General features: G+C 35.5%; 2 protein-coding genes across 3 annotated transcripts; both read left to right on the forward strand.

Annotated features, from left to right (window-relative positions):
* The first annotated feature begins 2,490 nt into the window (after positions 1–2,490).
* On the forward strand, positions 2,491–24,616 carry UBA3 (ubiquitin like modifier activating enzyme 3). Of its 2 annotated transcripts, XM_081071552.1 has the most exons (18): positions 2,503–2,571; positions 2,757–2,798; positions 4,618–4,738; positions 6,046–6,126; positions 9,854–9,936; positions 12,267–12,347; positions 15,760–15,803; positions 16,132–16,196; positions 16,582–16,737; positions 17,623–17,725; positions 17,850–17,963; positions 21,611–21,664; positions 22,072–22,108; positions 22,194–22,275; positions 22,611–22,711; positions 22,835–22,898; positions 22,991–23,045; positions 23,375–24,616. In XM_081071552.1, exons 1-18 carry the CDS (start codon positions 2,552–2,554, stop codon positions 23,461–23,463), a joined length of 1,392 nt encoding a protein of 463 aa, XP_080927678.1. In that variant the 5' UTR covers positions 2,503–2,551; the 3' UTR covers positions 23,464–24,616. The 2 variants fall into 2 exon arrangements, with proteins under 2 accessions (XP_080927679.1, XP_080927678.1); XM_081071553.1 differs by lacking the exon at positions 2,757–2,798 and having other exon boundaries at positions 2,491–2,571.
* Positions 24,617–25,976: 1,360 nt separating this feature from the next.
* On the forward strand, positions 25,977–56,830 carry TMF1 (TATA element modulatory factor 1). The gene is made up of 17 exons (XM_081071551.1): positions 25,977–26,386; positions 28,621–29,831; positions 31,585–31,688; positions 33,047–33,173; positions 35,328–35,433; positions 37,829–37,971; positions 38,206–38,372; positions 38,641–38,797; positions 41,940–42,032; positions 42,728–42,884; positions 48,855–49,047; positions 49,883–49,952; positions 50,179–50,271; positions 51,140–51,241; positions 51,521–51,673; positions 53,146–53,271; positions 54,007–56,830. The coding sequence occupies exons 1-17, from the start codon at positions 26,245–26,247 to the stop codon at positions 54,148–54,150; spliced, it is 3,288 nt and encodes a 1,095-aa protein (XP_080927677.1). The 5' UTR covers positions 25,977–26,244; the 3' UTR covers positions 54,151–56,830.
* Positions 56,831–62,498: the final 5,668 nt, after the last annotated feature.

Here is a 62,498-nt window from a genome sequence, read left to right on the forward strand (position 1 = left end):
CGGTGACTGTACCTGGAGCTGAGCTGCGCCCTCCACAACTAAGATTGAAAGGACAACAACTTGACTTGGATGGAGCTGATGAGTCCTGGGAAAGACACACTCCTGTTCCCCAATTAAAATAAATAAACAAACAAATAAATAAATAAAAATAAAAAAGTAAAAAATAGGCTATAGTTATCTATGATGATAGCTCCCTTCCTGGAGCAGATCCTCTATCTATACTCTTTTGAGGAAGGTCAAAGGGTTTTCCTGTCTTCCATTTCTTACAAATAACCAGTTTAAAATAATCACTATCCCAAAGAGGCATATTTTGGGAAGGCAAACTCTGCTTCCCTTCAGACATAAAATCATTTTTAACAAAAATGAACGCATATAGGATCCTTACTTTATTCAAGCACTGTTTGAAATGCTATTAATAGCAGCTGTTTGTCACTATTCATTTAGGGGGTCAGATTCACTGCAGAGGCTTTCCTGGTGCTCTTATACCTAGACGTGTGCTTCTGGATAGGACCACTCTGAATATTTCTCTCTCTATATGTAAACCAGAATAGATAGACTAATAGTTTATGTTGTATTCCATTTGAAATGAAATAAATCTGATGCAGGTTTCTCTTGCATGTCTCTGTTACTTTCATTACTGGCAAGTGCAGGTGGCTATTTCTAATCAGTCAGTCTGAGCCAGAGGGAGTGCCTGGTATCATCTATCAAAATACCACCGCGGTGAGTCAGTGTATTAATTCCAAGGCACAAAGATGCAGGACCAGAAGCCTTTGCAGACCTCTTCATGGGCAAGCGGCATCCTGTCCATGGGTGTCAGCTTCCTCCCCTGTGAAATGGGGTGTGGGTGTTGGGGTTAGACAAGGTGATCTCTAAGGTGCCTATTACTTTTACCATCTGAGGGAACTATGATGCTCCCCGCCACTAACCAAAAGGTCTCCTGAAAGTATTATAGCATTGCTGGGGGCAAGGGTTTAACCTCAATGGTTTCCATCTGCAGAGGAGTCTGGGCAAGAAAAAGAGGTTTCTGGGTTGATATTGAGACATGTGACCTGGATAGAGGCTGGTGTTTCCTCCTATGGGCTGTGGACTCTATCCCCTCACTCCTTGGCACTGACTTTTGGCTCAACGAATGCTATTGAATTGAACCCCATTGGAGGCTAATAAAGGACAAAGAGGAGATTAAATATCATAATTTATTAACGACAGCTGTTTACTGAGTACCCTTCGGGATTTATATAGTACTGCATATCATTAGTTCTCACTTTATTTTGCACAGAAACAGGGCTTTGCAGAAGGTCGGTGGTGAGGCCTAATTTGCATTTGTAACAAATTCCCAAATGAGGCTGATGTAACTGATCAGGGATTGTAGTAGTTTGCAAACCACTGTGGATTTCATTTAATTCTCAGTCTTACAAGGTGAATACTATCAGTTTACAAATGAAGACAGAAGTGCTCAAGGTCTCATAGGTAATAAGTGGAGTTAAAAATTTAAGTTCTTTCTGGATTCTAAATCTCATTCTTGTCCCACTCCAAAGAAGGATATACATATGTATGCATATCTACATCTGATTATTTTTCTGTATCCGGTCATACACGAATACACACACACACACACACACACACACACACACACACACACATCTATCAATTTTTGATTCTGGAGGAAAATACCTACTCTATATTGCCATTTATCTTTAGGCAATGAGATCATGGTCTAAATTATTCTTTAATTTTTGTGCTTTTCTTTTCCTTATATTTTTCTTCCACCTACCTAAATATAAAACTTTTTCTCACAAGAAAAGTTCTTTCAATTTAGTTTCATTTCCACGGAGTTTCTCACCTGACAGAATGATGTGACACTTAATGTTAATATTCGTATTAACAAAGAAAGAAAATATCTTTATCCCACCCCTATAAATTGATCTAGAAAAATTTTACTCTTAAAATGAGTGCCGTTATGCAAACATGTTGGAACCGTCCTCAGAAGAAGAAAGTGAAAATTTCCCTGATGCTTTGCCTCAGATGGAAGCTCTGGCATATTAGGGTGGCTCTTCCAGGAGCTTTTTCATAGAACATACCATTTTACATAATTATTAACATATAAATTGAATAAACATAATGTGTTACACATAGAGTTTCACGCAGCCTAACAATATACACTGGATAAGATTTCTTTAATTGAGCGAAGTTAATTAAAATTATAATTACAGAGAAAGGCTTTAGAGCACGCGGAAGCATCAGCAAGGGCAGCCCGGCTCTGTAGACCCCGCCCCGCGCCGCCGGCCCCGCCCCGCCCCGCCGGCCCCGCCCCGCCGGCCCCGCCCCGCCGGCCCCGCCCCGCCGGCCCCGCCCCGCCGGCCCCGCCCCGCCGGCCCCGCCCCGCCGGCCCCGCCCCGCCGGCCCCGCCCCGCCGGCCCCGCCCCGCGCCGCCGGCCCCGCCCCGCCCCGCGCCGCCGGCCCCGCCCCGCCCCTCTCCGTCACGCCCGCCGGTCCCGCCCCTGAGCCTGGCCCGGCCCGCCGTGGGGGCACCTGGGAAGAGGCGGGGAACAATATGGCGGATGGCGAGGAGCCGTAAGTATCCGGGCTCTGCAGGCGCGCCGGGCAGGGCTGGGTTGTGAGAGAGCGTGGCGGTGGGCGGCCGCCGCCTCCACCCGGGGTCCCCCCATCCCCCCGCCCCGTCCCCTCGCCCCCCATCCTCTCGCGGCGCCCATGTGTAGCGTGATGCTGACCCTTCTTTTATTCTCTCTTTCTTTTAGGGAGAAGAAAAGAAGGAGAATAGAGGAGCTGCTGGCTGAGAAGTTAGTGCTGCCGGGAGGCCGGGGCCCTCTCCGGGGACCCCCGCCTCCCCCCCACCCCAGGCCTAGGGGACCAGCCGCAGCGGGCCCGGGGGGCTGGGAGGGGGGCACCCAGTGCGCAGGCCGCGCGGCCTCGTCCCCGCCCCGAGCCCTGGAGCCCAGCGCCCGGCCGGCCGGTCCTGGCCTCAGGAGGGCGCCGGCCGCACTGGCCGCCGCAGCTCCGGCACGGGCCCGCCGGCCGCTTGACCTAAAGGTCCAGCGGAAGCACCCTTGCGTTCCCATCTTCTCCCCCCAAATTGTCCGAGACGTGACCTTGTGCAGGGGAGCCTTAAGCACACGAAACGGGCCTTCGGCCGTCTTTGGCCTTTCGTGAACACTGACACGATGGTACTAATTGCAGACTTTCTGCGAGAACTCCGCGTGGTACAGTACTAAGCACGTCAGTCATTTTTGCAGAATAATTGACTCCTACAGGAGAGCGTTGACTCCACAGAGCTTATTTTGCCCATTTATTACACACTCTGTTTCTCATCAGATGCTTAGTTTTGTGCGGTGAGATACATTTAACAGTGTTTTCCAACGCTGCCAACCCACATTTGTGCTCCTGCCAACATGGGAGGGGAAGAAAGTGCTCTTGCAGTGGGTGTGGTGAGTTAGTCATTTCTGTGCCAAATCCCATCGGCAGTGCACCCGAGTCTGTCGGTGTCTCTCAGAAAGTTCAATTCCAGTTGCCAGGGGACTGGAGTGACAAGCTTCGTTTCACATTCCTTCCCGCCTTTCATTTCCTTTCCACTTTTGCTCAAAAGAACAAAGTTCAAATGCTTACTGTGTGCCAAGTATTACGCTAAGGCCTCTGTGTAGATTATCTCTTTCCCCTTCTGACCTTAAGTAACTAGAAACAATCTACAGAAGAGGTTAATGGCTGTTAAGTAATCTGCTCAAGGTCACAATGCTATTAATTGTGGAACAAACCCAGCCATGACATCAAAACTTACGGTCATTGTTGCCAGACAATACTTCTCGGTACCTTTTGTTAAAATTAGATATTAATAATATATTTGAAGGTCGAAATTATGGGATTATAGGAAATTTGAAAATTAAAAATAATTACAACCAAACATGAATTTTGCACGGAGGAGGAAATACATGTATTTTGTTAGAAGAGTCCCATCATATTCAGTTGTATGTTCTAAAAGGTTTCTAGATGAAAATGCCTACCTGTGGTATAATCTAACCTAAAACTTTCTGTGTTCAGGGGCAACAAAAACCATCTCACAGGATTGAGAGATTTCTTTTTGAAAATAGGAACCTCTGTTTCAGAGAAAAAAATGTGTAAAAATTCTCATCAAAACTATTTTTAAATCACACCTTTCAAACTTGGAAATGAATCCTAGATTTGAAGCATCACAATTCTGAAAGTGGAGTTATGTGCTTATTTGTTTTTTTTGTAACTGATATTTCCTGATCTAAGTGTGTTGAAGAAACAGATTGGGGAAGTTTGCAGTGACCTTTTGTAAATTCCAAATGTAGAAAAACCCATTTCTTCTTGATTAGACAATATCCCAAATTTGATTTGGCTTGCTTTAGGAACCCAGAAACATGTAGACTGATTTATTTCATCAAACACATGCAGTTAACTTTAAACAAATTATAATAGCAAAGAAAAAAATTAAAAGCATAAGCACAATCACATTAAATGTTTCCCTTTTTATTTGAGCAGGTCTGGTGTGATTACCTTTTCATTTGGGGAAACCATAATAGTTGTTTAAGTGTGGCTTTTTCATACTGACCTTTGCAGCTGAATTTACTGTGTTCTGTGCAGAATGGCTGTTGATGGTGGGTGTGGGGACACTGGAGACTGGGAAGGTCGCTGGAACCATGTAAAGAAGTTCCTCGAGCGATCTGGACCCTTCACACACCCTGATTTCGAACCGAGCACTGAAGTGAGAAACGTTTATTTTTAAATAACTCCTCTAATAGTTTTGTGTTTCAAAGATAGCAAAATGCTTTCTTTTTCATTTGCTCTTATAATAAAATACTCATACAATTGTATAAGTTATCTTGAAATACTAAATTCAATGTTTGCAACTGATTTTATCTGAATGATTAATATTTGAGTCACTTTCACATTTCTCATGTAATATGTTGAAATTCTTCAAGTAAAATAACTATAACCTCGTTTAGAATTCTACATTATAGTTCATTTTAAATTCCAGTTTAAATGATTTCTGAGACACACCCGTTTTTAGCGTTGCTATGAGAGATTAATTTTCATAGGAATATAGATGCACTTGTTTAAATTTTGAAATTTAGTTGAAATGAGCATCTTAGGATTGAATATAACTAATTGCATGTTACAAATTATGTGACTGCTGTATAATGAGGAATAGAATTTTGGACTAATAGTGTCTGATTTAAAGTGAATGTTCAATTAGATAAAACTTGTTTTTTTATTACAAGGTAGAAAAAAGTATTCTTTACAGTAAAGTTTTATGTCCTTTTGTGTTTATAAAGAGATACTGTTTTGAAATTGATATATTATGCTACTCCTAAAATTAAGGTGCCAACTCTTGGGTTTGACACACTCTCATCTGAATAATTTTTCTTTAATCTTGGACAGAAATAACAGTATTCTGTCTTTCTTCGGATCTCGTATTTTCTTGTCCTTTGATTTCCCCCCGCCCCCATAATTACGATACTTTTATTAAGCGATTGTTTCAAATTGTATCTCTGTTGACATGCAGTTTTCTAAGAATTTTGTCTTTTTTTTCTTCCTGCCATCTCATGTTTTATAAGTTTCACTCACTATATTCAAAAGCCAATGTTGTTACTATTTCTTTTTTTCTTAAGACCTTTAAATACTCTGTTCTTAAGAGTGCTTGATCTTCTTAAGATTTTCACACTTTTCTATTTTTAGGAGGTCAGTTAAATAATGAACCTGATGTTTTCCATCCCTTTTCAAAGTTAAAAAAAGATAACTCTTAGCTAGGCATAGTTTTTCTTATTAGAAATGGCCTTTTAATTTCATTCTATAAAAGTCAATTAAAAACATTTAAATTGAAATGCTCTTAAATCACTAGGGTTATAGAATTTCTGGTTCTACCTTGTTCATAAATTTAAATAGAAGGTCTGTTCTTTATCCTTATTTGCATTTTTCATGGAAACATCAGAAACTGTATGGCTTGTTGTATTGATGATACTTAATGGTTTTTATCAACTAGATTTTAATATGCCTTTTCATTCTTTACAGTCTCTCCAGTTTTTGTTAGATACATGTAAAGTTCTAGTCATTGGAGCTGGCGGTTTAGGATGTGAGCTCCTGAAAAATCTGGTAATATATATATATATATGTGTATATATATACAAAATATGTATTTTTTTCTCCTTTGTGATAATTTTCCTTTTCTGTCATACTAGGAAATTTCTTTATTATGATTGTTAACCATTGTCTTGAGCCTTTGTTAGATAAGTTTAGCAGGTCAGATTCCAGACAGTAATTAGAATGATGATATAACTTTGGAATATTTTAAATTCTAAAGTTCTCAACTGTAAAATCATTGATATAAATTCTTGTGTTTTCTTCTTTGCTTTTTATCAAAGAAATCTTTGTGCTTCCTCTTGGAAAGTGCTCATTCATCAGTGAAGTAAATAACAAAACTGATAATTCACATTTTAACATGTAATTTCAAAGAATTTATTATTTCTTTTGTACCTTAAGGTAACCCACTAAGGTGGGTAGGGCACTGGCTCATTTTATATAGAGGGAGATACAGGTTCAGAGAGATTAAATGGCTTGCCCAAGATTTTCTGGGTTAGAGTGATAGGCCTGGAATCTAATGCAGGTCATCAGTTCTTAGTCAATTCTTTTCACTTCACTGATCAATACATGACCTAATCAGACTAATATTTGATGACAATATGATAATAGACCCAAAAATTTGGGAAAGTGGAGCCTTGTTTTCTTTTTTCATCAATTTGTTTTTAATGAATAACATTTTATGAGAAGGTCACTATTTAGTGAAACTTTTATATACTGATTGGAAATCCATAATTTGTGATTTAATTAATTGGTTCCATTGACTTCCGATAACCATAAAGTAGCTTTTTAAAAAAAATAAGTATCAGTTTATGTAACAAAAATGGATAGGAGGAGAATTGACTTAGAGTTGATATTTACTAGGCTTCTCGGGGATACACAGAAAAGTGGAAATGCTAGAATAGACTCCTTAGAAACTGAAGCAAATGAAAGAACCAGATGAAGGACCTAAAAAGTCAGCGATGGGACTAAAATTTTTCTTTTTGTTTTTTTTTTTAAATTTTTTAATGGTTTTTTTTGCCCCCACACCTTCGGTTTTTAAGCCATTGTTTCTTAGTCGAGTTGTAGGGGCTAAAGTTTAAATATAAACAGCTGCATTAATTTTGCTAGGAAATACTAATGTCACTCCTAGTGAAACTGTAAAAACTTTGTATGCTTCATGGTACTTAGTGCTGTCCTGCGTTCTGTGGGGATTGTAGATCATCATGGTCTCTGTCCTTAATGAATTTGAGGTTCCACTGGGGAGATGACTCACACACAAAATAAATAGCAGTGTGTGTAAGGTACTTTGTGGGGGTGCCAAAATGACAACCTCACCAGACATAAATACTATAGCTTTGTGAGAACCAAAGAGTTCTAGAAGGAAAGAATGAGCAGTGGTTTTGGTAGGCATTGTATGCACAAGTTCCCTAATGCTTAACTTTTTCCATTTTGAAGCTGTTTGCAAATGTGATATATACTAATTTAAAATGTAAAGTAATTGGAGATTAGATCTCAGGAGTAGTCATCAAGTAACTTTAGGAGTGGCCATATTATTTACTGCTTTGTAATAACCTCTTACATAAAAGAAGAAAACTAAGGGTTTCAATTTCACCACTTCTAACTTTGCTTATTTCAGACATAAGTACAGAAGAAATACATATCTTTTTCAAAATTGATTGTAGACCCCCCAAGGCTCATTCTAAAAAAAAGGACATGACAATACTGCTTGAGCAAACATTGATTGTCTCCTCCTCCACATGCCAGGCACTATTTTAGATGCTAAAGATAGAGCATTGAACAGTACAGACAGGTGTCTGTGTGTGTGGGGCTTACATTTTAGTGGAAGGAAAAAGACACATAATATGTCAGATGGTAATAAATGCTTTGGAGAAAGAATGGTTGGAAGACTGGTGGCCTGGAGGGAAGGGACAGGGTTTATAAAAAGGTGCTATTTGAACAAAAGGTAAGCAGGAACATTCTAGACAGAGGGAACAGCAAGTGCAGAAGCTGTGAAGTGGGAGGTTGACTGTTACGTTCCAGGACAGTGAGGAGGTCACTGTAGCTAAAGCAGAAGTGGGTAAGGCGAGCTTTTTTGCAGAGGATATCAGAGAGGTCGTGGGAGATGGAGGGAATTGAAATGAGTATCACAAAAGGCTTTGGAGATTACTATAAGAACTTAGCCTTTTATTCCGAGTCAGGCAGTTGGAGAGATTTAAGCAGATGAGTTGAGGTGACTTGATCTGACCTTGAACCTGGATCACTGTGGCTGATGTATTGCAAAAAACCTAAACGAAGAATATAGGAGGAAGCCGAGAGGCTAGTTAGGAGGTTGTTGCAGTAATCTAGGCAAGAGACCATAGTGACTTGGAACAGGGTGCTAGCATTGTAGGTGGTGACAGGCACTCAGATTACGGATATGTTTTGGAGATGGAGTCCCCAGGATTTGCTAATGGATTGGTTGTGGGACATGAGAGAAAGAGATGAGTCAGGAATGATGCGACAAGGGTTTTGCCCTGAGCAACTGAAAAGATGGGATTAGCATTCACTGAAAAGAGGGAGACTGGGCAAGGACAGGTTTGGTGGTGGTGTTGAACGAGGATGGTTAAGTGGTTTTGGAAATTGTTGAGTTTGAGATGTCTGTTGAATGATGCTTTTTCTTGTAAGACTGTCTGAGATTACCAGAACTAAGTACAAGGGCATTCTAAATTCTGGCCTGTAAAGTAGGAGGAAAACTCCTGAGTGTGGTGAAGTGGGAACCAATTTTTTAGGAGTGTTCAAATTCTCATAAGTGTGGTGACCAAGTGAAGAATGTGTTTTAAGGAATTGATCCACACAGTGCCAAATGCTTCAGATGGGTAAGGTCAGAGAGACTGAAAATTAATCATAGAAGGGAGCAATGTGGAGATCACTGATAATTTTGACAAGTGTAGTTTTCGGTGGAGTGGTGGGAGTGAAAGCTTGTTAAAGTAAGCACAAGAAAGGAGCTTGAGAAAACAAGTATGGACCGCTCTTTTGAATTTCTCTCGTTACAGAACCGGGCAGAAAATGGGGGAAATAATTGACAAGTGATTTAATTTGATCACTTAAGTAAACTGACCAAGACCAGAAAAGCATAATTAATTAATAAGACTTATTTTTTTTTCACTCTTTTGCTTCTAGTATATTTTAGCAGTAGTTGTACTGTTAAAATTCATGGTATTATTGTTGGAACACAACAGTTTTTATTTTTCCCTAGCTGTTTCGATTGCTTGTTCTTGAGTCAGTACTTTTAAGATATTCCTACTATATGTGCAGTGTACCTATGTGTGTGTGTTTATGATATATACCTTATAATGGTTATTTCTGAATCGTGGCATGCTTAATGTTGTATCAACCTAGATAAAGCTTACATGAATTGTTTTTAACAATATTCTGAAAAAATAATAATAAGCCCAGTTAATTAGTCAGACTAGGAAAATTAAAGTATATAGCAGCAGCAAAGGAACAAACTTTACAAATGTATTTATGGGATTATAAAACAATTGTAGAAATTTTGAGTTGTTCTCTTTTGGTCATAGACTGTTTAAAACTGAGTTGCCGCACTCTTTTGACATTTACAAGAACCATGAATTACGCATGCATTGTAAGACTCTTTAGCCATCGAATACGATTATGTAGAATTTATGATTGAGAATTTGTAGATTTAGGACTACATTGCAAACCTTAAATTTTTCAAATATGAGAAAACTTGTGCTTAATTGGATTCTTTTTGTTCCCACAGGCATTGTCTGGTTTTAGACAGATTCACGTTATAGACATGGACACTATAGATGTTTCCAATCTAAATAGGCAGTTTTTATTTAGGTAAGTTTTAATATCTTAAAGAAATTTCCAAAAAGTTTATGTGATTTTGAGGTGATTGTGCTCTAAAGACACAGAGTTTAGCTCTTCTTCTGGTGATTTCATAAGAGAACAGTAGCTGGAATATTAGGCCCTAGTGAGATATATTGGTGAGGACTTGTGAACCAGTCTTTGAATGGTGACTCCGGGATGATAAAGTTATGATGGAGTTAGAGCTTTTTACAGAAGGGGAGGGAAATGAAGACTTAAGGAAAGAAAACCCAGGAGCAATTGCAATACAACAAAGAGGGATAGACATACCTTAGGATTACATGAAATATAATAATCATTTAGGAATGATTTGTTAGAAATGATTTTAACAACTGGAATGATTTTAAGAACTGGAAGAAATGATTTTAACAACTGGAGAAATGATTTTAACAACTGGAAGCGGGACATACGCAGATTTGAGGGAACGATCATTAGTGAATTTTAGCATGTGACATTTAAGGGTTTGAGTGGCTAGATAAAAGTGTCTATTAGTTAAAGAATTGCAGGTACGGAGAGGTAATGAATGGACTTTTCTTCTCTCGTAATTAGGGTACTGACAGAAAGCAATCAGTTAGTCCTGGGTATATAAGATAAGTTTAGGTTAGCAGAAAAGATAAGTTTTAGGATAGTCATTAAACTATCATTTTGGTAGTCATTTTGGAAAATCTTAAAGAGATTAAAGGTTGGATTAAACTAAGTCAAGTCTTTGAAATGTTGTTGCAGTGTGAATTGTACATTTAACTTTTATGTATTTTTTTCTTTGTATATTTCTTAACCTTTGAAATTTCCCTTTCTATAGAAAAGTTTTTGGGCCCTTGCTGGTCCGACAAATTTTGGTGTATAAATGTTCTTTAAGAAAACACTACTGAAATGATTGGTTATGAAAATAATGGCCATTTCCTTTAATTTATGGCTAAAATAATGATTGAAGACCTTGATAGTTAACTATTGAGTGCTTAGGATTTATTAAGTGCATCCTAAGAAATCTATGTATTACATCATTTAATCTTGGAGCAACCCTCAGGGTAGATACTTTTTTTCAAGGTTAAATAGTTGGATTAAAATGGCCGGCAAGGCTGATGTGTGTGAAAGGCCATTTTATTCAAGGTGTAGGTTTTAGGTGGAGCCATCTGATTTCCTAATCCTGGAATGGGAGTGTAGTAAACAGTCTCCATAGAAACAATCTAGGAGTTATTTTGTTTCAGTTCTACTGTAAAAGCACATAAAATCCACAACTTAAAAGAATCTTGACAGTCTACTTTGTCCCTCCTACATACCTGGTGAAGAGTAGCTGAATGCAATACTGAAATCAAGTTCCTTGATTTGTACTAGACCCAAGAACACTGCTTTATTGGAGAGAGGAAAATTCACCTGCTAAAGTATTTTTTTCCTTAAAATTCCAATTTTAAATGAAATATTACTAATAAACACATTGATTTAAAAAATTTTTTTGCTTATTTCTAGTGTTTACTCTGCTTAGATATGAAGGAATACAAAAAGTTGAGAACATGATCATTTTCTTCCAGGTGTTCATAGTCTGCGGGATATGATAGACCTATGTGTATAACAAAATATATGTTGTGAAAAAGTAGTAATGGATCACTTACGATGTACATATGAGGGAGTGATTCATGTGGAGTATGAGGAATATTAGGAAAGAAAATAACATTTGCCATGAGATTAGAAGAATGAATTCATGTCTTTTCTATCTATAGCTATGCTTATTATCTAAGAGTGATCTTTTGAGGCCTTATATTTTTAGCTTCTTGAAAATATTGGTGACATTTGCAATTTTAGATAATGCCTTTGGAATTACTCCTTCCAAAATGTGGTTATGGCTTTTTATGGGACACTAAATCAGCACACATGGGAAGAAGGGGATAAATGAAGGTTCTTATTATCCCTAGAATTTGTATATATTTCAGCCAAGACCTACATAGTAACACCTTGAAGGTCTACGGTTCAGGGCAGATAACTTGGAAGGCTCTGTTTCTGGGATAGTTTTTTACATTGGGAAATGCCACAATGAGAAATGACAAAGAAACATGTCATTATTATGCTTTACGTGGGGGGAAAAAACCTTCACATTTTCATTTAAATATTTAGAATTGTCAGTACTTGTAAATGCTTCATTTGGAACATCAACAAAGGTTGACATTTAGTGTTGAGTAACACTAGATTATTCATCACAAATACTTAGAAAAAATATTTCTTCTAAATATTCTCTATTTTATGTGTTAAACTATGTAGATTGTCTAGATTTATATCATGAATGATAATTTTAAATATAATTTTTCCTATAGGCCTAAAGATGTTGGAAGACCTAAAGCTGAAGTTGCTGCAGAATTTCTTAATGACAGAGTTCCTAATTGTAATGTAGTTCCGTATCCTTTTGACAAAAACATTAATTTTTTTAAAGCTTTTGTTTTCTTTATTATAAAAGCCATATTTAATGTAGAAAACACAGATAAGCAAACAGAAAAAAAGATCATCAGCAGTAGGTTTAATACTGAGATAACTGCTGATAACACTTTGATTTATATCCTTCCAATCTTTTCTTAAGGTTACATAAATTTTTTTGCCCTAATTTTTAGATTAAGCTTCTGTCACCGTTGTCATCATTTATTTTGCATTATTACCCTTAATTTCAGTGTCAGTTGCATGTCTCCTCTACTAGATTGTAAATTACTAGGCTGGATCTCCTTATCGTAGCAGACAGACTAGACAGTCAGTATATTATTATCCAAATGGAAAGTGTGTTAGCATCAATTTATTTTTATAAAAAGTATTTTTAAGGAATATTCACACTCTGTTGGCTTCAGCACCTTTAAGTTAGGGGAACTTTTAGTATTTTATAGAAATTCAGAAGATGGTATTTGCTATGTAGAAAATTCCACAGGATACAAAATCAATATTCAAAAATCAATTGTATTTCTATATTGTAGTGAAAATTGAAACTGAAATTTAAAATACAATGCCATTTACAACCCCTCAAAACAAAGTTAGGTATAAAAAAAACAAGTATGGGATTTGTATGCTGAAAACTACAAAATGCTGATGAAAGAAGTCAAAAAAGTTCTAAACAAATGCAGAGATATTTCATGTTCAAAAATTGGACAGTTCAACATAGTAAAGATTTCACTTCTACCCAAATTTGTATCTGAGTTTAACACAATTTCTACCAAAATCCCAGGAGCTGTTTTTTCAATATGGACAAAATTGTTCTAAAATTGATATAGAAAGGCAAAGGAATACCTAAAACTGCTGAAAAAGAACAAAGTGGGAGGTGTTACTATTTAATTTCAAGACTTACATAGCTACAAAAATCAAGATTGTGTAGTATTGCCAGAGAGAGATACACAGATCAGTAAAACAATTAAAAAAAAAACAAGAAATAGTCCCATGCAAGTGTGGCCAATTGATATTTGACAAAGGTGCGAAAACAATTCAATGGAGGAAGGATAATCTCTTCCACAAATTGTGGTGGCACCATTAGATATCCATAGGCAAAAAAAGATCCCGACTTAATCAAAATTACCAAAAGTAAATCAAAATGGATCATAGGTTTAAGTGTCAAATGTAAAATTAAAACTTGAGATGATAACAGGAGAAAATCTTAGGGATCTGGTGCTTGGTGCAATGTCCTTAGACCACATCAAAAGCATGATCTATAAAAGGAAAAAATTGATAAATTGAACTTCATCAGAATTAAAAATGTTTGCTCTGTGAGGGACCCTGTAAAGAGAATGAAAAGACAAGCTGCAGATTAGAAAATGGTTATGAAGCAGGTAACTGACAAACAACTCGTCTAAAATGCATAAGGAACTTGCAAAGCTCAACAGTGAAAACAGTACAATTAGAAAATAGACAAAAACATGAAGGGATATTTCACTAAAGAAGATGTGAAAAGATGTTCAACATCATTAGCTATAACAAATCCAAATTATGACCACATTGAGATATTACCACTCCTCTATTAGAATAGCTAAAAAGAATAAAAATTATAATAACGAATATTGGCAAAGGTACAGAAAAGCTGGATCACTCATACATTGTTGGTGGGAAATGTAAAATAATATAGTATCTGGAAAGTAGTTTGACTGTTTCTTAAAAATCAAGCATGCACTTTTCATGTGACCCAGCAGTTTCATTCCTGGGCATTTATCCCAGAGAAGTGATACTTAACATCTGCATAAAAACTTGAATTCATAACAGCTTCTTGCAGTAGTCAAAAACTGGAAACAATCAAAATATCTGTCAATAGATGAATTATTTAACTGTGGTACAGCTATACTATGGAATAATAACTGAGCAATTAAAATGCACCAACTAATGAAACATGTAACAACTTGGATGGATATCAGCGGCATTATGCTGAATGAAAAAATGCCAGTCTCTAAAGGTCCTATATTGTCTGATTCTATTTATATGACAGTCTTCAAATGACAAAATTATAGAGATGGAGAGGCAGTGATTGACGGATTAGTCATGGTGTAGGGGCAGAGGAGGTGTGACTCAAGGAGCAGCATGAGGGAGATTGTGGTGAGGGAGTGTTGTATATCTAGACGGGAGGTAGGTACATAAATCTATACATTTTTAAATGATGGAATTATACACACATTGTACCAATGTCACATTTGTGGTTTTGATACTGTACTAATGTAAAATACAACCATTGGGGGAAACATGTTGAAAGGCGCACAGGACCACTTTGTACTATTTTTGCAACTCCCTGTGGATCTGCATTATTTCAAAATAAAAAGTTTAAGGATGCAAATACAGGCCCCTCTTAGAAAGAAAAAAAAAGTGTGTACACTATCCTCATTATTTAGTTCTGGTAAACTGAGTATTGTATAGAAATCCAGGCTATGCGATTTCTTGGGCTGGCTCCTGGGTCCCCTATTGCTGTTTCTCCAGTATTTGCTCTGCTTCTCTTTTGGCAGTTGCATTATGCCTTCTGTTTGCATAACATTAAAAAAGAATAGAGGTCTCACTAGGTGAGGGATAGTATTGAATTTATTTTTCATAGCTTTATTAGCAGTCCCGCTTTTCTATTTTGCTTTTAAAATATATATAATGGATTATTGTAATTTTAGAGAAGTATAATTTATGTATTTGCTGTTAAAATTTTATTTTGCACAGAAGTGCAAAATATGAAATACGAAGAGCTATGATTGATTCACACCCAGTTAATTTTGAATAGGATTGCTTTTGCATCCTCCAGGCAGGTGTAGAATGCTGCTAGAACTCGGTTGGCTAAAAAGAGAGAGACTTGAAACAGTGAATAAAATGAGAGGAAGAAAGAACTATGTCTCTTCCCACTACCTCCCCCCTGAAAGAAACAATAACAAATCATCAGCAATTGAAAAAGGTTTTGGAGACATCTATTTTAGTTCTTTTTGTAAATTAGCTTTTCAGTAACTCTTAAAATCACCCAGCTAAATAGAAACTATAGTAGGCTTGTTACTGTCTCTAAACATTTATTGCCTCTTGGCTTGATGCAGATAGTTGAGGACACACACATTTTGCTTTCCCAGGGCTTATGATTTTATATAAAAACTAAAGTAGAGTGGAATGTATAATAGTCATAATGATACGGGAAGAGAGTTGGAAAAGAGGTTTTGTTACAAAGTGGGTTGCGCTCGTTTTGTCAGATTCCCTGAATTCCACTATTGTGGACATTTATGACTTATTTCTTGTTTTAAATATACATTTATAAGTTTTTCCTCATTGCATTAACAAAATCACTTTACAAATTACAAACTTAGCAGCTTAAGTTCCTTTACGTATATTCAGACATTTCAACAAGATTCAGGATTTTAATGACACTTTCTATCGACGTAAGTTGTTCAATTGAAATTCTCGCTAAATTCTTACTATTTTTGAGTTGGTAGCTATTTGAAGACTATTCAGTTGCTTTTGTCTCTTGGTGTTAGCTTTTCACTAATGTTGCTGACGGACTGAAGAGATTGGCAGTGTTTTAATTCTTGATACCATTAACTTTTTTTTTTCTATGCTGACTTGAGTAAGGATTATTCAAGAATTAAGAACGATGTGTTTGTGTGTGTTTGTATTATAATAAAAAGTGGGCTTTTTGTATTAGAAAGTGTAAATTATTACGCTTTGGCATTTTAAAAACCTAAGCTTGCATTTTTGTTTTTCTTGTAGAATTTCATATAATAGTCTGTGGACTGGACTCTATCATAGCCAGAAGATGGATAAATGGCATGCTGGTAAAGACTTCATTCAGTGTTACGGTTCTCTGAGGTTCTGTTGTTGTTCTTAACACAGTGAAAATTAGAATTGCATATCATATATTTGAAAAATCTGAGTTTGTTTAATTTTCAATTAAGTATGTGTATTTCATTGTTTATTGCTTCATATATTTTTGAAAAAGCAGAGTTTATTTAATTTCCAAATAAGTACATGTAAGTCATTGTTTATTGCTAGTCATTCATTTTCAGGTGAGGGCATCAATTGCTAATATCATAATCCCTTGATTTGATATATTAGTACTCAGTAATGCTATTATTGACTTATCTAATTACTTGACAGCATGCTTCTTTTTTTGAATCGTTATCTCCCTCTCCTTTTAACCCCTTCACATAATTTTCCTAGATATCGCTTCTAAATTATGAAGATGGTGTATTAGATCCAAGCTCCATTATCCCTTTGATAGATGGGGGGACAGAAGGCTTTAAAGGAAATGCCCGTGTGATCCTGCCTGGAATGACTGCTTGCATTGAATGCACGCTGGAACTGTATCCACCACAGGTAATCCAGAAAGCACCTGAGTCTGTTTTATAGTGTCTTGTGGTGAAATTAGAGTTCAAGTGTTAAGTCTCTTCAATATGTAGGATTTGTAATTATGGGTAACCACATTTTAAAAATCATGCTAAGGGCCAGTGGGCTCTCAACAACCAAAAAAAGAAAAAAAGAAAAAAAATAATAAAAAATTAAAAAAATAATTAAAAAAAAAATCATGCTAAGAAGATGATAAAATATGAAATTCTGCTCTATTTGAGGAAAGATAATGGACTATCATAATTTTGATACTATTTTCATAATTCGTTTGTGTTAAATTTTTATTTGGAGAGTAGAAACTAAAGGATCAGTTAAAAAACTGTATGTTGGGATAGAGCTGTATTTTGGAAGAGAGCTATAATCTGTTTTCTTCGGTTTCTGCTTGTGGTTGTTTCAGGGAAATACAGATACCAGGGATGAGAATGATCTTCCCAAAGATCATTTTCGTCTATATACCTACTTTTAAGGACAGTTGGAATTTGATTTATAAGTATAAATAATCGTATGACTATTTACTTAGAATTAATTTAACTCTGAATTTGCTTTCATTTTATACCTTCGCATTTAAATATGAGGTAAACATAACAAAGTGCTCATATTTGAGAATTTATTCAGAGCTTCTCTTCTCATGGCCTAACAAAGTTAAATTTATATACCTGTAACTGTAGGGCAGACCTCTTTTTATAGGTAGATCAACCTAAGTGAAGTGACTCAGATGCTTTCTCTTAATTTTAGAAACATTAATGGTATAAGTTTTGTTTTTGTAAGTGGACGGCCAAGATGAAATATAAGAAACCGTTATAGATTAGATCATAAATACAAGTCACTTTTTAAAATAATTTGTTGTGTTTCTAGGTTAATTTCCCCATGTGCACCATTGCGTCCATGCCCAGGCTCCCAGAACACTGTGTTGAGTATGTAAGGGTGCTGCAGTGGTCTAAGGAGCAGCCTTTTGGAGGTAATAAACCTAATTACGTAAGATACTTATTCACCTATGTTATCCATTTGGATAATTACATTAAAAACACGTTGATTTACATTTACATGTTTCTGTCTTCCTCTCCTTTTTTTTTCCCTAATAGAAGGTGTTCCGTTAGATGGAGATGACCCTGATCATATTCAATGGATTTTCCAAAAATCTCTAGAGAGAGCATCACAATTTAATATTAGGGGTGTTACATACAGACTCACTCAAGGTAAGTTAGTGAATTGTCATGAATTATGAACTTGCGATGATCCTTTTTTAGGGGCTGGGGATGCTATGGAAGAAACAGTTGAGAAGTGATTTTAGACAGTACCATCCATTTGAAGTTCAGTGACAGTACCACGGAAATTTGCAGGTGCCCCAACTTGGTAGAAGGGAAATGAGTTCAGCAGAATCCATGCTATTACTTAGCTAGGAGGACTTGAATACAATCATTGAGTCTTATTTACTTAGGACTGGAAGAGACCCTAATGCATCCAAGCTAGCTCAGTCACTTTATCTTTCACTGAAGAGCAGCTTACCACCTCCTGGGGCTGTCTGTTCCATATTCGGACAAGACTGTTAGACAATTATTCTGTCGAGCAGAAATCTCCATCTTCAGTTTGAGTGTTGTCCCAGGGTATGCCATACATAAGTCGAATATCCTTTAAGAAGTACTAGCACTTGACATATTGAGTACAGTGGTCGCATCCCCTTCAAGTCTTCATCACTTCCTCCCTAGTTCCCTTAACCCTTTGACATGTGGCATGACTCGAAATCACCATTTTGTTGTTTTTCTCTGACCATATTTCAGTCATCTATACTTCTCTTAACTATGTTAGAATGTATCATTCTAGGATTGGTCTTGTTTTAGATAATAGCCTTCTGATAATTCTGGTAATTGATACAGTCTTAGAGGAGAGCAGGGCTTTTTGTTGTTTATTTGTTTGCTCGTTTACATTGATACTGTACTTTCGATTTTTTGAGGTTGTCCAGCAAAATCTAGATGTTTTCTCCACGTATACAATCATTAAGCCACATCTGCCTGTTGTAGATATGGTAGTTTTTTTGAGGGGGTTAAGGGTTTTTTTGTTATTTTTATACTCAAGTATAGGTCCTCATAAATTTATTCTTTTTTTTTTTTTTTTTAAGATTTTATTGGGGGAGGGGAATAGGACTTTATTGGGATAACAGTGTGTACTTCCAGGATTTTATTTTTTCCAAGTCAAGTTGTTATCCTTTCAATCATAGTTGTGGAGGGCGCAGTTCAGCTCCAGGTCCAGTTGCTGCTGTTAGTTGCAGTGGGGCGCAGCCCGCCATCCCTTGCAGGAGTCCAACAGCCATCCTTGTGGTTGCGAGCCCACTGGCCCATATGGGACTCGAACAGGCAGCCTTCAGCATTAGGAGCACAGAGCTTGAACCGCCTGAGCCACCGGGCCCGCCCACAAATTGATTCTTAAATTCAACCAGCTGTTCTTTCTCTTATATACGTATTCTTTTATGCCTGCCAACTTACCTGTTCTTTCTAGATTCATTTCACCTGTTGTTTTGATAATCATATCCTTTATCTCTTTAACAGATAATTTAAAAAAATTAACAAGACTGAAAAGGCAGAGAACTTACCTCTGAATCATACTCTGGTCTGGCCCTAAATTTTAGGTTTATCTCTTTCTGATGATCAGACTTTCTTGAGTACTTCATGTTTCTTTGTCTTGTTCTCAAGGGTATCATGAAAGACCTTGCCAGGTATTCTACCAAAGCCTGAATACTGTCTTCCACATTTCCCTGGGTTGCCAAGCTAGTCATAGTAACTAATTGGTCATAGTAACTGACTGACCAATATAACCTGTTTCAGTGAACAATCGTAATGCTCACTCTTAGTGATCAATGCTTCCTAGTCTGGGGACTTATCCTTTCTAGAATTTTGTCCAAGATCACCACCAAATTCCCAAGAAAGAACTTTTTCTTCTTTATGAAAATCTGCCGTTTCTCTTCTGTGATTATTTCCTTATAGTGATGTTGTAGTGATATCATTTGAAAATTCCATTCTTCCACACTCCTTGTTGCTCTTGTACTCCCCCTATTCTGACCTTTTCTGTGTTTCTTGAACACCAACCTCATTCCCACCTTAGAGCTCTACTAGAGATACGCATGCCTGGACTGCTCTTCCCCTCAAGACTACCTGCGTATCCCTCAGGTATCAAGTTAACCAGTTTTCCTGATTGTTCAACTGAAGATGACTTCTTAGCCATTTCCTATTTTACCTTTTTATAATTACTCAGAACTAATGGTAGCCTCCTACCATTGGTAGCCTCCATTAGAGTGTAAGAAGGAATATTTCATTCTTACACTCTCATACGTCCCTGCTCTGGGGCTTTGCCCTTCTGTTGACTCTGTAGAAATGCTCTTTCCCTAGGTTATTGCATGGCTGGGTCTTTCTTATGGTTTAGGTTTCAGCCCAAATTGTCTCCTTCTCAAAACGGTCTCCCCTCATCATCCAGGCTAATGGACTGCTGCTGCCATTGTAAACTCGAACACATACTTTGTTTTGCTTTCTTAGTAGAATTCCTTAGTCTCTGAAGTTTTCCTATGTGTTTACTTGTGTGTTATCTCCCTCACCAGAATGAAAGCTCTATGAGAGCAGGTGATTTTGTTCATTGCTACCCTGCATAACACCTAGAATAGTGTCTGGCATATAGTGCACATTTGGTAATTGTCTGAATTAACAAATGAATTCAGGAACTGTAAACTCATTTCAGTATGTAGTCTCATTTGTCCTTCCATACCTTTGAGCAGGGCTTGGTGTGTGTTTTGCGGACTGGTGACTGAGGGCCTTGACAAGAAGTACAGAAGCAAAATTGGAAGTGAAGTTCCACTTTCTTGAGGGGTGGGGCATGCAAGAAGACTTTATTGCTTTGTGTGTGCTTTGCGGACTGGTGATTGAGGGCCTTGATGAGAAGTACAGAAGCAAAATTGGAAGTGAAGTCCAGCTTTCTTGAGGAGTGGGGCATGGAAGGAGTCTTTATCATTTTTGGCAGTGCTCTCATTGGATGATATCTGTTACATTCCTCTCCATTTGTCACTACCTGTTCCTCTTTTCAGTACATCCTCCTATATGTGGTTCATTGGAGAACTACCCATTTAACCATCAGGAGGTTAGCGCCTCCCTATTTCTCCTCTGGAATTATACGTAATCAGATGGTCAGAATTAACTTTTTAAAAACAGCTTTCCAGACTTCTTAACTATCTTTCTTTCATGTCTTCTTACATATTTGCCTTTTTTCCTGAAGTTTTCAAACCTGACCACACTGGAAGTCACATCTTCCTCACACTCCAAGATAATAAGGCTACTTTTCTTTAAAGTTTTGGTTTTCTAAAATGACCAATTCAAATATAGTTATAAAATAAAATATTTATTTTGTACTTCAAAAAAATTGTTTAAGGTAGGTCTTTGTTCATTCCTAAATCTGAATACTGATATGAAAAAAGTAGAGTAGAAATAAAGACTATGTTTGATATTTTCTGTAGTGCAAGGTGTAGAGTGAAACAACCATTATGTGGGCCAGTAATATCTATTTGATCTTCATACTGTACCTGGAACACAATAAACCCTCTGATTGTTAGCTATTGTTATAGTATTGCCTCATCTTTATATGAAGCTTAGTGAAGAGTTTACTTTTCTCAGCTACTGTAACTTCCTTAACATTCTAACATGCTATAAAATGAGAATGTGCTTCATGGTTAAACTTAAGTATTTTGTGACTTGAAAGCCTGACAAGTCAAGTTACAGAAAATGATATTTAATAATCATACTGTCTAACTTAAGAAACCTACGTTTTAAAAGATATGACCATATTTTAATAAGTATGTTTTTTTCAGGGGTAGTAAAACGAATCATTCCTGCTGTAGCTTCCACAAATGCCGTCATTGCAGGTAAGGAAAAAAGGCCACTACTTAATTTTGTTTTGTTTTTTTGAGCCAATATCTAAATTGACATTTCTACAGCTACTTGATGTCAGAAAACTGGTGTTCTAGGAATTTGATACCTTCTTGGGTGGCTGGTATAATTAAGCTGTCCAAAAAGGAGTAAGCTCTTGGGCCTTGTATTTATTTTGTCTTACATTATGTCATAAAGTGTACCGCTTCTACAAATACAAAATTTGTTAACTTTCTCAGTTTTTAAAAAATAAGAGTATATATATATATTTTTTAATCTATTTTTAATCAATCAGTCTTGTAAATTTATCTGTTCTAATTTACAACAGAATTTTTTAAAAATTCTAATTTTAAATGCCTAATTTTCATTGAGTTAAATCATCTTTGTTTTCTCCCCTCTTCAGCTGTGTGTGCCACTGAGGTTTTTAAAATAGCCACAAGGTAATGAGTTACATTTATAACATGTATGTAAATCTCTGTTTGGATCTGGCTCAATTACATAAAGATGGACATTTTTTCATTACAGTGCGTATATTCCCCTTAATAATTACTTGGTATTCAATGATGTAGATGGACTATACACGTACACATTTGAAGCAGAAAGAAAGGTTAGTAGTATTATATTAATGAAAAATTTTTTGATTGTGCATACCTTGATTTTTAAATATTAATTACTGGTTAGAAATATGAACAAAATTGCCCACCCTAAGTATTTTCTAAGCTACTTACTATGTATCTTTTGTAGTATAGCCTGAAATAAATACGATGTAGCAAAGTAATTTAGAAAAAATGGCCTATAATGAAAAGCAGGGGTTAAAGCGTTAAGAATTTGTTCTTGGAAATATGCACGGTTGTAAAACAACTTGATTTCATTTCATTGTTTTAAAGAGACTCTTTATTATTGGTTCATGTGCCAGTGTGATTTATTGTGTCTTATATGTAGGAAAACTGCCCAGCTTGTAGCCAGCTTCCACAAAATATCCAGTTTTCTCCATCAGCTAAACTACAGGAGGTTTTGGATTATCTAACCAATAGTGCGTCTCTGTAAGTGTTCTGGATTTTTGTTGTAGAATACTTTTTGAGATTTTAAAGCTTTAAAAACTAGAATTGTTTTTTAAAAAGTGATCTTTGATTGTTTTTTTCATTTTTCCTCATGATTATATTTAGGCAGATGAAATCTCCAGCCATCACAGCCACATTAGAAGGAAAAAACAGAACACTTTATTTACAGGTGATAAGTGTTCAGTTTTTATTTCTTTCACAAAATTAGATTAAAAGTTTAATTTTATTTAATGTGCTTCACATTCAAATATTGTTTTCTAGTCAGTGACCTCTATTGAAGAACGAACAAGGCCAAATCTCTCTAAGACATTGAAAGGTATTTTAAATGAGTATATTTACTAATCAGTTTCTTCTTCGTGTGTGTGGGAGGTGAAGGTGAAGGTAACAAAGGCTTCTCCATTTGCTCTAAATTGCTTCAAATGATGATATAATTATTTTTGTCTTTAGAAACCGTAATAGAATTAGTTGCTGTTTTAGAAGAACACATAAAAATCTCTAAGAAGTCAAGTATAATATTGCCTTGATTAAAGAAAACTGGGTTTTGACTTTTACCTTGACAATAATACTCTAACTTGTATATGTGTGTGTTACTGTTTTTGTTGAGATATTGTTTTGCTTGGGTTAATTATACTTTTTCTATTTTAGAATTGGGACTTGTTGATGGGCAAGAACTGGCAGTTGCTGATGTCACCACACCACAGACTGTACTATTCAAACTTCATTTTACTTCTTAAGGAAAATAAACCTGCACAAAATAGAAAACTTATGGAAATGTTATACTTCATGGATACTAAGACATTTAATTGATTCATTTTTAGCATTAGTGTTGCTGGAATTTGATTTTTTTTAATATAACGAGCCACTCTTTAAAGTTAACTTTATAACTTTCCCTTGAAGACAGAATTTGGGGGGGTGGTGCTTTTAAGCATTTTCATTAATAATATGGAAATGATGCCTGAAGAGAAAGATTATGAGCAAATGTATTGCTTCTTTTAGAGAAGGAGGCAAACACCCTCTTATCTGTGAATTTTGTTATTATGGTGAGAGAATACATTCCTCAGTTTTCCTTTGAGCACCCACATGCACAAAAGATGTCCCTTTAAAGAAAATAAGAAAATGAAGTTAAATAATATTAAATGTTACAACTTGATATCTAGAGCATAGATGTTGCTTGTTTAATATTCACTTAATTGTGGCTGTCAAAATGAATATCAATTACTGCAAAGGTTACCCTGTCCATAATAATTTGTAAATGGTGTTATAGCTGAATACCTATGCATGGAAATAGGAAATATTTTCATGTGTTTACTTGTAGTGCCATGGTGGCCAATGTGCACAACATTAAAGCCAAGACATGGATGTTTAAAAGAATTTAATGTTTAAATAGTTACCGCTGATGCATTCACACTATTTATTAATAAAATCATATATTGTCTACTATTCTCATTGAAACTTAAAAATATATTAAGGATAGTAGTTCTGTAGTAATGGAATAAATGTGTAGCAGAATTACTAAGACAAAATTTTTATGGCACCTGAACTAATACTTTTGCCACAGTAAATATTGACTGATTTAATTATTTTGCTTTAACATAATACTGTAATGAAATGGAATAGCTGTGTTTTTATATTAAGGTCTCTTAAAGTGTCTCCCCCCGCCCCCCAAAATAAGGCTTAAAACAAAATCAAGCATAAATACTGAAAAATGAGTTTTAATATCTCAGTATGGAAGCATGTAGTATATGTTCTCACTCTTTATTTTTGACAGATGGTAGTTTTCTATTCAGAAGTTGTGATTACATGTCACTGGGTTAAATTTTCATTCTTTCTAGCTCCAATTGACAATTTAAGTTTCATTATAAAATCATGAGATAAATTTCTCTGTTTAAAAAAGTACAGATTCAGTGTAAATTTTTGAACGTGAAGGAACTGACATTTAGCACTTCTTTTATACAGGTGCAATGTAATTCTCAAAGTAGCCTTGTGAGAAAGTGACAATATGAGAGCTGAATAATTATTTTTAGAAATTTTACGTTATTTACTCAAAACTGGACAATTAGAACTGTTGGAAGAGGGATTCCAACTCTCATCTGCCCCACACCATCTTCTCAGGCTACTTAACTAAACTGTTTGAAGTTGCCTGAGTTATTTAGTACTACTTGTGTAGATTACTAAATTGTAAGTTTCAATATGCAAATATTTACTGAAAGATAAAATTATTGGAAGATCATAATTTATCAAGGGCAGAGTTTAAATGTGATATTTTAAAAGAAAAGTAATTCCTTAAGTCTTGGTTCCTTGCAGTGGAAAAATACTCCATTTTATACTCAAAAATACTGAAATACTCAAATATAGGGGACAGGCAGGTAAGGTAAATAACCACAGCGAGGAGAGTGTAATAGAGTAATTACACTCTTAGTAATAGAGTGTAATAAGAGAATGTAATAACAGAATGTAATATGACTAGTGGGGTCTGTAGCAAACTGGAGTGGAAAGTATTTGTCAAAAGGGGTAACCATTCTTGCTGGCTCTTCCATGTTGGTATCCATAGCCTTCAAAATCAGCGACAAATCTGGATTTTTATAGAAATCTGGCTTTTAAATGTTGGTTGAATTTTATCTTTAACATTATAGGGGCTATAAACAGGTGCTGACTGGGAAGTCCACCAGATTTCTTCTTTCATTTAAATGTTTGAAAAGTGCATGCAGAAAAAGTTGTATTTTAAATACGCACAGCACACGTCAATAGAGTGATAGGCTTAGTGCCTCCCAGGTTTGTTTTGACTGGGGCGGAGAATGTGTTGCGAGGGAGAGATTGTGCCTTCTGTACCCTTGGTCTAGCCTATAACTCATTGTGGAAGATGGCTTTTTCCTTCCATCAGGTGGGCTGAATCAGGTCTTCTATACAATGTCTAGTATTTTTAGGCAAACCAAACCCAAACCCAGGGTTCCTCCTTAAGGCCAAGTTGAGACAAAGCGCTAAGTACGGGAAATGCAAGTCCCAAATTTCCCTTTGTTGGCAATGATTGCTGTCAAGGCGCTATTCAGTACGTGGGTTTCTACGAAGGAACCTACATGAAAACTCGCCGATTCCTCCCAGAAGATCGGCCTCTGTTGGTAACTATAGTGAACTCCGGTAGTTGAGAATTCCTGCATCAATAGGAAAGTTCCGCGTTCCTCGGTAACTAATGGCAACCCCGGATGTGACGTCAAAGTCCCGCCCGAGTTTCCGTCTATCGGCGGAACTCGGGTCTCGGGGATTTGGTGGTTGTGTACGTGGAAGTAGCTCGCGCACGCGCAGTCCGGCGCGTTCGTCTCCGCTGTGGGAAGGGCTGAGGGTACCCTCCCGGGCTCGGGCGACACTGGTCGGGTCATGGGCACCCGCTGACAGGGCCCGTCGAGTGGAGAAGGAGGCGAGGCGGAGCGCTGCGGCCTTCCCCCGGCCTGCGCCGGTCGGCCTGGCCCTCGGCCTTGTCACTTGGTGCTGCCGCCGGCCAGTGCCGGCTGACGAGGAGGATGAGTTGGTTCAACGCGTCTCAGCTCTCCAGCTTCGCCAAGCAGGCCCTGTCTCAGGCCCAGAAGTCCATCGACCGGGTCCTGGACATCCAGGAGGAGGAGCCGAGCGCCTGGGCCGAGACCATTCCGTACGGAGAGCCGGGTAAGGGGGCGAGGCGCGGGGGCCCTGGCTCCGGCAGGCGCGGAAGGCGTTTCTTCCCGGCCGGTCCTCGGAGGTGCGTCCTGTCTCCGAGACGGCGTCCGCCCTGTGCCCGAGGGACGTGCAGCCCACGGGCCTCCTTGCCTGTGGCCCCGAGTGCGGTGGTGCCGGCCTCGCTGCCCGCGCCCCCCGCTGCCGCGCTCCGGACGCTCGCCGCGGCCGAGACCCGGGGCACCGCGGCGTGGACCCGAGCGGCGGTTGCTAACCTTCAGGGACCGCTCCGCGCTTGGGGAGGGGCTCCTGGTGGCTGTCTCCTTTTCGGACCGGCTCGTCGCCTGAGCGCCGCCATTGGTGTCCTCAGAAGAGGGAGACGGGGCTCGGAAAGGCCGAGGGCCCCCCGAGCCGCCCCGCGGGGGGCGGGCGTGCGGCCGAGGCGGGGCTGCCCCGCGGCTCGTCTCCGAGCGGCTGCGTCTCTCCGGCCCGCCGGTTAGAGGAGCGTGCTTTTAGGCCCCTTCGCTGGCTTTTGGCGCCAAGTCCAAGGAACAGCTGAGCACTTTGGTTTCTGGGGTGAAGATTCGCATTGGGGGGGTGTGCGACCTCTGAAAAAGAATAAGGAGTTACCGACTACTCATTCTGGGTTCTGTGTGTGATTTTACCTAGTTGGCACGTCAGGCCGTCCATGTCAAGTATATGTTCTGGTCCTATTACTTTTCACAGGGTGTTGGACCTTGTTGGAGGAACTCAACTTCCTGTTACAGACTTACCCCACATACTGAATTACGGACTTTAGAGGAGATGATGCAAGTTCTAAATATGAGGATACTCGTTTTATAAAACTTGGGGCTTCAGTTGTGCTACAGAATTCATTTTTAAAAATAAGTTATCCAGAATAAACTCAGGTTTTAGTGAAATCCCGTCAATGTTTATTGGTCATCTACGTTTTATATTGCCATTATCACAAGATGACCAATCTTCGAAATGGAGTACTTTATAGTGGGTATCAGGTAACCCTGGGGTTTATATAAAACATTCTCCAAGAGGCAAATTTGACTTCAGTAATTCATTAAGAGAATTAATAAACCAGCAGACTTACTCTTGCTTCTTCGTTTGCATCTTAAATTTTGGTTTACTCCTTTTTTCATTGTTTTCATATGCAAAACAAATGAATATAAAGTTATGTTCCTAAACTGAAATTTCCTACATACTGCCAAAGTCATATTAAAAGATAGACTTGATAGTTCTTTGGAGCTTTTAAATACTTGTGCTCTCCCCACAACTTCTAAGTATCCATAATTTGAGATAATTCTGCTCAGCTACTTTTGAATTTAGGAAAAGCAGACTTTTTTTAACAGAAGTGCTTTAAATATTCTAGGGAATATGCCATTTTTTGTTTATCTTTGGGGTTTTTCATAAAACATATTTCTATAACTTACACAATTACCTTTTTTTCACCAAAAGGATATTTTCTCTTTAGGGTTTTTTAAGAATCCTAGTAGAAACTACCATTTACATCAAAAAGCAATAATCTAATAAAAATGCACATTTCTGGAATTCATATGACCTTCTACTAATTGCTGACATAATTTGTAATTTAGGAAGACAACAAAACTTTCTCGTAGAGTGGGTATGGAGAGTGAAAGTTGGAGAATGAGCTTGTAACTAAGTGGATGAAAATGAATTTGTCCTCTAGAAGTTACTGTTCCCATCAGTTTACTTTGATCTTTGGAAAAGGACATTTGTCACCAGTATTTTGGGTTCAGTTTTTGAGTGTTGCCCTCTTGCCCAGCTCATCACTATAGTATTGGTATTACAAGAAAAAAATTAATGTAAAATAACAGAATAGAAGGTAGAATCAATTTGCCGTCGCTGCACATAACCTGTTAGTGAAGATATTATTGTGAAATGCATCATATGTATTTTGTACTTAGCAGGGGTTTTATAACATATCATTACTTTCTTAATTTGTTGTGGGAGGCAATAACATAATTACTTCTGGTAGACCGGGCCCAGTCCAGTCTTTTATCTTTGTTCCTACTTCCTCTTGGACAGATCGACACCAGTTTTCCTCTTTAAGGCCCAAAGTTAACCTGTGCGCTAGTTAATTAAGTAGTAAGCAACAAGGGTAACAGGTGCAAATTATAGGTTGTATTCCAGATTTTCTTTTTTTTTAACATTTATATTGACTTATAATAGTGATTGTAATATTAATATATATAAATTTATTTATTTGGTCATAGGAGTAAGTCCCCCTGCCAGTGGAGGATGGGATACATCAACCTGGGGGTTAAAATCTAACACTGAACCTCAGAGTCAACCCGTAGCCTCTCCTAAAGCAATTACAAAGCCGGTTCGGAGATCTGTGGTAGATGAATCTGAAACTTTCTTCAGTGCCTTTCTCTCTCCAGCGGATGTCCAGACCATTCAGAAGAGTCCGGTGGTATCAACACCACCAGCTAAATCACAGAGACCAGAAGAAGAAGTGAAAAGCACCTTACAGGAATCCTTGCACACAGGAGAGTCAAGAACAACTGAAACAACGGAGTCAAAAGTAAAAGACCCTTCTCCCTGTGTATTGTCAGGGGAAACTCTGGCGGTAGATACTTTGTCTCCTAACACTGAAGGCAAGCATGAGGAAACTGTCTATAAAGAAGCTGATATAAAGGTGTCAACCTTAAGTTTGAAAGTACCTGAGAGTGTAATTAATTTGAAAACAACTAGGGAAAATGTATCTAATATGTCTTCACCGTCTCTCACAGCAGAAACAAAGGACATGGCTTCGGAACCTAAGGAACAAAAACATGAAGACAGACAGAGCAATACACCTTCTCCTCCTGTTAGCACTTTCTCGTCAGGTACTTCTACCACCAGTGATATTGAAGTTTTAGATCACGAAAGTGTAATAAGTGAGAGCTCGGCAAGTTCAAGACAAGAGACTGCAGATTCGAAATCAAGTCTTCACTTAATGCAGACATCTTTTCAGCTTCTCTCAACATCTGCTTGTCCTGAATATAATCGTTTGGATGATTTCCAAAAACTCACTGAGAGTTGCTGCTCATCTGATGCTTTTGAAAGAATAGACTCGTTTAGTGTACAGTCATTAGATAGCCGCAGTGTAAGTGAAATCAACTCAGATGATGAATTGTCAGGCAAGGGATATGCTTTAGGACCTATTATCGTTAATCCTTCCACCCCAAAGACTAAAATAGTTGAGTCTGTTGAAGGAAAATCTGAGGAAGAAGTAAATGAAACACTAATTATACCCACTGAGGAAACAGAAATGGAAGAAAGTGGACGAAGTGCCACTCCTGTTAACTGTGAACAGCCTGATATCTTGGTTTCTTCTACACCAATAAATGAAGGGCCTCCTGTCTTAGATAAGGTAGCTGAGCATTACGAAGCTGCTGAAAGTCAGCCAGAAGCACTTTCTGAGAAGGAAGATATTTGCAAGGTAACTAGAAAGAGGAAGGGGATTTTTGCATATGCTTTTCAGAGGTTAAATCGTGTTTGTTTTTAATATTCAGTGATGCATCATGATTTGTACTGATTTAAAAAACAGGCTTTTTTTTGCCATTTAAATGTGGCATTAAGGACTTTAAAATTGAAGACTTATTCATAATACATTATTTGAAATTTTTCCAAGTAACATAAATTGATATTTCAATATAACTAAGCGTAAGGAAGTTTTTATATTACATCTATACTGTTGAGTCTTTGTCACCTTAAAATTCTCTTATACTATGCTCATTAATTTTTCAGTTTGCAAAGGACTGTCTGTAAACATACATCTTCAACTCCTTTATAGATAGAGGTGCAAAAACAAATCTATTATATGGGTTTTTTATATCAAAATATTTTTTGCATGTTCCCATTTGTAGCAAATCTTAAATGAAAATTTACATTGTTAATTACTGATGTTTTTCTATTACTGCTTCCATTTGCTTTTTTTATGTTATTTTTTTTTATATTTCCGATTAATAGCTAGCTATCTTACATGAATAAGAAAGGGAAATGTCCAAGGAACTAAGGCACTGCTTAGGAATGACAAATTACCTCTACCTAATATATGTATAAAAAGAAAGTGGTGTAAATTCCTTAATGAACATTAAGTCACAGTTTTAGTTTTTCCTATGATTTTTTAGATAATAGAAATTGAGTTGGATCTGGCATCTTTATTAGACTCCTCTGAGGTACAGGACGTCTTGAAGAAATGCCCTGTTAAGTGCCATATATTGAATTATGTAATGTAAAAAAAATAAAAGGCCAGATCCCCTTACCTAGGTTCAGTGTTATTCACAAACAAAATGCCATGCTATAGCTTTACTAGCAGTTTGAATTCCTAGAAACCAATACTATTATCAATAAGGTAAGTGATTTCTAAATTAATCTAGACCTAAATCAGGTAAGACAATTTTTTTTTTTAGTAAAAAAGGCACCATTCCTACCCCCTCATATACAAGTTTATCACTGCTGTAGCAGGATCTAAGGAATAAGATATTTTAACCATTCCTTTTTGTTTAGCTTTATACTAAGATTTTTCTGTTTAGCTTTATTCTAAGATTGTTCTGTAGATTTTTAAATTGCATGCCTATGGATTTTCTAAAATTACTTTTGAAAGAATAGAATCATACCATACTAAAAAAAGTTACATGTTATATTTTTGGGTTACAGAATAATATGGAAAAACATACACTCGTTTGTATAGCCACAGTCCGACTAAGATATAGAACATTATTGGAGGCTTTGAAGTCCCTCTTTTATTTTTTCTTTATCATATCTATTTCTTTCCCCTTTTGGTGGCTTATGCACACTGTTCCCAAGTTTTAGCTGTTAAAAACAAACAGCTGTAAGTGTTCTTGTATAGAAACGCAAGAGTTTTCTTCTCTGAGGTATACCTAAAAGAATTTTCTGTGTCAAGGGTATGTAGATCTTCAACTAGATGTTGTCGGGTGGTTTTCCAAAGCAGTTTACTAATTTATACTCCAGCCTGCTGTGTGGTTGTACTAATTTACACTCCTCTACCAGCTGTGTATGAGTTCTTGTTGTATTGTATTTATTGTGTTCCCAATATTTTTAATCATTTTTAAGAAATGATGCTGTTTTATCGATTATAGTGATTAGGTTACCTTTTTAACTCATCACCTGCGTGTAAGAATGGTCTTTTAAAGCTAAATGTTTGACTTTTGTGTATTCTCCTTATCTAGAAAGTTGAATTTCTGAATGAGAAACTGGATAAAAGGGAAGCTCAGTTATTATCTCTTAGTAAAGAAAAAGCACTTTTAGAAGAAGCTTATGATAATCTGAAAGAGTAAGTATTTTGCAAATGTGAATAGCTTTACACATTTTACTTCATTATCTATACTTGGTTATCTTCTAAGAATGTTTTTTAAATTAAAGTGGTTTTTAGGGCTGGCCCGGTGGCTCAGGCAGTTGGAGCTCCGTGCACCTAACGCCGAAGGCTACCGGTTCGATTCCCACATGGGCCAGTGCCAGATGGCTCTGGAGCGCAGAGTTGGTTGAAGCGCAGGCTCTCAACCACAAGGTTGCCGGTTCGACTTCTTGACCATGGGATGGTGGGCTGCGCCCCCTGCAACTAAGATTGAACATGGCAACTTGAGCTGAGCTGCTACTGAGCTCCCGGATGGCCAGGTTGGAGCTGTCCTCTCAACCACAAGGTTGCTTGTTCGACTCCTGCAAGGCATGGTGGGCTGCGCCCCCTGCAACTAACAACAGCAACTGGACCTGGAGCTGAGTTGCGCCCTCCATAACTAAGATTGAAAGGACAACAACTTGTTTGGGAAAAATTCCTGGAAGTACACTTTACCCAATAAAATCCTCCTGTAAAAAAAAAAAAAAAAAATTAAAGTGGGTTTTAATTTAACTTGTTCATAATTATTCAAATTTGAATAGCATTTCAATTCTAACCTTAGAGATTACTTTTCATATTATCTTTACCCTATTACCTTTGGCATTGAAGAGGTGTTTTGCAAAAAACAAAATTTTTCTACTTATTATTAATAACCTTTTAGTATTAGAGATTTAAAACATGTCTTTAAAGAAAGCTTGTGATATTATATTTAAAAATACTGAGTACAGTGGTACCTTGGTTTTTGAACGTAATCCGTTCCGGAAGACAATTCGAGTTCTGCAATGTTCGAAAACCGAGGCATGGTTTCCCCATAGAAAGTAATGCAAAATGGATTAATCCGTTCCAGACCTTTAAAATCAACCCCTAAAACTGCAAATTTAGCATGAATTTTACTATTTAGTAGTACCACAGAGCCATAAAATTTATGGCATTTGTAAACCAAAATGTTTGTCAAAAGAAACGTTTGAAAACCGAGGTACCACTGTATTTGTTTTCATTAAGGAGGTGATTGGTAAAAGGTGACATGATTCAAAAATGAACATTTTTATTTACTTTTTTCTTAATTTTACATATCAAACATTGTGACATTTTCAATTACTAATGGTTTTCTTTGAGGTGTTTAAAAATAAATTAAGCAAATAATTTTTCTCTGAAAAGTTAACAGGCCTAAAACTGATTTATTTTTGTAAGGTATGTGTTGAAGACAATGTTACTTTCCTTTTGCAAACTGAACTCATCCTGTTACCTTTGTAATATATAAACAAGTGTCCTCAGTGTCAGTATTATTTTAAATTTAGTGAAATGTTCAGAGTGAAAGAAGAAAGCAGCAGCATTTCTTCCTTGAAAGATGAGTTTACTCAGAGAATTGCAGAAGCAGAAAAGAAAGTTCAGCTAGCCTGCAAAGAAAGAGATGCTGCTAAAAAGGTAATGGAAGTTTAAAATATATATTAATTAAACTCTGTAGAGACATAGAGTTTTGAGGAGTGCCTGTATAATATTTTGCTATTGGAAAAAAGAGGTAAGAGTAAAAGGATACTATGGCATATTAACACTTAAATTGTAAATTTTTCAATACCTTTACAATTACAGGTTTTGATATTTTTAAAAAGTCAGCATACTTGTCTGTATAAGTCTTTGTAAGATACATAGTGAGGATCACTAGACTAACTTTTTTTTACATTAAAGTTTATTGGGGTGACAATTGTTAGTAAAGTTACATAAATTTCAGGTATGCTAGAATAACTTGTAAATGATAATTCCATCAAAATAAATAACACTTAAATCTAAATGGGACTAAAATTTATCATTACTCTCATTTGTTATTTTCTACCACTTTAAACATTATATATATGTACTTCTTCAAGTCAAAATAATTTTAAAATAAAAATTTCTAATGAGTAGTGACTCTTGGGAAACATAACATTGTTTTATTCTAATATGGGATTTCTCAACCTCAGCACTATTGACCTTTTGGACTAGACAATTTTATGTCGTATCGGATTTTCCTGTGCATTGTAGGCTTGTTTACCTGCATCCCAGGCTCCTACCTACAAGATGACAATATCACCCTCCCCACTCCATTTCCTACCCTTCCATCCCCACCGCTTTTGTGCTAATTGAAAATTTTGCCAGACATTACCAAATGTCCCCTTGGGAGCAAAATCACACCTGGTGGGGAAGCATTGTTCTGATTCATACAATTTTTAACAGTTGGCTATTTCAGAAATTGGTAACCAACTAAGGTTATTAATTACCTTAAGTGACAAGTTTGTTGTTCTCGTAATAGATGACAATGTCAACAATATATAGTATGAGGTGTAATGAAATAACGAGACAGAATGAAATAAGTTATACATAGAGATGAATAGCAGTTGGAATGGTATTGTAGAGGATGAATTCTGACCAGAGAAATGAAGAGGGTTTCATGGAAGATATGACATTCTTGCTGGACCTTGATGTGTGAATCAGATTTTGATAGAAAATGGATAGCAAGTGTTGTGGCTGGTTTGGAGCATGGACTTTGGGGATTCACAGACCTGGTTTTAAGTCATAATTTTACCACTTATTTTATTAGCTTCCTGCCCTTCAGATTTACTCAATTTTTCTGAGTATTAGTTTTCTTATCTGTGTAGTTGAATACTGTTTCCCTGAAAATAAGACTTAGCCACACCATCAGCTCTAATGCGGCTTTTGGAGCAAAAATTAATATAAAACCCGGTCTTATTTTACTATAAGACCGGGTCTTATATAATATAAGACTGGGTATAATATAATATATAATATCACATAACACAACATAACATGTATAAAATAATATCGGGGATTATATTAATTTTTGCTCCAAAAGACGGATTAGAGCTGATGGTCTGACTGCTTATTTTCGGGGAATACATATAATATGGTATTATATGTAAATACAGGTGTCTCCCTCATCAGATTGTTGTGAGGATTAAATAATAATGGATACAAAGTATGGTTTAAATACCTAATAAATGTTAGTTGTTTTTAGTTGCTGTTTAGTTTCAGAGCATCTCTTAAAACTAAATTTTAAATCAAAGAACATTTTTCACATCATCATACTTCTCCATTATAGTTTTAAAAGACAAACTATCTTGACGTGTTTCTGCTGAATCTCTGCTTTATTAAAGTAGATCAAACTGTATATAATTGTTTCACAACATACTAATAGGTGCACTGAGTTTTAATGAGGCAAAGAAATACAGTGAAAAACGAGATACATACTGTTTGTTTAAAATGGTGTTCCAAATATAATGCCTTTAGAAAATGTATGTAGAGATACTTAAGAAGGGTTATTGAAATTTAACTTATTCTCATTTTCATTTCCGTATTAAAATCTGTTTATATCTGAATTCAGGTTTTCTGTATTGTTTTCAAATCTGTTTCCTTAGTCTTAATTAACCAAGGTAATAAACTCAGGTTAACAGAATAAAAGTTATCGATTCCTATCAAGAATGTAGTTATTAATAACTTCTTTGAATATGGTAAAAAATTGAAAAAATGTGCCCAAATGGAAGTAATTCTTTATGGTATTTACATTCCTTTTTTTCTTTTAATTAGGAAATCAAAATTGTAAAAGAAGAACTTGCAACTAGATTAAATAGTAGTGAAACTTCAGACCTTTTGAAAGAGAAAGATGAGCAGATCCGAGGGTTAATGGAAGAAGGTACGTATTTAGTTGATTATGAAAAATATTGTAAAAACAGGAAAAATACTTGCCACATAACTAGCTGTGGCTTCCTGATAAAAAGTATTGGAAGCAAGGAAGTTTTGGACTTAACTCTCAGAAATAGTAGGTGACAATTTGTGGAAGAATGGGGAGCAAGATATATGGAGGCAGAGATACATGTATGTAGCTTTTTGTTTCTAGAGAGGTAAAAAAATAACTCCCTGAAAAATACATAGAAGTTTGTGCTTCCTTGAAGAAAGCTTGTAACGGATTTTAGATCTTGTCATTTAAACAAGGTATTTGAAGGTTCTAATTCTGGAGTTTATGTAGTATTTGAATCTCTAGTTTGGGTGTTATATGGTACTATTGTATTGTTCTGGCATTTGATAGTGAATTTTTCATTTTCATGTTTTAATTTTTCTGCTATTAAGCACTTTATGAAAATATTTATAACTAGCAAAGTTATAGAAATTAAAGAGCCTTCATGAGTTAAGTCATTACAGATGGACAACCAAATTAATTTCTTTATGTAATATCATATGAAAGTAGTTTTGAAAAAGGTATTCAAGTGAATTTTTTCATAATTAAAGTTTTTCCAGTTAAAGGAATAATACTTGGTGCTTACAGAAATTTTTGAAGTTACAGAAAGTGTATGAAGAAAGAAAAAATAAACCATAATCCAATTTTATAAGGAACTGTTAATTTCTTTTAGTCCCTTTTAAATGTATTTTTAATACATTTTAAACATAATTAAGATCATATATCTAATTTGCAAATCTTCTTTTACATTTTCCCTATGCCGTTCAATACTTTGATACCATTATTAATGGCTGAATTAAAGTCCATTATATGAATATACCATAATTTGTGTTACTGTTTTCCTAATGTTATATATTTATTTCTAAAATGTTAATGTTGCAGATAATGGTTGGGATGAATGTTTCTGTGTTTAAATCATTGAACTTAAGTGAATTTCCAGAGTAAATGTTTGAGAAACAATTGGGAACAATCACTTCATTTAAAAAAGTTTTACCCAATTTTTCTTTTTCATTTATTTAAGCTAATATTTCACAGTTAGTATGTCAGGTATTGTGTTTGATACAATAATAAATACAACACACTCTGTCCTTCAGGAGTTTACAGTTTAATGAGAGGGAAATATAAGTACAAAGATAATTATAAAACACGATCTAAGCACTAAAATAGAATAATGAAGAGTTGACAAAAACACAAATTCCTTATCTCAAAACATCTTGAAGTCAGTAACTGCCTTGTGTTACAACATTAATTAAGGGGAAGGCTAAGTGCATGGTTTTATTATTTTTAAAAATTATTAAAAATATTAATATCGAATGTCACTATTTTGGAATTTAGTAATTTAGTCAGGGGCTAATGTTTTCTTTTGCTTAATGAACCTCTTTTTAGAGAAAACAGGAATATTTACATACTGCTTCCGTATCCCCCAGAAGTATTTGTAAACTTAATAGCTGAAAGACTCGAAGCTGAAAGTACATTACAGTGAATAACTGGTCACTTCATTACCACGATTCATCAGCTAATTAACATCTGGCCACACATATCTTTTATATCTTTCTGCACACACATACACTACTACCCTTTTTCCAAACCATTTTGAAGGTAGGTGACAGATACCATAATACTTCACTCCTAAATTTTTTGTTTTCAGTTTGTTGAGGTATAATCGACAAATAAAAATTACATATATTTAAGGTATACAACATGATTTTTTGATATACGTATACATTGTGAAATGATTACAAAAGGAAGCTAATTAACATATCAATCACTTCATGTAGTTTTGTTATTAAGATCTACTCACTTAGTAAATTCAAATGTATCATACAGGCAGTATTTTTAACTTTAGTTATAATGCTGTACATTAGATCTCCAGAAATTACTCGTTCTGCATTACTGAATTTTTGTACCCTTTGACCAACATCTCTCCATTTCCCCTACCCCCTGATCCCCTGGTAGCCACCATTCTACTCTCTACTTCTATAAGTTCAACTATTTAGATTCCATGTATAAGTGAGACCATGCAATATCTATGTCTGGCTTATTTCGTCCTCCAGGTTCATCCATGTTGTTGCAAATGTCAGGATTTTCTTCTTTTTTAAGACTAAATAATATTACACACACAGACACACACACACACATTTCCTTTATAAAGCACATTTTCTTGTTCTCTACCATCCTTCCACCTAGTAATTTTAGCCTTCATTAATGATCCTTGTTCAATCAGTTTAACAATGGTGGTTACAGTATTGTGATTTTTAAAATATCAGTTATGTCACTTGTTAGATAAAATAGTCTGTTTAAGTTCTTAGGGAATCATTATTCTTTGAATTTATACTCTTTTTGCCATTCCCAGGAGAAAAACTTTCAAAACAGCAGCTGCATAGTTCTAACATCATTAAGAAATTAAGAGCTAAAGACAAAGAAAATGAAAATATTATTGCAAAGCTGAACAAAAAAGTTAAAGAGCTAGAAGAAGAGTTACAACATTTAAAACAGGTGAATATTGATCATTTTCTACATATAGTTATTATATGAACAGTTGACTACGGTTTATAAAACATTTGCAATGATTTATTTGGGGTATATCCTATTAGAAGGATGTTTCCAACAATTTACTAGAGGAATGTTAAGGTTTTTCTTTGTTATTCTAACATTTGAGATCCTGGAATACAGTTATTTTACCATGATGTTATTTATTGAAGAATACTTTTGTCTGTTCTTATAATATAGGTCCTTGATGGCAAAGAAGAGGTTGAGAAACAACATCGAGAAAATATTAAAAAACTAAATTCTGTGGTTGAACACCAAGAAAAAGATCTTGGCCGACTTCAAGTAGACATGAATGAACTTGAAGAAAAGAACAGAAGTATTCAGGCTGCTCTTGATAGTGCATACAAGTAAGAAAATAAGCAAATACGCAACTCATGTAATAGGAACGTGGAAAAAGCCCTTTTTCTATTACTAACAACTGAGCTTTGTATAAACTTGTAAGTATTCAAACTAAGTTCAATAAAAAGAGTCCTTAGTGCAGTCGGTGTTTATTATGTGGTGAACTCTCTCCCATTCTGTAGATCCCATGGTAATCTAAATGGAAACTTCATAACCTGGGCCATGTAATTAACCGTGTATTACTTTAAATAAAACTTATCAATCTAATTTTTTAAGAGAACTTACTGATCTCCACAAAGCCAATGCTGCAAAGGATAGTGAGGCACAGGAAGCTGTTCTAAATCGGGAAAGGAAAGCTAAAGAAGAACTTTCTGCAGCACTAGAGAAGGTTCAAGAAGAAGCCCGTCAGCAACAAGAAACATTAGCCATTCAAGTAAGCAATGGATACTGAATTAATCTTTTAAATCTTGGGGCTTCTGCATATTAAAGAATCCATTAGTTAGTTTGAATCAGACCTATTACTGACCATGCTGGGCATCTATAATCCTGTTGGGCATTTTTTTTAAGAGTGTTGAATTATGCCAAACTTAATCAGTTGTGTGTTGTTTTAAACTGTTGTTAAAATGATGCTTACATTATAACAGTATTGCCTAATTTTTTGTGAATTTCAGACTTATTTGAGAATATCGAGAAAGCTAACGACCCTTTTACCAAAGAAGTGCACATATGCAGATAAATAATAAACCTTGCTGATAATTTCAGGAGAATCCATGTAACTCCCTGGATCTCAGATGAAGGAGGAAACCCAAAATTTGTCAGGCTTTGTCTTACAGAATATTTGAGTTTTTTCCACTTTTTATTGTTATAAATAATGTTGCTGTAAACATTCATTTACATTTTTTTGTGTGAACATATATTTTAAACTATTTTAGATTTTTTGTCCTCAAGTCATTTGGTAACCCTGTATTTAACTTTTTGAGGAACTACCAAACTTTTCCTCAGCAGCTGCTCCATTTTACCTTCCCACCAGCAACATATGAGGGTTTCAATTTCTCTGGCAATCCTCGCCAGTATTTGTTACTGTCTTTTTTTTTTTCCAATGTACCCCTTTTAGTGGGTGTGAAGAAGTAATCTGTGGTGTTGATTTACATTTCCCTAATGACTACTGATGCTGAGCATCTTTTCATGTGCTTATTAGACGTTATGTTTCTCCTTTGGAGAAATTTATTAAAATATTCAAATCCTTTGACCATTTTTAAACTGGGTTGTCTTTTTATTGTTCTTTATATATTCTGCATATTGGACTCTTATCAGATGTAGGATTTGCAAATATTTTCTCCCATTGTACAGGTTGTCTTTCTTGGTAGTGTCCTTTGATGCACGAAAGTTTAAATTTGATGAAGTCCAGCTTACCTATTTTTTGTTGTTGCTTGTGTTTTGGGTGTTATATTTAAGAAACTATTGCTTAACCCAATGTTATGCAGATTTTCACCTGTTTCCTTCGAAGAATTTTATAGTCTTGGCTCTCACATTTAGGCCTTTTGCATGTGGATACCCAGTTGTTCTGGCACCATTTGTTAAAAAGACTGTTCTCTCCTCATCGACCCCAACGCATTTTTTTATTTAATTTTGCATGAGTATGTAAAACAACATGATTCCAAAGTGTAATATACTTAGACAATATTTGCTTCCAATTTAGCCTCTCCCCCATTCCTTTTATTTGCCTATGAGTAACCATTTGATTAGTGTTTGGTTAATTTTTTTTCAGTGTGTCTTATTTGTAAAAGCAAGAAAATATACATTTTCTATACATTTACTTATATACCCCCCACATATACATACACAAATTTACACTTATACACATATTTGTTTTTGTCTCCCTGATCCTTCTTACATAAAATATAGTTTACTATTTATAGTATTTCACAGCTTATTTTGTTTGCTAAATAAAATGTCTTGGTGATCAGTCCATAGTAGTGCATAGAGCTTTTTAAAAAAATTTTTTTTATAGTTATAATTCTTCATTGTGCAAATATCCCATTGTTTATTCAGTCAGATCTTATTAACGGATATTTGGGTTGTTTTCAATATTTTGGTATTATAAATCACACTGTGGTCCATATACCCCTTGTGTTTCTGCTACTTTTATCACTGGGATAGAGAAAATATTAATATTTTAAATTAAAAATATATTGGAATGGCAATAAAGAACAATTGGGAGAATGGGAGATAGAAAGTATGGGACTACCATTCATTAAATCACCACCTTTTACAGGTCAGTTTTGTGTATTACCTTCTTGTCCTTTTCTCCATGTACAGATTTTTTTTACTTGATATTATATATATTATTTTATAGTTTTTTCTTTTAAGATTGAATCATACTTTTTAAAAAGATTTTTTATTGGGGAAAGGGAACAGGATTTTATTGGGGAACAGTGTATACTTCCAGGACTTTTTTCCAAGTCAGTCGTTGTCCTTTCAATTGTAGTTGTGGAGGGTGCCGTTAAGCTTCAAGTTGTTGTTCTTTCAGTCTTAGTTGTGGGGGGCGCAGTTTAGCTCCAGGTCCAGTTGCCGTTGCTAGTTGCAGGGGGCGCAGCCCACCATCCCTTGCGGGAATTGAGGAATCGAACTGGCAACCTTGTGGTTGAGAGGATGCGCTTCAACCAACTGAGCCATCTGGGAGCTCAGCGGCAGCTCAGCTCAAGGTACTTTGTTCAATCTTAGTTGCAGGGGGAGCTGCCCACCATCCCTTGTGGGACTCGAGGAATCGAACTGGCAACCTTGTGGTTGAGAGCCCGCGCTCCAACCAACTGAGCCATCCGGGAGGCAGCTCAGCTCAAGGTGCTGTGTTCAATCGTAGTTGCAGGGGGTAGAGCCCACCATTTCTTGCGGGACTCGAGGAGTTGAACCGGCAACCCTGTGGTTGAGAGCCCACTGGCCCATGTGGGAATCGAACCGGCAGCCTTTGGAGTTAGGAGCACAGAGCTCCAACCGCCTGAGCCACCAGGCAGGCCCTGAATCATACATTTTTATATGTCTTAACATTTATCATAATTTTAATGGGTATATTCATGTTATGTCAACATTTGCAAAAATAGATTAACTACTGAAGGATATTTAGAATATTTCATGTTTTGTGTGTTTTTGCTAATCTAGCTGACAGTGTAGGGAATATCTTTTTATGCTTTTAGAGATTTCCTTCACAGAGTAAATTCTCAAAATGTGTATGTATAGCTCATAGAGTGCCTATCACATTCTGCCTTGTGCTCTAAATATTTATGGCTTCATTGTTTCTCCTTCTATATTGTGGGTCAGTGACTGTGTCTTCTAAGTATTTATATACTTTTTTTTTTTTTTTTGCCTAACAGAGTGCTTTCCTAAGTACATATTTACATACAGTTTTGAAATTGGTTGATGAATGGGATGTGTGAGAATCATATATGTAAAAGCTCACTGGGTAGTGTGGAGTATTACATATGAACAATAAGTCCATAAACACAAAATAAGTACTTAGCAAGAAGTTCTAGCTAATGTTTGAGATTGTTTGTGATAGTGTGTTTCTTTTCCTCACACAGGTAGGGGACCTTAGGCTAGCACTGCAACGTGCAGAACAAGCAGCTGCCAGGAAAGAGGATTATTTACGACATGAAGTCAGTGAACTCCAGCAGGTACTGTCACTGTTTTCCTAAGCGTAAATCCTAGATGTGTTTTCCTAGAAATAAAAAATGACTCAGTGGAATAATGTTCATAGAATTGAGAGGCTTGCTACTATACTTACCATTTGCTGTATTTTTGTGGCTTATGTTAATAAAGTCAGAGTTGGAACCTTAAAAATATATAAGAAAAACCCTAATTCTGTTTTATAGAAAATAATTTTATTATGATGGATTTGTTGTGTATTCAGTATTGTTTTTTCATTTGTAATAGATGATTTATTAATTATTATCAGTGTTTGATTACTATGAGGCAGATAATTAGTGGCCAGTTTTTATGTCACTACTCTTAATTTTCAGTCAATGAATATACATAGGAAAAGGGAGAGAAAATACAACTCAGATTGATCTGTTTTTGTAAATACTTAGAAATATTTGGATGAGGCAACTACAGGGAGGTTTGGATGATAGTCTTTTATTTTAAGTTGATCAAAAGGTGTCTTTGTGTTAGAAAATGCTTTGTAAAGAGGCACTTATTTAGATACTCTCTTATGGGGCTTAACTCTAAGGATTGAATAATTAGAAATAATTTAGTTTAAAAAGTAATTCTATCTTGGAGAAATAATTTTTTCCAGAAATCTCTCATAAAGTTTGTTTGCTAGTGTTTTTATTGGGGTCATCGGTAATGACTTATGAATTCCATGATTCAGAGGCTCCAGGAAGCAGAGAATCGAAACCAAGAACTGAGTCAAAATGTTTCATCAACAACGAGACCATTACTTCGACAGATAGAAAATTTGCAAGCAACTCTAGGGTCCCAGACATCTTCGTGGGAGAAGTTAGAGAAGAATCTTTCTGACAGGCTTGGTAACTGCTTTAATTCTTAAGCTCAGTGCAGAAACCCTTCCATCTTGGTTGTAGAATTAGGATAATGGTATGAAATTGAAATTCAGTTGATCTGATAGTTATGTTTTGCGTCTATCTTGTAGATTTTCACCTCTTCTCCTGTTTTACATTTATTTTCTAATATCTCAATTGACTCAAACCATTTGTTTTCCATAACAATGTATCAGATATTGTCTAAAATACTTTCATGTCATTTGTACTCTTTTTTAATTTTTTTTTTTGGGTGGGGTTGGAGAACAGGACTTTTTATTGGAGAACAGTGTGTACTTCCAGGACTTTTTTCCAAGTCAAGTTGTTGTCCTTTCAGTCTTAGTTGTGGAGGGTGCAGCTCAGCTCCAGGTCTAGTTGCCATTGCTAGTTGCAGGTGGCGCAGCCCACCATCCCTTGCGGGAATTGAGGAATCGAACTGGCAACCTTGTGGTTGAGAGGATGCGCTTCAACCAACTGAGCGATTTGGGAGCTCAGCGGCAGCTCAGCTCAAGGTGCCATGTTCAATCTTAGTTGCAGGGGGCGCTGCCCACCATCCCTTGCAGGACTCGAGGAATTGAACTGGCAACCTTGTGGTTGAGAGCCCACTGGCCCATGTGGGAATCGAACCGGCAGCCTTCCGAGTTAGGAGCATGGAGCTCTAACCACCTGAGCCACCAGGTGGCCCCTACTCATTTTTTTTTGTTTTTAATAAACTTTTTTTTTTTTTTAAATTGGGGAAGGGGAACAGGACTTTATTGGGGAAGTTTATTTAATGTGTACTTCCAGGAATTTTTCCAAGTCAAGTTGTTGTCCTTTTAACCTTAGTTGTGGAGGGTGCAGCTCAGCTTCAGGTCCAGTTGCCGTTGTTAGTTGCAGGGGACACATCCCACCATCCCTTGCGGGAGTAGAACTGGCAACCTTGTGGTTGAGAGGATGCTCTCCAAACAACTGAGCCATCCGGGAGGCAGCTCAACTCAAGGTTCCGTGTTCAATCTTAGTTGCAGGGGGCGGAGCCCACTATCCCTTGCGGGATTTGAGGAGTTGAACCGGCAACCTAGGGGTTGAGAGCCCACTGGCCCATGTGGGAATCGAACCGACAGCCTTTGGCATTAGGAGAATGGAGCTCGAACCGCCTGAGCCACCGGGCCAGCCCCTGTATTTTCAGGCTACTGGGCCGGACCCTGTATTCATTTCTAACAGAATACTCCACTCAATTTTGTCTTTGTCCATTGCTAAATCTGACCTTTTTCTAGCTTGTTTGAAATAGTGTAGGAAGTGGAGATTAGATATACTAGTCAGTGGCAAAATCCCTAGAGCAGAGATAGGTCCAAGGAGGATCAGGATCGAACCTAGTATTCAGATGCTTTACCATCTTAAGATTGCATATTCTTCTGCTTTACAGAAATACTCCACATTGCCCTTCTGTGCTGCTAATAAAAAGAAAATTATTCTTCCAAAACGTTTATTCAAGCACAGACAGATAGGATATGTATATATTAGATATTCTAGAAGCTAGCAAATTCATTAAAAATCCATGTGTCCATTCTATGCTTAAAACTAATTTGAGAGACATCATGGTGTAGTGATGAAAGCAGACCTGAGTGGGTGTCAGGAAACCTGGACTTAGGGCTCTTTTATTTTGTTTTGTTTTTTGTTTTGAATCATCCATCCGACCAGTTTGGAGGAGGTCACTAACCATTTCTGGGCTTCTCACTGTAAATTATGATGGGTGAGCTAGATAGTGGGTTTCAGACATTCTTCAGTAGATCCTTAGATGTGTCTTAGGGATAGCTGTCATGGTGAGAGGCAAGCTCTATAGATAAGTTGCTGGGCTCCTTCCAGGATGCTTTAATGAAAGTAGTGCCTCCTTTCCCTGTCTTTTTTTGATTTCCATGTAAGGTTTCTAGAAAAAGATTTCCCTACTTATAAAAGTCACTGAACTAGATGAACCTTCGTGTATTGCTTAATTTATATTAAATTTAAGTTTGTCATTTTATCTAGGACAACTTTTTGAGACCAGGTTGTTACGAAATTGTGAGACATCTGAAAATGACACCTTTTGAAATGGATATTTATTTAGCAATAAATGAAAGTTAGGAGCCATCATTTTTCTGGTTTTTAAACTGTAGTCTACATTGTTTCAGGAATATGTGGTATTGTGCTAGAATATCGACAAGGCCATAGGACAAACATACCCTATAATGCTTTTGATAGGAGCACAGATACAAGGTGTGATTAAAAAAATATGGTGAATGTTTAAATAAAAAAAAATCATCACAGTAAAAGACAAATTGCCATTAATCCTCCTCAAAATACTCCCCCTCGCTTTGAACACACTTATCCCATTGTTCTTGCCACTTTCTGAAGCAGTTCTGGAAGTCCTCTTTTTTGAGTGTCTTTAGTTGCGGTATTGTGGTTGCCTTGATGTCTGGAATCAGTTCAAAACATTTACCTTTCATGGTCATTTTGACTTTGGGGAAGAGCCAGAAGTCGCACGGTGCCAGATCCAGTGAATAAGGTGGATGAGGACTCACCATAATATTTTTATTTGACAGAAATTGCAGTACCAGAAGTGATGTGTGACATGGAGCCTTTCTTGTGATCGAAAAATATGGTGAATACTGCTGCCGAGTGCCATCCAACAAAAAAGCAGGGATCTTCAATTTGGGAAGTGGACTTAATAACAGTGTGTGACAAGTTTCAACTTGTTTGGCGCAATCAGTCGGGTGTGAGCTATGGTTGAGAGAAGGTGTGTTTTAAAGTGTATCGTAAATCATCCTCCATCATGACAACGCTCCATGTCACACGTGGCTTTTGGTATGGCAATTTCTATCAAATAAAAACATTACAGTGTATCCTCATCCACCTTATTCACTGGATCTGGCACCATGTGACTTCTGGCTCTTCCCCAAAGTCAAAATGACTCAAGACATCGAGGCAGCAACAACAGCACAACTAAAGACACTCAGGAAAGAGGACTTCCAGAACTGCTTCAGAAAGTGGCAAGAACGATGGGATCAGTGTGTTCGAAGCGAGGGCGAGTGTAGCGAGGGCGAGTGTTTTGAGGAGGATTAATTGCAATTTGTCTTTTACTGTGATAATTTTTTTTATTTAAACATTCACCTTATTGTTTGATCACACCTTGTACAGTATGGAACAGAATATAAAAGGTGTAATAGAGATATTATTAGGTCTACTTTGAAGGGGAAAAAGGAAAATTCTTGCCTTTGCTCAATCTCAATTTTATCCACAAATCTTTTCTGTAATTGAAAATTTTTATTGAGATAATTGTAGATTGACATGCAGTTATACGAAATAATACAGAGGCGTCCTATACACATTTTCTCCAGCATCTCCAAATGTTAACGTTTTGTAAAATTAGTATGATATCACAACCGGGGTATTGATATTGATACAGTCTACTTATTTTATTCAGATTTCCCCAGTTTTACTGGTACTCATTTGTGTGTGTTGTGTGTGTAACTGTGTGTATATTACATTCTATACAAGTTTGCCACTTGTGTGGGTTCATGTACCCATCACTACAGTCAAGATATTGAACAGTTTCAACATCACATCATTATAACCACACTTACCACCTTCAGGGCCCTCCCTTCCTGTCCCAAATCCCTGGCAACCACTAATCTGTCCTCTATTTCTAAAATTTTGGAATTTCAAAATACTGTACAAATAGAACTGTGTTAATATAATACGTGACATTTGAGGTTGGCTTTTTTGCTCACCTTAATTTCCTGGAGATTAATCCAAGTTATTGTGTGTGTCATTGATTTAGTCTTTTTATTGCTGAGTGTTCTTTCGTGGTATGTATGTACCGCGTTGTACCACGTTTTGTTTACCTGATGAAGGAAGTGTGGGCTGACTCTAGATTTTGTCTGTACAGATAAGCTACTATAAACATTCATTACAAGTTTTAGTGTGAGCATAAGTTTTCATTTCTCTGGATAAATACCCAAGTGTGCAATTGCTGGGTAGTTGCATGTTTAGTTTTTAAAGAAAATAACCAAACTGTTTTCCAAAGTGGCTGCATATATGAGAGTAATCCAGTTTCTCCACATCCTGGCCAGCATTTTATGTTGCCCCTGGTTTTTCTTTTAGTTATTTAGACAGGTGCATGGTGGTATCTCATTAGGATTTTGCTATGGATTTCCCTAATGACTAATGATGTTGAACATCATTTCATGTGCTTATTTTCTGTTTGCACATTCTCTTTGGTGAAATGTCTATTTAGGTCTTTTCCCCATTTTTCTAATCGGATTGTTTATATTTTCATTGTTGAGTTTGGAGACTTCTTTATATATTCTAGATAATAGTTTTAGCTAATGTGGTTTGCATTTATTTTTATCCAAGTCTGTAGCTTGTCTTTTCATCCTATTCACATAGAACAAAAGTTTAAAATTTTGAAGAAGTCCATTTGATCAATTTTCTTTTTTTCTTTTTTTTAAATTTTTCAATTATAGTAGACATTCAATATTATATTACTATGATGTACAGCATAGTGATTAGACATTTATATAACTTACGAAGTGATCCCCCGATAAGTCTTGCACCCACCTGGCACCTACAGTTATTAAAATATTGATTATATTCCCTATTCTATACTTTACTATTCCCTATGCTGTACTTTATATTTCCATGACTATTTTGTAACTGCCAATTTGTATTTCTTAATTCCTTCTTGTTTTTTTATCCAGCCCCACAACTTGCCTCCCATCTGGCAACCATCAGTTTGTTCTCTGTATTTGTAAGTTTTTGTTTTTTTTTTTTAAATTGGGGAGTACTGGGGAACAGTGCGTTTCTCCAGGACACATCAGCTCCAAGTAGTTGTTCTTCAACCTGTTTATCCATTGGTCTTTTGATTGGAGCATTTAATCCATTTACATTTAAAGTGATATTGATTGGTATGTAGTTATTTCTATTTTAGCGATTGTTTTTGGAGTTTTTCTCTCTTATTTTTTTGCTCTCTTGTTTATTGATGACTTTCTGTTGTGTTGTGTTTGGATTTCTTTCTCTTTATTTCTTGTATATCTTTTGTAGGTTTTTGGTTTGTGGTTACAATGTGCCTCATATATACCAAGCTGTGTTTATAGCAGCCTGTTTTAAGTTGATGGCTGCTTAAGTTCCAACACATTTTAAAACCACGACCATTTTGACTCACCCGCTCCTAATTTATGTTTTGTCATTGCTTATTTGTGTGTGTGTGTGTGTGTGTGTGTGCGCGCGCGCGTACGCACGCGCGCATCCCTTAAATTACTGTTGTAATTACATATGATCTTCCTACTTTTGCCTTTTAACCTTTGTACTAGCTTTAATGTTGGTCGACCCACTGCTTTTATTATGTGTTTGCTTTTGTCAGTGAGAATTTTTTTCTGTGATATTTTCTTATTCATATTTTTTATTTTTCTTCTTTTTAAAGAAGTTCCTTTGTCATTTCCTGTAATGCTGGTTTGGTGGTGATGAACTCCTTCAACTTTTTTCTTCCGGAAATAATCAATTTTTCTTTTCATGGCTCATGCTTTTGGTGTCAAACCTAAGTACTCATTCCCATCCCTAGATCCTGATTATTTCTCCTATTCTTTTCTTCGTAACATTTGGTTTTATACTTAACTTTATGATCCATTTTCATATATGGTGTGAAGTTTCGTTTGAGGGGCTTTTTTTGGCCTTTGGATATCTAATCGCTGCAGCACCATTTGTTGATCCACTGCGCTTTTAATATATAACTGCACTTTCAAATTAAAATATTTTGGGGAAAAATGATAAAGCAGGTACAAATTAAGATTGGTTCTTTTGTCTGTGTAGGCATTCCTGCCTTAGACAATAAGTAGTTACAGTTTTAAGTGTGGCTACTTGTATCACAAAAAGTTTGAGGTCAGCATCGACTTGATGTCTGGGCCTCTTGGTTATATGTATGTGTGATTTTCCTTTTTATGCTGCATTCAGGTGAATCTCAGACCTTGCTGGCATCAGCAGTTGAAAGAGAACGTGCGGCTGTAGAAGAACTCCTTGCCAACAAAATTCAAATGTCTTCCATGGAGTCACAGAATTCTCTCTTAAGACAGGAAAACAGTAGATTTCAGGCCCAGCTAGAATCAGAGAAAAACAGGCTCAGAAAACTGGAAGATGAAAATAATAGGTGAGCATATTCTAGAGTGTTAATTTTGGCGTTTCAAAGCATTTAAAAACATGTTCATTTTTAACTTCATAGCGCTAAAGAGAACTAAAAATATATCCTTCAGCGTTTAAAGTCAGAGTCATTAGTAATGGAATATTATAGCACAACAGTACTGGGATTTATTGAACCTCACGTGTGTTTTTGAAATTATGTGGCATGATCTGTATGTATTTGTATTTTCTAGGGAAAAGATTTATTGTTTTAATCAGACTTTTTAAAAATAAATCTGCAACCACAAAATAGTTTGAGATCACTCATTGGAGTTATTTTTATATTAAAAGGGTTTTAGCAGTGTTCTAATCTTTCTAAATAAATGTTCTGGTTCTTTGGAAATACAGGCTATAAAATCCATCTATCTGAAACTATATTAGGGCTGTGATTAGTGTGTTTTTACCCTCTGAGAAAAATTTCCTTGGAAATTTTACTTTTAAAAGAGTAGTCAGGTAAAAATGATGTATAAAGTAAAGTATCTGAACTTTTGCAAACATTTTCATAACACCCTATAACAAGCTTTTGTGGAATCTGAACCTATTATAGAATGGTTGTATTCAAAATTCTTTTTAGAAAGTCTCTTTTCAAATGAAGTCTTAACCCAAAACACCAATAAATAAAATGCACAAAAGTAAGTAGTTTGGCTTCTGAGTAAAACCGCAGTCATTGGGAGAACACAGTTGGAAAATCAGGCTGGTAATAAAAATGACTACTAAATAGGTAACTGGAGTTAATAAAGTAGTGAGGTTTTAATAGTCTATCCTATCATCTTTTTTGTTTTGTTTCATTCCCTCTGGTTTAATAGGTACCAGGTTGAATTAGAAAACCTAAAAGATGAATATGTAAGAACACTTGAAGAGACAAGAAAAGAAAAGGTATGTCTGTCAGTGTTTGCTCACCTCTTAGGTCTTCCATTAGAGAATGGTTAACGAACTAATGAGATGGCAAGATGAAATGGTGAGGTTATTGCTTTTGGAACTTGGTTTTTAGTAGTAAAACAAATAGGAGTATATATAATACTTTATGCTCCTAACTCTGAGATTGACTTATGATGGTGATTTAGTATTACAGGAATTGTCTAACTGTATCTCTCTCCATTAGACACTGTTGAGTAGTCAGTTAGAAATGGAGAAAATGAAAGTTGAACAAGAAAGGAAGAAAGCAATTTTTACTCAAGAAACAATAAAAGAAAAGGTATTGAATTTTGTCTTTTATTTTGTTTTTGGTGTAACCAGTTCGTAGCGGTTGTGATTAATCTTTGATTGTTTTGTAATTTTATTTATACCTTATAAGTACCATTTGTAATGTCTCAAATCTGTAGTGATACATTCTAGTAATGTAATCAGTATCCATCTCAGATAGATCCAAAGTAATTTGAGTGTATACAAACAAATCTGTGATTTCTAGGGTTTGAATTACAAAACTTGTTTTTAAATTAATGTCATGCTCTCATTGAAATTGGTGCTCCTCATTTGGCCCATAGGCCCATAGGCACTTTGGGAGTAAAACTGGTTCTTCACTTTCTTTCTGGTAGTTTTTCTAAAGTGAGTTTCCTATATTTAAAGGATTGGAGTATAATCAGTAGTTAGCATCATATATTAAAACTACCAATATGGACATTGAAATTACTGTTTGAATTTATTTTGAATAATAAAAAAATTTAAAAAATGATGGATAAGCTAGAAACACTATGGTTTGTGAAACTCATTAGTAATCTTACTCTAAAGAAATAGATTTTAATTGGTATTATGTTATAGAATATGAAGCAGTTCATATAATTGTTTCAACAAGAACATTCTCATTTCATTAAAAATAAACGAAATTATGTTGGTGCTGCATACACCAATCCTGAGATGATTTGACCAAGGCTATCTATGCTTTTAAATTACTAAATATTGTGCTTTGGATAAGAGTTCAGAAATTATATCTTTTTATGAAATAGCATTTTATGAGAAAATTAGAATGAGTCTTTGTTGTCATTCATCCTGGAAAAGTTTCTTGCTTTGTTTTATTTATCATTCTACTCTTTAATCTGAACTGAATTTTTTTCTTACTCCTTAAGGAACGGAAGCCATTTTCTGTTTCTAGCACTCCCACAATATCACGCTCGAGTTCAGTGAGTGGAGTTGAGATGGCAGGGCTACAAACATCTTTTCTGTCTCAGGTGATGTTTTATTTCGTACATGTACTTAGTTCTTAAACTGAATAATGATAAAGGGAATATGCAAATAGCGTTTGCCTGTCACCATGATCTTGCCATACAATTCATCTGAGTATTTGTGAAGGAGTACTAATTGCCCTGAGGAAATATAGATGATTTTCTACCTTTGCGAAAATCATAGACATTTTAAAGCAAGAATGGATAGAATGATTTTGTTTATACCTTGTAATGGAACACAATCTATAATAACTGAATAACTATGTGTTTTCTTTAATTAAATAGGATGAGCCTCATGATTACTCATTTGGGCCAATGTCTGTATCAGCAAATGGAAGTAATCTTTATGATGCCGTAAGGATGGGAGCAGGATCGAGTATTATTGAAAATCTACAGTCTCAGCTAAAACTCAAGGAAGGAGAAATTACTCATTTACAGGTATTAGAAAAATTAAATATGCTCTAAGTAAATGAATTTGTGATGCCCAATAAGTAACACTCTTTAGATCCACCTGAACTCTGAGCACATTGAGAAATAATCAAATAGTGGCATGTGAAGCCCCAAATATATCCCATATATTAATGATGAAGGCTAGTTGGGAGACATTAGCCAAGGATAAGAGCCTAATGAGCCTGCTAACTGATTGCACCAGAAACAGGGAGACTACTTAACTCTGTCCCAGGAAATGCTGGGCTGGAGTAGACCCCCATATGCTGCAGTCTACCTGGATAAGACTTACAGGCTGCTGGGAGCAGAGAGATCTTTGCAGGCAGCTTTTCCAAACATTCCGAAAGGGAAGTCGCTGGGCTGAGCATACACATTCCTCTTCCCAGATTTGCCACTTACACAGATAAGTTGCTCCAACTCCCCTATTAGGAGTGCAGAAGTGATGAGACAGGTTAGAACTGTAACACTGTCACCTGGAAGGAAACATCCAGAGTGTGAGGGAGCAGCCTCCCATTTTGTCTTTTTAAAAACAATGGAGTGAGAAATATTAACCTTTCTACCTGTTTCCATTGTTAAACTTGATACACTTAAAAGTAAAACGTTTCTGTTCCCATTGTATGACTTCAGTGAGTTGAAAATATTAATTACTCTATTAAAGAAGATATTCTTGAATTGGGAAATACAGATCAGAATAACCTTAATACTTGTTATGTGTATGTAGCCAGGTACGAAGGCCCAGATTAACTTACTTGGTAGTCACGAGTGTCTATCAATCTGATCTACACATTTTGAAGCTACATTAAACCATGTTTTTATTTCTCTGGGTTTTCATACTAATTTAGACTAATTGAAATACATGCTACTTCCTCAGAGAAAAACACAGGGTTGTATAGTTCAAACAGATGATTAAATTTCCTTTAGTTTTTAATTTCTCTTTCATGCCATGTTTCCCTGAAAATAAGACCTAGCCGGACAATCAGCTCTAATGAGACTTTTGGAGCAAAAATTAACATAAGACCCAGTATTACATTACATTATATTATATTATATTATATTATTATTATACTATACTAATATTATACTATACTATACGACCCGGTCTTATGTATAAGACCTGGTTTTTTATATTTATATCATATCATCATACCTGGTTTTATAGTAAAATAAGACTAAGTCTTATTTTAATTTTTGCTCCAAAAGACACATTAGAGCTGATTGTCCAGCTAGGTCTTATTTTCGAGGAAACATGGAAGTAAACCCTGTAAATGTAAATACCTGTGAGGAAAGTTGGAACTCTTTTTTTTTTTTTTTTTTGGCCACTATTTCCTTTTACTTAAGGAAGATCTACGTCATGTTGATATAGCTATTTCTTAAAAAATAACATACTAGATATATTTATATTAGTGGGAGCATTAAGCAAGATATATGTTTTATTTGAATCACTTTCTGGTAATGTTCCTCAGCTAGAAATTGGCAATCTAGAAAAAACACGTTCGATAATGGCTGAAGAGCTAGTTAAATTAACAAATCAAAATGATGAACTTGAAGAGAAAGTGAAGGAGATACCCAAACTTCGAACTCAGCTAAGAGTAAGTATTCTTCACTTAAGGATGAATCTAAGATATTTTAATCCAGTTACATTATATCTCATATAGTTAGTTTACATAAAATGCATATATATGTTAATGATTTCTTTGAAAATCAGAATATTAGTATTTGAGTAAAGAACTTTAAAGGTGAATCTTGTATCTTTCTTGTCACATTATATCTTCAAACTATTTTTCATAATGATGTTTAATCCCATATAGGAAAGCAACTAGCTTTTATTTGGCCAAGGTTCATTTACAATACTGCACTTTTGTATGATCTTAGTGCTATTTTTTCATTGACATTATATGTATCACAGTTAGCATGTATGGTATTAGTAGTCACTGTTAAGCCATATATGAGAATTTTCTTTTTTCTTTTTTATATTGGCTAAATGCCAGATAATACTTAAACCACAGTGAACCAAAGAGACTAAAATTTCATCAAATGTGCATAAATTAATGGTAAAAAACATTGATTAAACTATTTTGTGGGAAACTATAGATTTAATGGAGAGGTATGGTAAAATTGATAGCCATTTGGCTTGAGGTTTTTTTTTTTTAATTCTTTCACTTGCTATTTATTGCAACAGACTGGAGTGTGAGTTTAATTTTTATAAGAGCTGGCTATATACTTTTATTTAGATTGTAATGTGTTTATTGGTGATTCATAATATAAATATAATCAAGATATTCTGTGCAATTATTTTACAAATTGTAAACAAATATATTTTGTAGGATTTGGATCAAAGATACAACACGATTCTCCAGATGTACGGAGAAAAAGCAGAAGAGGCAGAAGAACTTCGATTAGATCTTGAAGATGTAAAAAATATGTATAAGACTCAAATAGATGAACTTTTAAGACAAAGGCTCAGTTAACTTCTGAAAATTACATTCCCATCAAACTGAATGTAAACATTTTAATAGCTAAATGCAGACTTTCAATAAATTCTCTAACAAAATTAAAAAGTAGAATTTACTGTAGATTAAAAAATTGAAAAAGGTTATTGTATATAGTAATATTTGCAGTTAAATTATTTTGTGCAATATTTGAATTTTATTTTTGAAACTCTTTAAAGATTTATTTTTTAAAGCATTTTTTCCCCTTGAATAGCAAAGAGATTTATTATTTTATCCTTATATCAATATGGTTAGGGAAGGAGAATGGTGTTCATATGTTGTATTACAGATAAATAATTGTATCTATAATTTATATGTGTTTGTATATATTGAGAACATTTAATGAATGATATTAACATATTGAAACTTTGGAATTTTTCACACTTAAATCTTCAACATTTCTAGTTACTACTCATGAAAATGGACAATAAGTGTTCAAGTAAAAAAAAAAATTACTAAATTTCTGGTTATGAAATTTTGAACTAATTCTTTTCTTTTAAAGTAGAAGTCACACTGACACTGAAATTTAAAGGGTGAATAATTTAAATTAAAAAATTTTTGTGGTCTGAACATTTATTTCACCCACATTCCACAATTAAGTCTATATAAATTTTATTTAACTTATCTGGAGAAAGCTGTAGATATTCAAAGTTATCTAGGTATGAGTGGATAAGGAAAAAATTTACTTATAATGATTTTGTGATAGTATCAGTAACAAGTGATTTTTTTAATCACCCTGTAAAATGAGTCAAAGTAATAAAATTATTAACCTAATTTTCTCTTTGAAAATTAATTCATATTTTGTAAAGCCTTATTTTTGGCACTTTAAAAATGAATGTTTGATATTACAGAAAATTCATAATAAAATTGAGAAATTGTCGGATTTAATTTAAATTTGGCATTTGCAGTTCTGTGTAATTTATCATTTTATTTTTTTCCTGAACCTTTAAACACAAAAATGGGGCAGAATAGCTTTAAAAACTAGCTATGCCTTTTTCCAAGTGTTATTTTTTTCAAAAGTTAACCTGGCTATGTTTTAGATTAGTAAAATATTATAAAACATGTTATCACTGAAAGTCATTTAGCTGCCTTTACTTGCAAATAAGCACTCTCATTTAATTTTTAGTTAAATTTTAAACACTAGAACTTCAGAGTGTACCTATAAGTAAGCCATTTGAAGAATTGAAATGTTTTTCGGGGCAATTCAAGTAACCTCATTTTTGTTCTTTTTGTATTCCATACAGTATTTCTGTCACTGGATCTCTGATGTGTAGCATTAATAAATATTCTTTCAGTGTAAGACAAATTCAAAAAATTAATTTTCTGTATTTTAGTGATTAAAAATCAGTATAATAGCTTTTTGTCACCTTATTTTTTTAATATTCAGGGGCTGACAGGGAATGACAAGACTGATAGCAATAAGAAATGTACAGAATTAGACAATTTAGGAAACTTAGGTTGCAAAATTCTGTCAAGTGTTTGAAACTAGAAGTTTAGGAATTATGAAATTGTTCTTTTAAAATATCCATTAGTAGGAAAAAAACTTTTAGTTGTGGAGAAAAGATTGCAATACAGCTCCTATACTTTATAATTCCATAATATTAAACATTCTCTTAATCCTTATTAACATTAATAAAATCAATTCAACTTAAAACTTGAAAGTGTTTTCAATTTATTTAAAAATGGCAAGCAGCTAATTTAGTCTCTGGCTGTATATACCATATGTTGTTCTTTATCCACAAATTAATAGCTGATATTCATACTGATCTTATCTTACTATAGACTTAGATCTCTCAATACATTTATAAGTTGAGAAGTGTACTGAATCAATTTCTTTAAAAACTCCACTAAGTAACAGAATACATATTAAATATTGGTTGCTATATTTTGCTTTGTTGTTAAAACCTCCATGTTCTAGTAAATTGTTTACATTGTAATGCATAAAAGAATAGTTTGCAGTTTGATGTTTTTATTCTTGAAAGAAAACAAAGATACTATAAATCAACACTTTCAAGAATATGAAAAAAGAGTAAGAGGTATGAACATTGTTTTATGTATAAACATCGAAGCACTGATGATAAACATCCTTGTAACTGTTGGGAACTAAATTGAGACCTCCATTTCTTTCTTTTCTTTGCCTCTTTTTTTGGAACTTCCAGCTTTACAGTGTTTAGCATATGGGAATGTATCAAATGTATCTATATTGTGGTTTAAGATAGTCTAAATATGGATAATTTCTGACCTAGGGAAACATTAATTTTTGTAGTTAAGTAAGTGAAAAAAATGTTCAGGAAAATTTTTTTCTTGTGATCCCTCAATTGGCATTTAATTTATTAATTGAAAATTTTATTCAAATGTTTATTAAAAGTATATGATTTATAGTATTTAGAAAGTAGCCACAAGAAAAAAGAAAATGACTGTAGGTATTTTATCTTGTTTTGCTACTATTTGTTTATGTTTAGTATGTATACATTTGTTCTAGGGTGTCATAATTTTTTTCATTTAAAAATTCTAATTTTCCTTATTCAGTTTTAAACTATATTTTGTGAAGGGGTGAAAGTATGATTTAAACTGCACATTGACATTATAAATATTTCAATTCTAAATAAAAGGTAATGTAAATAATAAGCATGGATCTGATTTGAATAAAGATTTAAAAACAGTAATAATGTATTTCATTTTTAACAATTTAAAGTGGTCAATACCAGTGAATGGAGATAGTATTATTTTATGAAGATAATATACCTTGTATAACTTTAGAATTCATATTTTAAGAAAATGAGGATAAGCCCAAATTTTTTATGAATTATAAAGATTATTAGTATTAAACCTAGTTTTTCTAATGCAGATGTATTTTTGGAAAACATAATTTTAAGATTTGCTTATTGTAATTGACTGGAAATTACTGTAAAGATGATTTGTGGCTTTTTAAAATCTGAAACGGTATGAAGATACTCTACTAAAATACTGAAGTACTTTTTAAAAAAAAAACAACACAACCGAAATGCTTCAGTAATCCACAACTGTGACTCAGAGAATTTACTCTTAGTGCTGTCCAGAATTTATTCACCATACTGCCCTATTCCCTAGTAAGCTAAATTTAATTTTAGAATCCTCAAATAATACTAAGAATGTAAGAGATGTGAATGAAAAAAGGTCTATGTAGAAAATCTGACAAGCTCTGCAGACTACTTGGCAGGCCCGACCAGCCCAGTGACCGAAAGGAACCTCATAGGGTGATCTGATCACAAATCCTAACTGGGTAAGGTCATGGTGGGTAGGTCATGCCCCAGGCCTATAGCATTCTTAGTAAAAGGTTTATCTTTGCCTTAAACAAGCCCTATCCATTGTTCTTTTCTTTTTAATTAAATTTATTGGGGTAATATTGGTTAATATACAAGTTTCTGGTGTACAACTCTAATACATTATATATTTCACTGTAATCTGTCACTATATATTTGACCCCCTTTACCCTCTTCATTTTCCCCCCACCCTCTTCCTCTCTGGTAACCACTATACTGTTACGTACGAGTTTGTTCATTTGTTTTCTGTTTTATATCCCACATGAGTGAAATCATATTACTGGCTATAAGGGAAATGTAAATCAAAACGACAATGAGATACCACCGTACAGCTGTTAGAATGGTTACTATCAATAAGACAAGAAATAAGTTTTGAAGAGGCTGTGGAGAAAAGAGAAGCCTCGTACACTGCTGGTTGGAATGGAAATTGGTGCAGTCTCTTTGGAAAACAGTATGGAGCTTCCTCAAAAAATAATATAATTACCATATGACCCAGCAATCCTTCTGAGTACCCAAAAAATTTGAAAACACTTATTCATAAAGACATATGTACCCCTGTGTTCACTGTAGCATTATTCACAATAGCCAAGACATGGAAACAACTTAAGTGTCGTTTGACAGATGATTAAAAAAGATGTACATGTATACAATGGGATACTACTCACCATAAAAAATGATAACCATTTGTGACATGGATGGATCTTGAGAGTATTGTGCTAAGTATCCTTTGTACTTGTGCATGTAGGTTAACATACCTTTAAAATGCCCGAGGACTCTTCAGCCCCTCACAGAAACAGCAGCTAAACTCTATCCTGTTGCCTGAATAACATCTCTATTTACTGTGAATGGTAAATGTTAACTGTCTTGCACCCACCAATGTTAAAGAAGTCTGTCTCCATTTTGCTTTATCCAATCCCAGAGATTTTACCCACCCCACTTTGATTTCTCCCACCCCTTACTCTACCACTAGTGTTTTTCATTTAACCTTTTCGTTTCTCCTTGGATTCTAAATGTATAAAATGAACTGCAAAACTGCCATTTACTCAGTTCATTGAGCTCATGCTTCTGGGCGTGCCCTCAGTTTGGCTCTAATATACTCTAATGAACTCTTAACAATATTTTTCTATAGGTTTGAATGTTCTTATGCTGACAGAGGTAACGGGAAGCTTTTCTGTTTGCTTGGTATTAAACTTTTCGCTTTTGGGCAGAGAATGGTAGAGGTGTTTTCAGTTTTACACAACACCGTGCCCATTTCTCTCTTTTGAAATTACAATCTTAATTTTTTTTTAAATACATACTTAACCATCTGTGGTCATGTTAATAGGAAACACAGTGGTTGCTTAGTTACCATTTAAGGAATTCATTTATATAAGATCATAGGCCATTATCTACTGTTCTGAAATCTAGAAAGCTCTGAAAACAAAAATTTTTAGTAAGTTTGCTGTCAAATCTGCTTTGTTAGTAAAGCATGACCTACACTGACATGGGGTTACTTACAGGCTTTTCTCAGTGTGAATACGCATACATTTTGCTGCAGAAATATTGCTTGAGATTATGGGGTGCTGACCCAGGACACATTTATGGTGTCAGATAATAAAGAGTGTACGTACTCTGTTTTAAAAAAAAATCAGGAACACATGGTCCCAAGGATTTGGTGAAAGGGCTTGTATACCTGCACTTCAACCTTTTGAAGTGGATACCATTATCACCTCCATTTTTAAAATGAAGAAAGGTTGAGTAACTTGCTCAAGGTCATATGGCAAGTAAATGGCAAAGCTGGGATTCTGATTTGTACAGTTTGGCTCCAGAGTCCACGCTCTGAACGACTACACAGTGCTGCTTCTCTTGTTTTCTGTAAAATCATAAGCATATAGATCAACTGTAGCATAACATCAACTTTAGTAAAAATTTATTGCTTAAAACGTTAATATCTTCAAATTATGGTTTAAAAAACTGGATATATCAGAACCAGTAAACTATATGCTTATAGTTCAGCATTTTGCCATCACTCTTTATGAGCTATCCAAAATGTCAATATAAGAGCAGCAAACTTACATTTAGCAAACTTGTAATACAATGTACAAATTGTGATTATACAAAACTTGAAATTTACACAAAAGAGAACAGATTATGAATCCCCATATACTCATCCACATACACTCTTTACCACTATTCAACAGTTCATGGCCCATTTTGTTTCGTTCATACTTGTGCCTCAACCCACACTGATTATTTTGAAGCAAATTTCAGACATGTTTCAATTATCATATTTGAGTATGGAATATCGCTGTAAAAAGTAACTATTTCATCAATTATTTGGTTACTTCCATTGTAATTTACATAGGAAAGAGGATAAATATTAATATAATTGATACTTTTATCAGTTTTCACAATAAGAGTGGGTTCCCTTTTATCATCAAAGATAAACAATGAGGTTTTTGGCTTGTGTATTTGGTAGATTTGTTGAATCTCTTTGAGTATAATACTTAAAACATATTTGTGTTTGAATCCATTACAGTTACCTTTATTGATGCTTGAAATTATCTTTGGCCAGAGGGAGCCTTCTCAAATCGGTTCCTGAGTCTTTCTGATATGACCTTCATAGCCTTTGTTTGCTGTCCTGCTTCCTCATGCAACATGTTTCAGGTTCATCTCGTTCATTTGCTGCCCCAGACCCAAGGCTACCTATATTTCTATGGAGTCCTGTTCCTTTTAATGGGAAATGGTTTGTAGCAATCACAGTCTGGGTGCAAGGAGAGCTGTTGCTATGGATGGAAAAGGGTGCTGTAATAAATCATAAATTCCTAACTGGGCAGGTCATGTGGGTAGTCACACCCCAGGCCTGTAAGTTCTTTAGTGAGGAGAGGTTTTTAAGCAAGCCCTGTCCACTGTTCTTGAGAATCTGGGTTAACACACCTTTGAAATGCCAGAAGGAATATCCCTCAATTACTTTGAGTGCCCAGAGGGGACTCAAAGTAATGCCCCTCAAAGGCGTAACCAGAGAACACATAACCTTGTTAACTATCCCATAACTGAATCCCTGCCTTACTACCTCCCACCTTTATGTAACCTTCCTTAAATTCCTTCCTAAATTCCAAATGCTTAAAAGAAACTGCAAATTCTTATTCTCAGGAGCATTTGAGATCTTGCTTCCCAGCAATCATCAGTTTTTGACCAAATAAACTCATAAAAAAAATTCTCCACAGGTTTGGATGTTTCTTACGCTGATATTGCTACAAAGTTGGATGTTTTTAGGCCTCTCAATGGATGATGGAGGAGAGATTTGTTTTTAAAGATAAAATATATTGTTAATTCATATTGGTGCCTCTAATTCAGATTTAAAACTACAGGGTGTTTATATAACCTCCTCAGGCTTACGTCTATATTGCATGACATAAGTTTCAGCCTCAAAGATACCATGTTAACCACTCCCATGTGGTTTATCCCAACCCATATTGCCACCTACAATTTGCTTACTGAAAACAGTTTATGATTTTTTTTTGTAATTCTTTTAGTCCTGAAGGTACATCCCACTGGGATGTACAAACTATGTTTCTAAATCACTTGGGAGAGTTCTTATAGAACTCTCTAAATGAATCTAAATTATAGCATTTAGATTCATTAGTTTCATTTTACTTTCGATGACCAAGGATTATTTTTAAAAAATTTAATTGTTTTATAATGTAAAATATTTATGTGATTCTAAAGTCATGTCTACATACTGTATATACAAGAAGATATATATTAACATATAGATATATATATTCCCTTTCATAGATAAATGATAGCAGATTACACATTCTTTTTCCACCTTGTTTTTCCATTGAATACTATGTTGTATAGAGAATGCTGCAGTGTAGAGAGATATTCCTCAATCTACACACCGCAGTGTATACCTGCATAGTTCCACACTGTGTGGATACACCGTAGTTTATTCAATCAGTCTCTTATTAGTAGATGTGAGTTTATTGTAATGTTGATATGAAGGAAGTTTAAAATTGAATTTTAATGTTGACATGTTTTTGAGGGGCCAATTCTGTGTTGAGAATGGCTGTTGCAGTAAAACAAGCTCTGTCTCGTTTCCTCTAAGTCCAAGTGACCACAACTTAATGTGTAGCCATTTAAAACAGTGCCGTGTGCATGTCACACCAATTTAACTGGCTTGTATGTCCTTACAATGAAACTAACCCATTTTTATAAGCCTTTCTCATGTATTATGTTTTTAAAAATATATAATTATATTTTACATGTTATAAATCTCCATATATATGTATACACACACATATAAACCTAGGCATCACTCAGAGGCTAAACAGCTTTTCAAAAAATTTATTTTAAAAGACTAAGATTCATTTTGAACCAGCTAACAGGAAAGCTACATTTCCTGTACATGACAAAAATAGGATGGTGACAAGCTGAGAAAAGCACTGAAAAAAATTACTGTCCTTATTGGTAGAGGGTGGGCACAGTATGAAATAATAGAGCAGTAGTTCCCTTAAGCGGCAAAGCCTTCTACGTAAAGAACAAACGGTTAACGCTGTGAAGTGCTTTAGAATAATGACCGGCACATGTCAAATAGCAATGTTTTTGCGTCATTTGAAAAAAAATCCATATAACAGGTTACTAATGGAACTTGTAAGCAATTGTCATAATCGCACCTAAAACTTATTTTAAAAGCATGTAAACCTTTGGAAATGAACTGCTGTGTTTCCTTATGATCACATGACTTCATACAGGTGACTTCATGTGAGCATGAGTTTATTTTGATGGTACAACCTTCACATAATCAGTTCAAGTTGAATCAGCATTTAATGATCGGCTCTATACTAGAAAGCACGCTGGTACCGAAGGTGACAGTAGACGGGCAGTAGATGGGAGATGGGCGTTCAAATCAATACGATAAAATAAACAATAACAATTAGAATCCAAATAATTATAAAATAACACAATGATGAAACTTAAACAGCACAGAGTAACAAACAGCCTTTGAACTTGGTGAGTTTTGGGGCAGGTAGGAGAGAGGCA

Source organism: Rhinolophus hipposideros (assembly GCF_964194185.1).
Source record: "Rhinolophus hipposideros genome assembly, chromosome: 14".
Taxonomy (NCBI): domain Eukaryota; kingdom Metazoa; phylum Chordata; class Mammalia; order Chiroptera; family Rhinolophidae; genus Rhinolophus; species Rhinolophus hipposideros.

Coding starts and splice junctions, on each gene's coding strand:
- UBA3 (XM_081071552.1), top strand. CDS start 2,552: ATGGCGGATGGCGAGGAGCC. Junction 17,964..21,610: donor TACATACAGACTCACTCAAG/GTAAGTTAGTGA, acceptor TGTTTTTTTCAG/GGGTAGTAAAACGAATCATT. Junction 22,276..22,610: donor CATTTGAAGCAGAAAGAAAG/GTTAGTAGTATT, acceptor TCTTATATGTAG/GAAAACTGCCCAGCTTGTAG.
- TMF1 (XM_081071551.1), top strand. CDS start 26,245: ATGAGTTGGTTCAACGCGTCTCAGCTCTCCAGCTTCGCCAAGCAGGCC. Junction 38,373..38,640: donor GCTCTTGATAGTGCATACAA/GTAAGAAAATAA, acceptor TAATTTTTTAAG/AGAACTTACTGATCTCCACA. Junction 51,674..53,145: donor GAGAAATTACTCATTTACAG/GTATTAGAAAAA, acceptor AATGTTCCTCAG/CTAGAAATTGGCAATCTAGA.